Source organism: Solanum dulcamara, chromosome 1 (genome assembly GCF_947179165.1).
Source record: "Solanum dulcamara chromosome 1, daSolDulc1.2, whole genome shotgun sequence".
In the NCBI taxonomy this organism is placed as follows: Eukaryota; Viridiplantae; Streptophyta; class Magnoliopsida; order Solanales; family Solanaceae; genus Solanum; species Solanum dulcamara.
The window spans coordinates 55,648,824-55,720,912 of record NC_077237.1 but is presented as its reverse complement, the minus strand read 5'-3'; the positions used below and the strand labels follow the sequence as shown (position 1 = coordinate 55,720,912).

At 36.2% G+C, this 72,089-nt stretch overlaps 1 protein-coding gene and 1 long non-coding RNA gene across 4 annotated transcripts; one reads left to right on the top strand and one right to left on the bottom strand.

Annotated features, from left to right (window-relative positions):
• Nucleotides 1–8,737: 8,737 nt before the first annotated feature.
• On the bottom strand, nucleotides 8,738–9,747 carry LOC129893202 (uncharacterized). The gene is made up of 2 exons (XM_055968699.1): nucleotides 9,612–9,747; nucleotides 8,738–9,255 (listed from the first exon to the last, which is right to left on the bottom strand). Exons 1-2 carry the CDS (start codon nucleotides 9,745–9,747, stop codon nucleotides 8,738–8,740), a joined length of 654 nt encoding a protein of 217 aa, XP_055824674.1.
• An 8,361-nt stretch (nucleotides 9,748–18,108) lies between these two features.
• On the top strand, nucleotides 18,109–60,040 carry LOC129888139 (uncharacterized). 3 transcript variants are annotated; one of them, XR_008766579.1, is made up of 4 exons: nucleotides 18,109–18,228; nucleotides 18,339–18,378; nucleotides 18,640–18,696; nucleotides 59,380–60,040. It is a non-coding gene; the product is annotated as an uncharacterized LOC129888139 (long non-coding RNA). The 3 variants fall into 3 exon arrangements; XR_008766569.1 differs by lacking the exon at nucleotides 59,380–60,040 and having other exon boundaries at nucleotides 18,640–18,909; XR_008766574.1 differs by lacking the exon at nucleotides 59,380–60,040 and having other exon boundaries at nucleotides 18,111–18,196; nucleotides 18,640–18,909.
• The last annotated feature ends 12,049 nt before the right edge of the window (nucleotides 60,041–72,089 follow it).

Below are 72,089 nucleotides of genomic sequence, written 5' to 3'. Positions count from 1 at the left end.
TTGTACCTAATTGGTCATGTCTGGACTGTGTTACTAAATTGAGAAATTGAGGTAAGTGTTCGTGTATTCATTCACATGAACCCTAATTGGAATTGCATTTAATATCTACTGCATTGATTGAGTTTGAAAGCAAGTCTTAAACGAAAGCATTCACGATTGTTGACTTGGAGTCCTGACGAGTCGTGAATGAGTCTTGAAAGGAGTGTCTAACTGAAAGAAGTGATGATTTAGATGATGATTGATTTGATTAGATTCCAAAGTGACTATATGGAATGATTTGTATAAACTGATCGATTTGAGTCTTATGAGCATATTGAGTCTTGGGAAGACTATTGAGCACCAATTTGGGTAACAGTATAGTTACAACTCAAATCCCATGAAATACATAGCCAGTGTAAGATGGAGGGTTAAGCTTTTTAAGTCCCAAAAGAATTGACTTTGATTGATTGCGAATCCAATGATAGTGATTCATCTTTTACGCTGGCAAAGTATTGGGAAGGTGTGGCAACGACACTGCTTCGTTGTACATCATCCGCTCATAGGTGATGGTCGTGGGTTAGAGAAACTCCCTATTAGGATATGATCTTGAATGATAGGATTGTTTGATTTAGATTGTAGATGACTGAGTCAATTTTGGAAAGTACTGTTAAATTCTAAATCGTGACATCTTTTGAGTTGAGTCCCTTGAGTCGATTGTTGAGATTGAGGTAAGTGTTGCTCACTGTTTCTCCTTCTTGCCTTTTTACATACTCGTACATTTGATGACCCCTTTTGGCCTGCATTATTTCATGATGTAGATACAGATGCTAGAGATCATCAATAGGCGCTCCGTTGAAGATCTATCTTCCTTTAATGACAGTGGTGAGACCTCTTTGCCTTCGGAGGAATCATGATTATTTAGTTTTATTTTGGTGTTTTCTTTGGGATAGACATGGACTTGTCATTGGAACCTTCTGGATAGTGATATAGGCTTCATAGACGGATAATGATGATGTTGAGTCATTGTTTTGGTTTCCAAACTATATCTTTGAATGGAAGTTGAGTTGAGATTGGTTTTAAATTGCATTATATCTTTTTTAAAATTGTTGAGTTGATTAGCCCATCGAAATGTCTTTTAAATTCATATTGCGTCTTCCGCTGAGTGCAAGAATGAATGTGTGATTGGACCAAGTGGTTCGCTTGTGGATCAGCAATGATCTTCTAGTGTCGGACATGCCTAGGGTACCCTCTCGAGGCGTGACGTGTCAATTTCAAACCTTTAGATATAGAATTTTTTGATATGGAGCACTTCCTCGAAATGTAAAATTAACTAGGAAAGTGGAGTAGTTAAATTTGTATTCTTGATTTTGATCGTTATGTGACAAGAATTATAGATAGTTGCGAAAGTTGTTTTTTGTTCCAAAAACATTGTACTCTGTCTAAGCTTGGATCTTTAAGATTTTTTTTTGTAAAATTGCTTTAATAAATAATACATTTTAATTACCAAAAAAGGGAGAATTTGAAAAATATATAATTGTTTTTTGAAAAAATAAATAGTAAAATATCTATTTATATCCTTATTATATTTAGTGTTCATGGATATCAAATCAAGTGAAACATTTGGTGATAATCACATGCCAAAATGATAACATTAAGTATTAAGTAATGAAATAACAAAAGTAAAAAAATAATGAAAAATTCAATAGTTCCAACAGAAACATATAGACATAAGACTATTTGAATGAAACTAGAAACATATTAAATTCTGCTAAAACAAAATAATCATAACAATATAACATGTCTTACCCACGTAATTGAGAGTAAAATACAGATAATGTGAGACAGTGAGAGCTATGTACACTTTAAATTAGTATAAAATAAAAATTACATAAACATATTATTGATGATAAATTTAACGATAAAAGAATTTCCAATAATCTAATGAAAGTTTAAAGAAAATTTCACTATTAAAATTAACTTTATTATATTAAAGGAGAGTAATAGACAAAATTGTTTTTAAAAAATCAAGTGACAATCATATGAAGTTAAAATTCAAAAAATTATTCAAAATGCAAAACGCAAGTAAATCTAAATGATATATCTTAGATCAATATTGAATAATGAAATAATTTCAAACAATAGAGTAAGAATACAAAAATATATTTAAATTTCTCACATGTTAAATGTTTAATATTCAAAATTTAACTCATACAGTGAAAATAGAAGAGAAGGAAAATTAGTTTCTCATTGCATGGAATATAAAAATAACAAATTATAAAAAATAGTAGACCTTAGCATAAAAATATAATAAAAAATATCTTTATTAATACTTTGGGGAAAATTTAAAATCATAATTTAATATTTCATATGAAAATAATAAGTAAAATGTAAAAACGATAAAAACTTATCGAATATCTTAGTGGAAAATGTACAAAAGAGATAAAGATAATAGCAAATGTTTTACTTTGAATTCGAGAAAAAACAAACACAATAAAGAGTGTCAATAATAATATTAAAATTATATTTAAATGATTAAAACACTAAATTAATAAAATATATTAAAATCAAGTAATATTTCTTTGTATATATATGAAAGAATATTAGGAGAAATGATAAGTTAATAAAAATATTTAATCGATAATGTTATAATATTAAGTAGTTAATAATGTAATAAACAAAATCAAAGTATGTAATATATGTTATTAAATGTTGATATGATTCGTTCTTCAATTTCATGAAGATTTAATTATATTGCGGTTAAGAAATTAGATAAAAATTGGCAATAAAATTTTAATAAGGCTGAAATCTGATATACTAAAATAAGTCATATTACAATATATATCCTTAACAATTATTTATATTATCCGCACATTACACGGGAAAATATACTAGTATAATTAAAACAAAAAGTCTATCATAGGATTATGCCAAGTGGCAGTGTCACGACTCAAACCTAAGGCCGAGACGTGGCACATCGAATGAGTTACCCGGAGGCGCCTCACCCAAGCCTTTTAGCGTTCGTTGAGCATTTCATCGGTAATGTTAAACAAAGCAGAAATAAGTGGGGTAATGGAAATAAGGGAGATAACATAGAATAAAGGTCATTCACAACATCAAACATCATCAAATATTCAAACAATACCTCTACATCCTTAGACTTGGCGGGCGGCTAAGGCATGTCCCTAGCTCACCCTCAATATTTAGTCAAAAGATACCGAAAATAACTCAATTATCTAAACATCATAATAAGCTAGAAAGGAATAAGATTGTTGTTCCCAGACCATTGGAACTCATCACTAATAGTAGCCTTCAACAAACAATCTAGCCACGGGAAGAAGAGTGTGGAGCAACGCCGGTTCCTACATGGTGATATCATGTAGGCAAATGTATGCATTAGTACTTTGAACGTACTAAGTATGAGAACATGCTAAAATGAAGGAAATCAAGTCATATAAAGGAACAATATGCATAAGTTAATGCGTGCATGAGAAACATCATAATAAAACCTCTAAATCATAAATTTGTGGAAAAGTGATCGTAACTGACATTTAAGACCATGCGAGCTATTACATGAAATCTAATGACTCCTGCATCGAGCTAGGACGATGACTCCTGCATCGAGGCAGGGGAGACTACCTTGCCGGGGTAGTACTCCATCAACTTTAAGCATTCTTCAACTTTAACTTTAGCGGCTAATCGTGGATCCATTAGCCTAAAAATAGACAACATGGGCCCCTATGGTGGAAAATACTTAATATAACATGATAATTTACTAAAGAACCCCTCCATTCGAGTCCCAATCTACATGCTAAATTTGTTTATAGGTCAAATCCCATGGAATAAGTTTAAACATCATCACCGCATAATATATAACTTTGACATAAAAACAAAAATATCATTCTGTTGAATAGCTCATTAAAATCTTTCATTTGATTCAATGCAAGAATTGTCCTTTCACATTGAAACCTTAGTTCGGCTAAGAAGCCATTTAATCAATCAATCATTTCATAAAGACACCCTTTACATAAGCATTTACTTCATATCATTCATTTGGAGTCAAACTTCATTTCAACTTTACTTAAATCATGAGGAAAACTAGGTGGGTTCTCTTCATAAAACCTTTAAATGCATTTTGAAGAATTATTGCATGCATGAGAGTCATGAAATGCATCAATTTAGAATATCTCAAACAACCCACTATTTATACTAAAAACCTCCTTCAAGCCTTCATCGAAGCACATTATTAAACCATTAAACTCATGCAATTGAGAGTCAAAATACATCAATATAGGTATATAATCTCCAAATATATCATAGTCTATGCATTTAAACTCATTATATTAAAGCCCTAAAGAATTTATCACAAGGAAGTTGGAATATCAAATTGAAAATTCATTTGGACTCTATGGTTGGAAGGACCCATGAATGAAAATCTTGCATACCTTGTACGAGACAAAACCCTAAAGAAAACATGAGGAAGAATGGTGACTTGAATGCCCTGAATTGAAAACCCTAGTCTAGCCTTGAGGTTCTTGAGAGAGTTTGGGAAGAGACAGTTTGAGAGTATTAACTCTTAAGTGTGAAGAATGAGGTCTTGGAAGGGTTTAGAGTCTTTAGATGGAAGAATTCAGCCTCCAAAACGATGCCATTTTGAATTAAAACCCAGGAAATAACTAAAGTGCACCATTAACAATCTGGTCGGAAAGGACTTCCCGAGGATCCTTCATGGTCTGTGGTACTCGCCACGGTCCATGGTGGGGTCCCTCGATGAGGGACTTAAAAAAACTCGAAAAAGGGCCTGCAAGGGTAGTCTCAAAAGTTTCACCATGGGACATCTTCACGATCCATGAAGATCACTATGGGCCGTGAAATATGGTCGTGGTGAATGTATGCAAGTGAACCTGCAGAGTGTCCACCACAAGGACTCACCACATTTCTTGGAGATTTTCATGACCCGTAATGGGCATCCGTGGACCCTGCCTTAAGAAAATTTCTGAGGGTCTTGGGGAAAGGTTCACCACGGAGGGCTTCATGGCCAGTGGTCCTCCATCATGGTTCATCGTCTACAGTCTGAGTCTCTGCTATGGTGGCTCACCACAATCCGTGGTCCTTACCATGGTTTGTGACATCTTCCGTGGTCGGCTTCAGGTGTCAATTTCTGCAACTTCTCTGAAAATTCATCCTTAATTCCTTGGTTTAAGAGCTTTCACATTTTCGAGGTCTTACAATAATTTTCCTTTGGAAATATTTGTCCTCTAATGAGAACCATTTACATAGAAGAGGACATGGAATGAGGACTAGCAACCTAACATATATAAATGACGTTCGAAATGCATCAAACATGAAACCTTTAAGCTTTTGCATAAAACATAACTTTAAAATTCAACTTCTTGAATATGCATGTATATGAAGACTTGAAAAACTGAAACATAAGAGATTTAAATACTTGAGCATGGAGGACATATTACCTTAGGCTTGAGTAGAATAAAAAAGATGAGGGTAATGTTTTATCATGTCCGCTTCCGCTTTTCATGTGGCACCTTCAACTTGTTGATTCCTCCAAAGGTCTTTAATGGATGCAACTTCTTTGTTCCTCAATCTCTTGACTTGCCGGTCCAAAATTTCAACTGAAATCTCTTCATAGGTCAAATTCTCTTCAACATTCACTATCTCCAAAGGCAATATAGAACTAAGATCTCCCACACATTTCCTCAACATAGACATATGAAACACCGGGTAAACCATGGCCATCTCCAAAGGTAATTCCAAATCATAAGCTACTTTACCAACCCACTTTAAAATTATATAAGGCCCCATATACCTAGGGCTCAATTTACCTTTCTTGCCAAACCTAACCACAGCCTTCATGGGTGAAACCTTCAAATACACCCAATCGTTCACTTTAAACTCAAGATCTCTTCTTCTAACATCGGAATAGGACTTCTGGCAACTTTGGGCCATCTTCAACCTCTCTCTAATGAATTTCACTTTCTCTAAAGCATCAAGTACCAAATCAGAACCTAACAAGGTCATCTCACCAACTTCGAACTAGCCAACTGGAGATCTACATCATCTCCCACACAAAGCCTCGAATGATGCCATCTTAATACTTGAGTGGTAGCTATTATTAACGGCAAACTCGATGAGCGGTAGGTAATCATCCCAATTTCCTTTGAACTCTAATACACAAGACCTTAACATATCTTCTAGTGTCTGAATGCGATGCGTAACTTCACCTTAGTACCAATGCGCTTTTAAAATGATCTCCAAAAGTGAGAGGTGAATTGGGTAACACGATCCAAAATAATGGATAACGTCATACCATGCAATCTTAACAACTCTTGAATATAAAACTTCGCATAATCCTTGGCACCATAGAAAGTCTTAATCGATAGAAAGTGAGCTGACTTAGTCATTCTATCAACAAATACCCATATCAAATTGTGACGTTTCCACGTATGAGGCAAACCCACTATGAAATCTATATTCATATCTTCCCATTTCGAAGTAGGTATTTCGATATCTTGTGCTAGACCACCCGGCCTTTGATATTTGGCCTTCATTTGTTAAAAATTCAGACATTCAGACACAAACCTTGCGATGTCCTTCTTCATACCACCCCACCAGTAGAACTCCATTAAGTCTCGGTACATTTTTGTTGAATCGGGAAGAATGGAGTATGAAGAATTAGGAGCCTCTATCAAGATCAAATTCCTTAGGCCACCAACATCCGAAACACATAACCGACCTTGGTAGTATAGCACCCTATCTCCCCCTTGAGAAAAGACTTCTACCTTATTTTCCTTCACTAACTTTTTTAACTCAACAAGTGTCGGGTCAACGTCTTGTTTTGACTTGACATTACCTCCAAAAAGGATTCAAACCCATTTTAGACGTCCATACCACCATCATTTGTACCACACAACATCACCCCTAGTCTAGCCAACCAGTGAACATTTTTCACCAACTCCCTCTTACCTTAATCAACATAGGCCACACTCCACATATACACTCTATTAAATGCATTGGCAACTATATTGTCTTTAACCGGATGATAGTGCACACTCATGTCATAGTCCTTGAGGAGTTCCAGCCACCTCTTTTATCTTAGATTAAGGTTCTTTTGGGTGAACACATATTAAAGACTTTTATGATCGGTAAACACATACACATGTACCCCTTAGAGATAATGCCACCAAATCTTCAAAGTAAAAACAATGGTTGCAACTCAAGATCATGGGTAGGGTAGTTACGTTCATGCACCTTCAACTTCCTAGAAGCATAGGCTATGACCTTTTCGTTTTGCATCAAGACACAACCAAACCAATCTTCGAAGCATCACAATAAACCATAAAGCATTCTAATCCTTTTGGTAGAGTTAGAATAGCAGTGGAGGTAAGTTGATCCTTTAATGTTTGGAAAATCATTTTCACACTCATCCGTCCATTTGAATTTTGCTTTATTTTGGGTCAATTTCGTCATAGGGGATGAGATGAAAGAAAACCCTTCCACGAACCTTTTATAATACCCGGCTAGACCCAAGAAGCTCCTAATGTCCGAAGGAGACAATGGTCTAGGAAAATTCTTGGCCACATCCATTTTCTTAAGATCAACCTTAATCCCCTCGCCAGACACTATATAACCAAGAAAGGCAACCTCTTTCAACCAAAACTCACACTTGCTAAATTTTGCAAATAATTGCCTATCCCTCAATGTTTGGAGACAACCCTCAAATGATATTTATATTCTTCCTCACTCCGAGAGTAGATCAAAACATCATCAATAAAGACCACAACAAAAGTATCAAGGTAGGGGTTGAACACCCTATTCATTAGGTCCATGAACACTCGGGCGCATTTTTCAACCAAAAACTCATCACTACAAACTCAAAGTGCCCATACCTTATTCAAAAGCCATCTTGAGAATATCACACTCCCTCACCCTTAGTTAGTGATAGAAGGACCAAAGGTCGATCTTGGAAAAGTGGCTTGCCCCTTGTAACTGATCAAACAAGTCATTTATTTTAGGGATCTGGTATTTGTTCTTAATGGTCACCTTGTTCAATTGTCGATAGTCTATACACATTTGGAGCTACCCATCCTTGTTTCTTACAAATAGAACGAAAGCACCCCACGATGAAATACTTAGCCTTATGAACTCTTTTTCTAACAAATCATTCAGTTGTTCCTTCAACTCCTTCCGAGTCCATCTAGTAAGGTGGAATAGAGATATGTTGGGTATCGAGAGGAGATCGATACCAAAATCAACTTTCCTTTTGGGAGGGACACCAAAAAGGTCATCGGGAAAGACATGAGGAAACTCATTGACTACAGGGACTGAATCAAAAGGAGGATTTTCAGAGTCGACATCCCTAACCATCACTATGTGGTAAATATACCCCTTAAAAATCAATTTTTTTGTTCTTAAGACAAGAGATGAACTTACCTTTCACCACCGAATTACGACCCTCCTTTTCAAGTATGGACTCATTCGGAAATTAGACCTTGACTCGATGAGTCCTACAATCTATAAAAGCATAAGATTTATGTAACCAATACATCCCAAGTATAACATCAAAATCCACCATTTAAATCTCTATTAAATCACAAGAGACAACTTTATGTATGATGGACACGGGACAACCCTTATAGACTTTTCTAGCCACAATCGGCTCACCCACGAGGGCAAAGACTAGATAAGGCTCTACTAATATTTTGGGAAAGATACCAAACCTCTTAACTAAGAATGGGGTAACAAATTAAAAGTTTGCACCCGGGTCCAACAACACATATACATCAAAAGTAAAGTCCTTTAAAATACTGATAACAACATTTGAGGTTTTCTCAACCTCTTGCCTCCCATGCAACACATAGAAATGGTTGGTGCGTTGTCCACCTACTTGAGCTTGTTGTCCATGAGAAACTTGGCCTTGAGGACTACCACCTACACTACCACTACAATCCCAAGCATGGTGACTCCATTTACCGCATTTGAAGCACGCATTTGAGCCCGCCAAAAACTCCTCTTTATGGGTCCTCCCACACCTTTTAGATAGGGGAAAAGCTTGGGTACCAGCGCTATCTCTTGGAACCATTAGGTTGAGACCTTTTTTCTTATTGAACTTGGGAGGAGGAGTATTAATGGAACCTTGTCCCATAAACTGTTGCCCACCTTTGCCTTTGCCATTGCTACCATAATCGGACCTTTGATGGTTGAATCCTCCACCATCTACTCTATCTTTCTTGAACCCCCAATACCTCTCCGTCAACTTCTCTTCTTCGATTTATTCAGCATAAATCATTAACCGGGAAATGTCCATTTCCTTAACCAATATAGCCGTCTTGCACTCCTTAGACATCAAGCTTGAGAATCCAAAATAAAATTTCTCATTCTAGCACGGGGGTCGGAGACCATGAAGGGAGCATACTTTGACAATTTTGTGAATTTGAGAGCATTCTCCCTCACACTCATACTCTCTTGATGAAGGTTGACGAACTCTTGGTTTTTGGCCTCCCTGAACTCTAATGGAAAGAAGCTCTCTAGGAAAGCACCTTTGAAGTCTTCCCATCCTATTGGCTCTATCACTTCATCCCTCTCCACAACCCATTACTCATACCACACTCGAGCTACACCTTTGAGTTGATATACCACTATCTCAGCCTTCTCTTTTGGTGGCACACCCATGATGGCCATAATTTGGTACACCTCATCGATAAACTCCATAGGATCCTCATCTAGTTTAGAACCATTGAACTCTAATGGATTCATCGTTTGAAAATCCCAAATCCTAGAGGCCAAATTTTGTATTTGAGGAGGAGGTACACCTTGATGCCCTTGGTTGGCTACGGCTTGAGCCAATAATGTAATGACCTTGAAAAACTCATCATGGGTTACCCATTCCTCATGATATGGGACATCGGGAACTGGAGGAGCTTGGTCCTCATCATCAACCCATGCTCTTGTAGGTGCCCTTCCATGAGGAATTATCTAGAGAACATAAAACCGGTCGTTAGTTAGAGGAAAACATAGGACACTCTAGGGCACGACATAAATTGAAAGAGGTGAAGACTTTTCTAAATGTCTCGTAGTCTCCTATTCATAATTCAGGCATACTTCACAACTATGAAAAAGACCCTATTTGACACAGTATGTTGGACTCCGATGACCATTTCAATACCTTGTGCTATGATACCAAGTTTTTCATGGCCCAAACTTAGGTCCTAGATGTAACACAGCGAAGGAAGTACCCGAAGGTACCTCATCCAAGCCTCTTAGCGTTCATTAAGTATTTCATCAGTAATGATTAAAAAAGCAGAAATAAATTGGATAATAGGACTAAGGGAGATAACATAGAATAAAGGTCATTCACAACATCAGACATCTTTAACTTGTCCAACAGTACCTCTAAATCCTTAGACTTGGAGGGCGGCTAAGATATATCCCTAGCTCACCCTCAAGATTTAGTAAAAATATATCGAAGACAACTCAATTGTCTAAATATCATAATAACCTAGAAAGGAATAAGAGTGTTGTTCCCATACCATGGGAATTCACCACTAGTAGTAGCCTTCAATGAACAATCTAGCCATAGAGAGGAGAGTGTGGAGCAATGACGGTTCTTACATGGTGATATAATGTAGGCTAAAGTATATGTTAGTACTTTGAATGTACTAAGTATGAGAGCATGCTAAATTAAAGGACATCAAGTCATATATAGGAACAATATGCATAAGTTAATGCGTATATGAGAAACATCATAATAAAACCTTTAAACCATAAATTTGTGGGAAAGTGATCGTAACCGACATTTAAGACCATGAGAGCTATTACATAGAATCCAATGACTCCTGCATCGAGGCAGGCCGATGACTCCTGCATCGAGATAGGAGAGACTACCTCATTGGGATAGTATTCCATCAACTTTAAGCATTCATCAAATGTAACTTTAACACCTAATCGTGGATCTATTAGACTAAAAATAGCTGACATGGGCCCCTATGGTGTAACATAGTTAATATAACATGATACTTTACTTAAAAATCCCTTCGATCGAGTCTCCATCTACATGTTATATTCAGTGCTAGGTCAAATCCCACGGAATACGTTTAAACATCATCATAGCATAATATATAACTTTGACATAAAAACAAAAATATCATTCTATGGAATAGCTCATTAAAATCTTTCATTTGATTCAATGCAAGAATTTTCCTTTCACATTGAAACCTTAGTTCGTCTAAGAAACCCTTTAATCAATCAATCATTTCGTAAAGACACCATTTACGTAAGCATTTACTTCATATCATTCATTTGGAGTCAAACTTCATTCCAACTTTACTTAAATTATGAGGAAAACTAGGTGGGTTCTCTTCATAAAACCTTTAAATGCATTTTGAAGAATTATTTCATGCATGAGAGTAATGAAGTGCGTCAATTTAGAATATCTCAAACAACCCACAAGTTATACTCAAAACCTCCTTCGAGCCTTCACAGAGGTACATTATTAAACCATTCAACTCATGCAATTGAGAGTCAAAATACATCAATATAAGTATATAAAATCCAAATATATCATAGTCTATGCATTTAAACTTATTATATAAAATCCCATAAGAATTCATCACAAGGAAGTTGAAATATCAAATTGGAAATTCATTTGGACTCCATGGATGGAAGGACCAATGGATGAAAAGCCCACATACCTTGTAGGAGACAAAACCCAAAAGAAAACTTGAGGAAGAATGATGACTTGAATGGCTTGAATTGAAAACCCTAGTCTTGCATTGAGGTTCTTGAGAGAGTTTGGAAAACTACAATTTGAGAGTCTTAAGTCTTAAGTATGAAGAATGGGGTCTTGGAAGGGATTAAGGTCTTTAGATGAAAGAATTCAACCTCCAAAATGACACCATTTTGAATTAAAATGTAGGAAATGACTAAAATGTCCCTTTAAGAATCGGGCTGGAAAGGACTTCACAGGGACCTTTCACGGTCCGTGGTGGGGTTCCGCGATGAGGGACTTAGAAAAACTCGGAAAAGGGCCTGCAGGGGTAGTCTCTGAAGTTTCACCATGGTACATCTTCACGGTCCGTAAAAATCACTACGGATCGTGAAATGTGGCATTTGATAGGTTCCATGGAGATTTCCACGACATGTGGTGGGAATCTGTGGACCCTGGCTAAAGAAAATTCCTAAGGGTCCTAGGGAAAGGCTTATCACGGAGGGCTTCACGGCCCATGGTTCTCACCACGGTCCGTGGTCCTCCATCGTGGTTCGTCCTCTGTCCGTGGTCCTTACTACGGTCTATGATGACTTCTATGGTCGGATTCAGGTGCTAGTTTCTACAACTTCTCTGAAAATTCATCCCTCGTTCCTTGGTTTAGGACCTTTCACATTTCTGGAGTCTTACAGGCAGTGTAGGATAAAGACATGTGATAGTTTTAGGATAAATTATTTATGTTAGGTAATTGTTAGTTATTAATTATCCTAAATTTTTATAGCTTGTAAAAAATTTAATTACTGATAGTTATTATTATTTTTATATATTTTTTTTAAAAAATTGAAATTCTGACAGTAAATCATTCTAATGGTTATCCTTATCTTTAACAAAATAATATCTCGATGCATCATTTATAACTAAACCTAATAAGAAAAAAGATTTAAAAAAATTCTTTAACTACCTACATCTAACCATGGAAAGAAATGAAAAAGAAAAGAAAAATAGCCTAACCTAAACATTAACTAGGGGTGGGCATAAAATACCAAAAATCGAATTATCAAACCGAACTGGCTATTTCGGTATTTCGATATTCGGTATTCGATAATTTGGTTCAGTTCTTGATACTAAAATTTAAAATTTCGGTATTTCAGTTTCGGTATTCAGTATTTATAATTATACCATTTGATATTCGGTATTTGCCGAATACCGAAATTAAATCTGTTGGGCCGCCTAAAAGACTCCTTTTAAATATAAAGGGCTATAGTCCCATTGTTATAATTTAAGTCCAGCCCAATTGTCTTTAATTATCTAACCCTAACACACTAACACGTAACTTAAGAGTTAAGACCTCATCACCTCAATACTTCAGTTCTGAGTTCTGATTTCTGAGTTCTGCTTCACGCCTTCACCTTCACCGCTTCACGCCACCTTCACCTTCACCGCTTTACTTGAAGGTAAGTTCTCTTTTCTTCTTCTCTTCCTTTTCCTCTTCCGGTCTTCCTTCTTCTCTTCTCCTCTTTTTTAATAGTCTTACCAAATGAATGATTGTTGCGAATTTTTGAAACTTTCTATTTTGAATCCAATTCATTAAGAAGTTCCTAGATGCAGAATGCTCTTGCCTCAAATAGATATTTAGTTGTTAAAAGGGTTGAGATCTGATTTTGGCGCACTCATCTATTTTGAAAGGTAAATGTAGGGATTAAACTGAATTCACATACAAACTGGAAGACTTAAACTTCAATTCTTTCATTTATTCATTTGTAACAGTGCCAGTCAGTGTCATTGGTGTCCACATTCTGTCTCTATTTTCCCCCCAAATAATACACGTACCCTAAATTCCATTTCAAATAGATTATGAAGTTTTTATTCTTTTTTGAGTTTAGTTGAAAAAATGGACAAATATATCTATATGAAGAAGAAGACAAACCACAACTCTATAGTTTGAAGGAGCACCACGATTTGCTTTATCTCCAAAGTTGTGATTCAATCAAATTTTGCACATTAATCCAATCTTACCAACTATTCAATGGCAGTGGTTTCACCTTGGAATATATGTCTTCACACTTGGCCACATATATAATTTATTATATATAATTATCCTCTTTTGCCTTACAACCAATAAAAAATAAATTATACTTCTCACTCAGCAAAATACCACACTGGCTTGTGTGTTCTAAACCAAGACTCACACAACACTTGCCTCCTAACCATAAGTCATCACATCCCTCTTTCTAATAACTACTCTTAATTTTTGTATATGGGAATATAAATTTTTTATTTTATTTTGTGATTCTACATATTATTTGTGTATTTCGAATGATTATTAATTTATGTATTATAATATTTGTAATATCTTCTATGTTTAGATGGAAGATGAAACAAGTCAAACAACCAATGTCAGTGGAAGCGCACCTCTGGCTTTTACTGAGTTTCTTGATTCAACACCAAAAGTTGAACAACATTCAGTGACTGTGAAGAGGAAAGCTGTAGAATCAAGATCTGTTGCTTGGACGCATTATGATAAGCTCATAGAAGATGGAATTAATAAAGCAAAGTGCAAGCATTGTGGTAAAGTTCTCTTAGCTGATTCAACTAAAAATGGAATAAGTGGACTGAATAAATATTTGAAAACTTATCCTAAAAATCCAAATAAGGTTAACACTTTCAATTCCAAGTACAAACAATCAAATTTAAACTTTCCATTAGAAGGTGAAATGCGTGATGGAGCAATTTGGACTTTTGATCAAGAGGCATCTCGGAGGGCTTTAGTTGAGATGTTAATCCTTGATGAGCTTCCTTTTCATTTTGTTGAAAAGGAAGATTTTAAGAAGTTTATGAAAAAAACCCAACCTTTATTTTGAGTTTCCTCCCATAGAACAGTGACTAGGGATTGTTATGTAGTTTTTGGTGAAGAGAGACAAAAGTTTATGAAGTATTTGAAAGAAACATCACGGACAGTTTGTCTAACCACAGACACATGGACTTCTATACAGAGAATAAATTATATGTGTTTGACAATACACTTTATTGATAGTGATTGGCTCTTGCATAAATGAATTTTAAACTTTCAGGTTGTTACTAGTCATTAGGGTGACGAAATTGCCCGTTGTATTAGTAAGTGTTTGCTTGATTGGAAATTGGAGAAAATAATCACTATAACTGTAGATAATGCTTCTTCTAATGATGTCATGGTGAAAGAGTTATACAAACAAATGGTTAATTGGGGATCTAACATGAAATATGGTAACCATCTTCACGTGAGATGTATGGCTCATATTTTGAATTTTATTGTGCAGGATGGCATGAAAGAAGTTGGTCCATCGATCAAACGTGTTAGGCAAATGGTGAAATATGTTAGACAATCTCTCGAAAGAATTAGAAAATTTGCGGAATATTGTGAACTAAAAAATATAGATAGTAAGAAGTCATTATCTTTAGATGTTTCAACCCGGTGGAATTCGACCTACTTGATGTTGGATGCCGCATAACATTTTGAGAGTGCATTTGATAGGTTTGATCTTGAAGATGGTGGATTGTCAACTTATCTTGCTAATCATGTTTGTGAAGATGGAAGTGTTGCAGGTGTACTTAAAAGTGATGATTGGCAAAATGTGAGAAATATGGTAATGTTTCTTAAAAGATTTTATGATCTAACTGAGAAGGTTTCAGGTTCACTCTACGTCACTTCTAATAGTCACTTTGAAGATATAGTTGAGCTTCACAATCATTTAAGAGAGTGTATGAAAGACAATGATCCTTCTTTGGCAAAAATGAAAGAAAAGTTTGTCAAATATTGGGGTGCTCCTGAAAAAATAAATAAAGTGCTTTTAATTGCCTTTATCTTAGATCCTCATAACAAACATGAGTATGTTGGCGACGCACTTGAGGATATGTTTGGATATAAAAAGGGGAGTGAAATAAAAGATGAAATGGTGACTTACATGAAATCTATGTTTGAAGAGTATGTAGAAAAATTCTCTAATGCATCTCGACGCTCATCTTCTCTCTATGATTTATCGGGTCAAACATCGGATTCATCTATCTCTAACACTATCACAAAATCAACAAAAGTGAGAAATATGATCCAAATGAAGAGGAACAAACAAGATGGTACAGATTTGGGTGGTAAATCGGAGTTGGAAAAGTATCTTAGTGAAGAACTAGAGCCAAATGATGATGACGACAATTTTGATATCTTGTCGTGGTGAAAAGCTCATTCTTCTAGATATAAAATTCTTTTCGAGATGGCTCATGATGTGTTGAAAATTCCAATTTTTAGTGTGGCATCGGAATGTGCCTTTAGCACCGGGGGCCGTATTCTTGATTCATTTAGGAGTTCTTTGACTCCAAAATTGATGCAAGCTGTTATTTGTCTTCAAGATTGGTGTCGAAATGAGCCTTATCCCATAAATGTTGAAGAAGATTTTAATGATATTATGAAATTTGAACTTGGTATGTTTTTCAGTTTTTGTATTTTATTTTTATATTTTTTTACTTAGTTTAATTGTTGACACATTTTAATTTCTTTTTAGCTATGGATGATATTGACTGCGCTGTTCAAGTTGAAAAATAGTGAAAGCAAATTTTGGATCAATTATGGATGTTTTGAAGAGCTATTTGTTGAGCACAAATTCCAAGCTATGATGTATTGATGTGTTCTCAGTTCAAACTGTTATTTGATGGTTCCTCTATAACAAAAACAATTGTTAAACATGCCTGCATTTAAATTGCTCTGCTTCTACTTTTTCAGATTTTCAATTGTCCTCTGCCTGTGAATTTTATCAACATCTGCTCTGCTTCTTGTGCACCAGAGAAGGAAGCAACTTTTTCCTTGTGGCAATGTGGTGAAAGTATTCCTAGAAGTAATGAGATCAATGGTAAAAAATATGACCTACTTGCTAAGCTGAGTGCTATCCTTCAAAATCAAAGAAATGTTCAGTACTACTGCCAAGGCCCCCCTGAGCAAGTATTCTAGATAGCCTTGCTTTCATTAATCTGTGTGGACATCCTGCATTATCATTCTAGTGAGAGCTGCAGGACTTCTGCTGTTAGATTGGAAGATTCGCTGGTTCCTTTCTTGCCATATGTATTATACTTCTGCTGCTAGTGCCATCCTTTCTTGCTTCAGGAACGCTTCCAAACTTAAAATGTCCCACATGTATGTTTTCTTTTCTTTTAGTATTTCCTTTTTTGTGAAGGTGATAAAAGATATTTTCATTTATACTGCAAGATAATAAAGTCCTGTTTATCCTCACTTTTTCTTCTCTCTCAAACTTTCAAAGGAGAAATACCAGCAGATGGAGTTATCATAAGACAAGAAATCAGAAATGTAAATTGAAACGTGTAGAAAAAATGTGTTTGAAAGAACTAATGGGAGTGTTATTGTTATAAATGAGAACATTGCCAGCATGGAAAATTTAGCCAGTATAATACAGACAGTCAATCTTGTCTTTTTCTTTTTATCATTGAGGTTTTTGATTTCTTTAGATATTGTTATTTTCTCTCTGCTCGATCATCTTTCCTGCAACTAACTTGTGATTCCATGAATGACAGAAATTACTTGGTCAAGTAACTTGTGATTCACATCAAGCTGCAGCTTCAAAGTGATGTTGCAGGTACCTGCACAGGAGATGCATACAGAAAGAAACTATACTAGTGTAGGAAAGCAACAAAAAAATGAAGGTAGCAACTTTAAATCTTTAATTTTAGCTTGGTTGTTAGAACTTGTACCTAAAGGGACAACAAAGGCAAAGATGAGATCACTATGAGCATTTCTAAGAAGGCAGCAACATTGTGTAGTTTGTTATTAAAAATCTTCACATCTTTTATTGTTGCTATTGTGAATATGATGTACTAACATATTCCGTGTGGACTTCGACTTCAATATGGTATTACCGAATACCGTACCGAACCGAATTTTAATTTATCGATTACCGAATTATCGAACCGAAGTTTGAAAGTTCGGTATTTGGTATATACTTTGAATTACCGATTACCGAATTATCAAACTCAAATTTAAAAAATACCAAACCGAATACCGAACGTCCAGCCGTAACATTAACTACCCCATCCCACGTCCCAAATCCTACAAACTGCACATATTCCTTATTTCCCATTTTCCTGCACATACAAATGCTGATCTCCGTATAATGCGTGAACCAAACAAATGACCTTTTCAAAGAATAAATAAATCGCAGAAAATGTCTGATGAATTTCAAACAGAGCAAGTGAAATCTACAGTTAAATTCAGAGGGATAAAGTTCTTCATCAATTCTTTGTATTGTTGATATATAACGGATGGAGGCAAGTATTCATCATAAATACTATAGAACTCTTCATAGTTACAGTAATTCTTCCATTTCGGCTTTAGCAAGTTAGTTTATCTTTTAGAGTTTGTCCAAGATTTAATTTTTATGATTTATTTTCATAATTTTTACTAATGGGTTCAGTGTAGGTTTTGTTTTTTTTCAGAAATTCTGAAGGTTTCGAGTTTATGTTTGGGTAATTTAGCTTCTGGATTTCTTCCATTTCGAGTTGAGCAAATTAGTTTTTTTTTTCCGTAGTTTGTTCAAGATTCACTTTTTACGAGGTATTTTTTAAATTTATGCTAATTGATTGAGTGTTTCTATTGTTTTTTATTTAGGCATTTTAAAGAAAGATGTTAGAGAGAACTCATCACCAGTGTACGTGATCTGATTTTTGTATTTTTTTTTCTACTGTTGCTTTGATGATTCCTTCTGTTTCTACCTTTTAGATTTTTAGCTTTTACTGCTTTTTCTATTACTGATTTTTGCTGTTTCAAACTCTTCTTTGAAATTTTTTGACAATAAACTTCAAAGTCTTTAACTTTTGAAATTAGCAATTGTGGCATTCTAATTAAACAGGATATCCTTTAAAATATTAACTTGAACCAGTTACTTAATATTCTAAATTTCCTGTTCCAGTACTGTTGTGAAATTCATTCACTCCTTGGCCAATTCAATTGAATTTTCAACATTGAGGTAAGTTACATAATTGATCTTCTCTAAGTTCGTTGAACTGCCAATTCTTTCTTATAATTTCTTTTCATGATTTATGTAATATTCAATGTATAATAAGGACATCATTTAGCATTTTGATATAAAACGTTTCGATTTTGATTATATGATATCAATTGTTTGTGCTCATGGAACAATAATTCTATTATAGCTATCAATTGAATTTGAATTTGAATATCCAGGAGTTTTATTTAGTGTCGTAGGTAAAAACATTGATTAGTGTTTTAAACTTTTTTAATAATCTTTTAGGCAAGTAAAATTTATGCCTTCGGTGATTTTTGATTCACATTGCTAACTGATAATTTATTTTTGCAATTTAATCTGTCCACGGAGAAAATTAGAACTATTTTCACATTCAAAAATTTTCAAGGCAAATAATTTCTGTCACGATCTAAGCCTAGGACCAAAACATGACACGATGAATGAGGAACCTGGAGGTACAACACCCAAGAATGACAAAGAACAATAGGTGGAAATAAAAAGGGAAAACGGGACTAAGGGAAACATTCAACAAGAACCATAATGGTCAAACTTCCCTTGCATATGTCAAACAATACCTCTAAATCATAGACTTGGCGGGGTCTAAGACTTGTCCTTAGCTCACCCTCAATCGAAATAAAAATAAGTACTTGAAATACATCCAAAAGTTTTCACATAACATAAGCTAGAAAGGAAAGGGATATATTTCCCGAAACATGCAAACTCACCGAAATGGTAGCCTTCAATGAACACAACTAGCCACGTGGAGGTGAATGTGGAGCGATGTCGGTCCCTACATGGTGATATCATGTAGGCAAAATAGAATGTATTAGGACTTTGAATGTACAAAGTATGTATGCATGCAATATACAATGCAAAACGTCATAGCATTATAAGATATGATACATGAATAGATGCATACATGAGACATCAAGTAAATAACATCGGAAACATTCATTTGTGGGAACATGACTACAACCGACATTTAAGACCATGCGAGCTATTACATGAAATCCAACGTAACCCCCGCATTAGAAGAGGGGAGACTATTTGCCAAGGTAGAACCCCGTTAAATTTATTCATTCTTTAACTTTAACTTTAGATGGCTATACGTGGATCCACTAGCCTAAGCCTACAATGGCTCCTTGTTGGCACATAGTTAATGAGACAAGGGGTTTCTACTAGGATTCCTTTACCGAATCCTACCTCAATGCCCCATTTGGTGCTAAGTCAATTCCACAGAATAGTTTAATACTTCAAAGTAATCATAGCATATAGCTTGACAACTAAAACCATCACATTCAGTAGAATAGCTCATTAAAACCTTTATTGATTCAAATATACAAGAATGGTCTTTATCGCATAAATAATCGTTCATTCATATCATTTCATCATCCTTTCATTTTATAAGACTCCCTTTTCATCACAGACATTGATTTCATAAACATTCATTTGGAATCAAAGCTTTCAAGTCAAATTTTATTGAAATCATAGTAAAACTAGGTGGGTTCTATTCATTTCTCAACTTTCAAATCATCAAATCAATGCTAGCATGCATGAGAGTAATGGAATGCATCGATTAAAACATACTCGAAACAACCCACCGATTCACTGTAAAATCCTTTCATGCCTTCATATAGGGGCCTTTTGATAAATCAATAATTCAATGCACTTAAGAGTCAATATAAGTTAAGATAGGTAAATAAACTTCAAATACCCAATAATTTATGCATTTGAAATCATGATATAAAAATACATAAAATTTCATACTTGAATTAAATAGAAGATTTTGAGAATCCATTTGGTCTTCATGGATGAAAGTATCCATGAATCAATATTCACATACCTTGGGGAATAAAGTTGTAATGCAACACTTGGAGAATGGAGACTTGAAGACCTTGGGGATGAACCCTAGCTTGGTGAAACCCTTGGGAGAAACTTTGACAGGAAAGGATTTTGTGCGGGGGAATTAATGTGAGGAATGAGGGGCTTTGAAAGGCTTAGGGTCCTTAGAGGGTAAATTCTATCCCCAAAATGACCTCACTTTAATGCTAAAATATAAAAAAAAACCAAAACACCCCTATCGAAAATAGAGTAGAACTGACCCTACGACTAGTAGGATTTTCTATGAGTGGTAGAGAGGACTCATCTTGTAGGGTCTGGGAAAGACCCTGAGGACTGACCATCAAAAGTCTCTCTACGACTTGTCTCTACGTGTCGTAGACTTGGTGAGTCATTTCTACAACTCGTCTAAACTTTTATGAGTTGTAACATGGACTCATAGACCCACTTCTTCCCTTGGAAAACTTGACATCCTCAACCTCAGTCATACGAGTCAGTCCTACGACTTGTAGACTGAGTTGTAGGACTTAGATCCAGCCTAAATTTCCAGAGTTTTCCTTCAATTTGACTTTTCAACTTATGGGGTCTTTTAATATCTCATCCTTGAGAATATTTATCCTCGAATAAGATTTAACTAGCATAGAAAGGACATGAAACGAGGACTAGCAACCCAACATGAATACAATGAACCTTGAGTACATACATTCTCTCTTGGAACCATCGGACTTGGAACCTTGTCCTTGTTGAACCTTGGAGAAAGAGTATTGGGGGAACCTTGCCCTACAAATCGTTGCCCACCTTTCCCCTTTCCACTACCACCATAACCGGTCCTTTGAGGATTGAACCGTCCACCATCAACTCTAGCCTTCTTGAACCCTTTTGACCTTTCCTTCAACTTCTCTTCCTCAATTTGTTCTGCATATGCCATGAGTCGGGAGATGTCCATCTCTTTGACCAACATGGTTGTCTTATATTTCTAGGACACCAAACTAGATATACCAGAGATGAACTTACTCATCCTTGCCCTTGGATCGGAGACCATAAAATAAGCACACTTAGAAAATTTTGGTGAATTTGAGGGCATACTCCCTCACACTCATGCTCCGTTGGTGAAGGTTGATGAAGTCTTGGATCTTTGCCTCTCTTAGTTCCAATGGAAAGAAATAATCTAGGAAGGCACCCTTGAACTCTTCCCATTCTATTCGTCCCATGTCTTCATCCCTCTCAACGACCTATTGCTCATACCAAATCTTTGCTACTCCCTTGAGTTGATAGGCCACTAAATCAACCTTTTCATTTGGAGGCACTCCCATGATAGCCACAATCCTATAGACCTTCTCAATAAACTCCATAGGGTCCTCATCTACCTTTGAACTATCGAACTCGAGCGGATTCATCCTCTTGAAGTCCAAAATCCTAAAAGCCAGAGTAGGCACTTGAGGAGAAGGAACAATACCTTGGTTAGTTTGGTTGGCTACGACATAGGCCAATAAAGTAGTGATGTTGTGGAACTTCGCATGTGCAACTCCTTTCTCATGGTGTGGAGCCTCGAGAACCGGAGAAGTTTGATCTTTATCTTCAACCCTTGCTCTAGTGGAGGTACTCTCCTTGGAGGCATGATCTAGAGGACATAAAACGATGGGTTAGTTAGAGGAAATCTTAAGACAACTCAAGGGCAGAAAATGAAATATGAAAGAAAGGGAAATTTTCCAAAACATCTTATAATCTCCTATTCATAATTGTGGCGTGCTTTACAACCATCAATAAGACCCTATTTGATGTGATATATTGGATTGCGAGGACCATTCAAAACCTCAAGCTCTGATACCAAGTTTTTCAAGACCCAAGTCTAGGGCCTAGACATGACATGGCGAATGAAGAACCCAGAGGTACCTCACCTAAGCCTCTTAGCATTCACTAAGCCTTCATAAGTAATGACAAAGAATAATAGGTAGAAATAAAAAGGAAAAATAGGACTAAGGAAAACATTCAACAAGAACCATAATGGTCAAACTTCACTTGCATATGACAAACAATACCTCTAAATCATAGACTTGGCGAGGGCTAAGACATGCCTCTAGTTTACCATCAATTGAAATAGAAATAAGAACTATGAAATGTATCCAAAAGTTTTCACATAACATAGACTAGAAAGGAAAGGGATATTATTCCTAAAACATGGAAACTCACCAAAATGGTAGCCTTCAACGAATTCAACTACCACATGGAGGCGAATGTGGAGCGACACCGGTCCCTACATGGTGATATCATATAAGGAAAAGAGTATGCGTTAATACTTTGAATGTACTACATATATAGGTATGCAATATACAATGCAAAATGTCATAAAATTATAAGATATGATACATGAATAGGTGCATGCATGAGACATCAAGTAAATAACATCGAAAATATTCATTTGTGGGAAGATGACTGCAACCAACATTTAAGACCATGCAAGCTATTACATGGAATCCAACGTAATTCCCACATTATAAGAGGGGAGCTACTTGTCAAAGTAGAACTCCATCAAATTCATTTATTCTTTAACTTTAAGTTTAGATGGCTATACATGGATCCACTAGTCTAAACCTACAAAGGCTCCTATATTGGCACATAGTTAATGAGACAAGGAGTTACTACTAGGATTCTCTTGCCGAATCCCCCTACAATGACCCATTTAGTACTAAGTCAATCCCATGGAATAGTTTAATACTTCAAAATAATCATAACATGTCGCTTGAGAACTCAAAACATCACATTCGGTAGAATAACTCATTAAATCTTTTATTGATTCAAATATGCAAGAATGGCCCTTATCGCTTAAAGAATCCTTTATTCATATCATTTCATCATTTTTTTCATTTCATAAGACTTCCTTTTCATCATACACATTGCTTTCATAATAATTTATTTGGAGTCAAAACTTTTAAGTCAAACTTCATTGAAATCATAGTAAACTAGGTGGGTTCTATTCATTTCTCAATTTTCAAATAAATAAATTAATGCTAGCATGCATGAGAGTAACGGAATGCATCAATTAAAACATACTTGAAACAACCCACCGATTCACTTTAAAACCCTTTCATGCATTCATATAGGGACCTTTGATAAATCAACAATTCAATGTACTTAAGAGCCAATATAAGGTAAGATTGGTAAATAAACTTCAAATACCCAAGAATATATACATTTGAAATCATGATATGAAAATTCATAACATTTCATACTTAAATTAAATAGAAGACTTTGAGAATCCATTTGGGTTTCATGGATGAAAGGATCAATGAATCAATAATCACATACTTTGAATAATAAAGCCCTAATTCAATACTTGGGAAATGGAGACTTAAAGACCTTGGGGATGAACCCTAGCTTGGTGAAACTCTTGGGATAAACCTTGAGAGGAAAAGACTTTGTGTAAGGGAGTTAATGTGAGGAATGAAGGGCCTTGGAAGATTTAGGGTCTTTAGACAGGGTAAATTGTTTAATGCTATCTTCAAGGAGCTTCTTTTATATTTTTGTCTTTCTTTCTAACTTGTGTATTGGGGATAATGCATTTATTTAAGTTGGGGGTGGCAACATTTAGGTTGTTTTATTGATGTTGTGGAACATGGTTCCTGTAGCACCCAATTTGGGAGGATGCCACTTACGAAACAAAAGGTAGTTTTTTATTTTTTAAAATCACAAATAGTCAATATCATTGCGGGTCCTTAAAATACACAAAACTCAAACCAGCAGTTATTACAAAACTATTATCTTCCTTTGTGCAAAATGACAAGCCAACATATAAATACAGTATAGGTATGACTTGAGTTAAAAGCACATTCTAAAATAGCAAAATTAGTCACCCTGTTCAAGTTATAAGCGTACAGTTTTATTTTCACAAGCCTTCAAAATATCATGCATAAGTGCTACATGTATCTTTTACAAGTCCCCAAAATATTTACAAAACTAGATGTATATGCAGATGTGATCTTCACAAGGGCTCCAAAAGTCTACTCCAAATGGACATCTTCATATCTCGTCCCACACATTACCTACGATAGAAAATAACTATCGCTAAGCATAAAGCTTAGTAGTGTATACACTTTGGGCTTGGAACCATTAAATTCTTCAACTCCCTGGTTCATTGTAGGTGGTTCAATAAGGTAAAAGTAAGTCCAAGTGAACAAGTATACCAAAGTATCGAATACAAACCTTGAAGAGTTTCAAAATCAATATCAATATTCGAAGGCTCAAGTATCAAGAAACTTATAATTCAATTCGAAAGGGTTGTCAAATAATCAATTTTGCCCAATAGCTACGTCATGCCTTCAACTAAGCATAATCAATATCAAGACGGATCGAAGCTCCGAAATCAAGAAGAACTGAAGTCCATATAAAGAAGGATCGTCATCCAATGTCAAGAGAATCAAGAACCATGTTGAAACTGGCTTTCCACTCGTACTCGAGAATGAACGAAACTCCATCGTCAAGATGAAATATAAATCCAATGTCAAGATGGGTAAGATCCGAATCGAGAGGCATGCTAATATCGATGACAAGTCACCATAATAAGAAGGACAATTTTACATCAAGAATGTAAAATGATCAAGTAATTCGTACAAGTGGGCGGTTTAGCAAAAGTTTTGCAATACTTGACATAATAGTCATACCATAATACAAGACAAGGAGTAAGGAAACAACCCATCAAAATATTTCAAATTTCAAAAAAATAAAATATTCCAAGTTCAAGTTTATGCACAAACCTTGGTGTTTTAGCATACAATAGGTTCTACCACAACTCGAGGAGCTCAATTCCTCGCCGCCATAGACTAACCAAAATCCACTTCGTCAAACAGTTCCTCTTAGCTTGTATAATTAAATACATAATCAAATATCTACTTAAGTTTAAGAGTGTCATCATATCAAAACTAAACATGAAATTAATAAAAATCAGTCCAAACTATTCAAACCAAAATTCTGGAACGCCTACTATCTTATATTGTTGCTCAGTTTTGAAGGGGTAAATGGGGGAAATAGGATTTTTAGCCTCAAATAAGTTATAGACATATTTCTTAGGGTCGCATATAATTTTGAATCACCCCTACAACAATTCTTTACAAAATGATATTCCCAAAATACCAACAGCTGTCCATGTAGAATTTCCAAAACAAAATCTGGGCAGCATCTCTCTTATACTTTATCACCCTTTTTCGAGAAGCTAAAAGCAAGACTGGGTTTTATAGCCTAAATAAAAGTTATATTCCTATGAAATAGATTTCCAAAACATCTTTAATCACTCAAAATGAAGTTTACACAAGGAGTTATACTAATATTACTAACGACAGTCATATCCAAAAATGGGTTTACTACTAAGAACAAGAACCTCCTCGCTGCCCCAACTAGTTTATTTACATTATTAAAAACCTCTATTTGATCGAAGAATACCTTAGATAATTAATTGACGAAATGAAATTGAAGGGCTTACCTTTCTTCGTTGTTACTGCCGTAGGTACTCTCTCTTATTCTCTAAGTTTTTCCTCTCAAATTTCTAAGTGTAAGGCTGAAAAATGACTTCTTAGTCAACTTAACATGTATATATATGCTCCCTTAAAGTGTGAGTGTGGGGTCGTAGGGCGCCACCTCATCCATGCACCCAATCCAAAGTTGGCAAGTTACAGCGTGGGGTCCACCCCAAGTAGGTGTTTCACCTACTTGGTCCAAGTAGGTGCATCACCTACTTGGTCCAAGTAGGTGCATCACCTACTTGGTCCAAGTAGGTGCTACGCCTCTTTTTCTCTCTTTTGTGGGTTTGTAATCTCGTCTCACTTTAAAAACTTATATAATCCTTGCTACCTAAGCTCGATGTGTAATCAAGTAGCTTTGTTATGTAAGATATCCCAATCAATAGCTTGCGTAGAACTTCATAGATAATGTGGATCACCTGACAAACCTTTAGAAAAACCCTAAAAAAAATATTGGGGTGTTACAGTTCCTTGTATAACATGGTTTCTACCTTAAAGTCCTTTCGGTGCTAAGTGATTATTCCAAAGTAACTTTCATGAAAACATAATCATTAACATCATTATGAAAGATAACAGTAAATATCAATTCATCTTTGTAAAATAACATAAGAATAGCTCATCTATTAACTTCATCATGAATGTGTGAAAAATTTGTCATCACAACCTTTAACTTCTTTAACATAATAGTGCAAGCATTGTCCTTATTGCACTATAACTTCTCTGCTAATATCATCATTGAAACATCATTTATAACTTCTTTGCTTATAGTATCATTGAAACATTATTCATAATTTATTTGCTTATAGAATCATTGAAACACAATTCATAACTTCTTTTCTTAAAGTATCTTTGAACATCATTCATAAAACATTCATTAAAATAACTTGAAAATCATGATCATAACTCATAAATCATGCTTTAAACTAACATATAGAATAGGTCCTTGAAATTCATCTTGAAATCATGCAATGTAATGTGAATTACAAATTATTAGGCTAATAGTATTGAAATAAATCATAATTGAGAAGACCCAATGTAAATCATGAAATTATGACTTTTAGAAGAAGAAATCACAAGAGATTTTGAGAGAAATCTTTGGGATTCTGTGGGTGAAAGGGCCCTAGGATGAATTTACACATACCTTAACCTTTAGAATCCCTAAATTGTAGAGAATAAAAGCTTGGCCCTAAAGAAATCCTTAGAATTTACTTGAGGACGAAGGAGACTTAGAGAGCATTTAGAGAGAAGAATTTTTATTAGAGAGTTAGGGTGAGAATGAGAGGGTTAGGAGGGCTTAGGGTAGTTAATAGGTTGGAATAAACTCCCAAAAACCATACATATTCATTAATGAAATCATAGGGAAAGACCCAAATACCCACAACTTAAAACTAAAATTGTATCTGGATGGAGGACCCACCACGGTCGTGAACCTCACCACAGGCCGTGGTTGTAATTGTCGTCAATAAGGGTTTTGAGGATGTGACCTTTATGTAAGTCACCATAACATGTGATGACCACCACGACATGTGGTGACCACCACGATATGTGGTGACCACCACGAAATGTGGTTCCTTCCCATGGTAGGCACCCAAAATAGGGGCTCGAGGAGTTAGGCTTCACGTACCATACCACGGTTTGTGGTTCGTACTATGGGCCGTGAAGTCATTCGTGGTCCCTCCTCAACTTTTCCCCTTTTGACTAGTGATATTCAGGACCCTCTCCACGGCTCGTTGAGAGCACGCGGGTTGTGAAGGGTCTCATAAAGGAGCACCTGGTTCTAAAAGTTGGGATTTTTCTTGGAAACTTCTTTGGACCTCGTTTCCCAACTTTCAGGGTCATACAATATCTCCCATTTGGGAATATTCATCCTCGAATAAGACTCAAACTAGCATGAATGGAATAGGAATAAAATATAATAGCCTGAAAAAAATGCAAACATCTTGTAATATCCCTCATAATGCTCATAAGTTCCTTAATAATGCCTTGAGAATAGACCGCTCATGTAATGCATTATTCTTAATCTTTTTGGAAAATTTGAGTTCAGAATATCGATCAAGGGGTCAAAATCTGCGGAAAATAGTTTTGGTGGATTTTTAGGACCTGTATATAGAAAGATAAATTTTCAAAGAAATTGCGCAAAACAGTAAGGTGGGCGGAAAGTTCGTGTCGCGGACTTGCTTGCCTCCGCGTCGCCAACCTGACAATGTATTTTTGGCCGAATTTAGTTTTTAGTAAGGGCACTTTAGACTTTTCCCTAAATTGTTAGCTAATGAACCTAGATGTTTTTAGGACCTAATTCAACTCTATAAATTAACCTAAACCTCTAATTCTATTCATTCTTGTACAATTAACCTACTCAAATATTTCTCTCTCTAAAAAAGACTCTCAAGGACTCTATTGAAGACTTCAAATAAATACACTCAAGCTCTCCATCAAAACTCTCAAGTTCTTCCAAATTATTTGGTGTTCTCACTTAAGGTATGTGGGTATTGATTCATAGAGTCTTTCATCCATGAAGCCTAATCAATTTCTGAAGGTTTCTATCAAATTAAAATATGGTATTTTATGGATTTTATGATCTCTATTCCTATTGCATGAATTATGATTCAAAGTATGATCATTAGTCTATTTTGATATAAATTGATGGTTATTGCATTGAATTGAAGAGTTTTCCCATGAATTCTCCTATTTTGATCTATAGGGTTCATGATGTAAATTATACTTCCTAATGATATCATCTATATGAATTATGTATGGGATGAAAGAAACTTTATGATTATGCATATTTTCAAATCAATTTCATGATTTTCGAATCAATTAATCATGCATTCACGACTTACCTTAATTTCAAGTATAATCTATGATCTTGAATTTCCAAGTATAAATTATGATTATGTATTTCAATTATGATCATAGACTATAAGTATGTTTCAAATGATTATTTTCATGTAAATTATGGAAATGATGACTTAGGGCCCAACACGTGCCTTAAGGCCTAATAATATAAACTACGTATGTATGATTTGTAATGATGAAAGGAAAATTCTCACATTACAAGCATGATATAAAAATGAGCTACTCTATGATTTTAAACCTATGATCATGACTATGATATGTGAAATTATGATTTCTATGGCCTGTATGTATTCCGTGGGATTTGACTTAGCACTGAGTGGAATTGAGGTGGGGGCCCTACCAAAAGCCCTAGTAGCAATCTCATATCCTATAAACTATGTGCCACCATAGATTGCCTTTATGGCCTAGTTATTGGATCCATATATAGCGTATGTATGATCTGCCTAGCGGGGTAGAGTCTACCTTGGCAAGTAGATTCCCCCTTTTCTTTGTTGTATGGGGAGACAATGGGATTCCATGTTATAGCTCGCATGGTCTTATTGTCGGTTATGGTTCCTATCCCACATATGTATGATCTCTTAAGTATGCTATGATTTTAAATTATGCTTTGAAAATGCTTTGGTCAAAATGATTTTCTCATGGCTTTACTTACCTCATCTTATCGTGTGATTTACTTGACCATTACATTCCATGATTTACGTTGCATGTCACACCCTCATACTTAGTACATTCCAAAGTACTAATGTATACTTTTTTCCTACATTGTCTCATAATATAGGGGTTGAGGTTGAAGATCATACTCATCTACGTGACTAGTTAAGCTTTTCTATCCGGTGGTGTTTGTGGTGAGTCCTCATTTATCGGGGACTAGTCATCGAGTTGGTTATTGTTTCAAAATTTTTTGTTATGTTTCATATTGAGGGTGAGTTAGGGGTATATCTTACCCCTCTCCCATATTCATGAGTAGAGGCATCTAGTTGGACAAATATTTTGAGTTTATGTTGTCATGTGACGTTCTTAAATTTTTATTCATGGTTTAGACTCTCTTATGATGTTTCCAGTTTTGTTTTAACTTATGTATGCTTATGATATGTAAAACAGGCTTAGTTGGAGTCCTTCGGATTTCAATTGCCGTGTTACGACTAGGTCATAGGTCGGGTCGTGACACATCTCAAAAGTGCATAAATCATAAAATATTCTATCTCAAGCTAAAACATGATTTTAAAACTCATTTCATGAACATGAATGCATATGACAATATGAGAATGACTGAAACACATGATTTGGGCTGAATGGGTCATGAAGGAACTAAATACCTCAAGTAGGCACGAAAGGAAAGAGATCAGTATATCGTGACATCATATTGGCTTTTGCTTCCCATGTAGCATCCTCAACTACTTGGTTCCTCCATAAAACCTTGACTGAAACTACTTCCTTGTTCCTCAACTTCCTAACTTTCTGGTCTAGGATCTCAACCGGAACTTCCTTTCATGAGAGACTCCTTCACAACAATGTTATCTAAAGGCATAATACATCTAGGATTACCAATAAACTTCCTGAACAAGGACACATGAAACATCTAATGCACCGATGCTAAATGCAAAGGCAATTCAAACTCATATGCCACCTTGTGAATCCACCTCAAAATCTGATATGGGTCAACATAGAGGGGACATAGCTTCCCTTTCTTACCAAAATGCATCATACCCTTCAAGGATGAAATTTTCATGTAAATCCAATCATTAACCTCAAATTTAAGCTCTCTTTTTCCCACGTCCGAATAGGTCTTTTTGTCAACTTTGGGCAGTCTTCTATCTCTCTCTAATCAATGTCACCTTCTCCATAGCCTCATATACAAAATAGGGTCCTATCAAAAAAACTTCACTGACCTCAAACTAAATAATAGGAGATCTACACCTCCTACCTTATAAGGCCTAAAATAGAGCCATCTGAATGCTGGAATGATAACTATTATTATAGGCAAGCTCTATTAATGACATATGATCATCTCAATTTTCTTTAAAATCAATAACTAAAGCTCTCAATATTTTCTCTAGATTTGAATGGTACTCTCGGCCTGACCATCTTTCTGTGGGTGAAAATTTATACTAAGCTTCACTTGAGTACCAAGACCTTTTTGAAAAGATCTTCAAAACTGAGATGTAAGCTGAGTACCTTGATCCAAAATGATACATAATGGAACACCATGAAGGTTGAATAACTCTCGAATATACAACCTAGCATGTAGGAATCTCAATATCTTGAGCCAAACCTTTCGGTTTTTGATCCTCAACTTTCACTTGTTTACAATTTGGACTCTTAGCCACAAACTCCACAATATCCCTTTAATGTCATTCCCTCAATACTCTTCCCTCAAATCACGATACTTCTTTGTGGAACCTGGATGAATAGAATACCACAAGATATGAGTCTCGGACAATATCATCTCCCTTAAGTAATAAACATTGGGAACATACAATCAGCCTTGATATCTCAAAATATCATATCTCATTTGGGAGAAAGCCTCAATGGATTTTTCGGCAACCTCCTTCTTCAACTCAACCAAAGTAGGATCATTATCTTGTTTTGCCTTAACATCTGCCACCAAAGATGATTCAGAGCCATTTTGCACAATAACACCTCCATCCTCGGAGTCAACCAATCGAACACCCAAATAGGTCAATCTATGAATATCCCAAACTAGTTCTTTCTTCTCATTCACAACATGGGAAAAATTATTCATTGGCAATCTACTAAGACTGTCGGTAACCACATTCTCATTTCCTTGATGGTATAGCAAACTCATATCATAATCCTTCAACAAATCAAGCCAACTCATTTGCTGAAGATTCAAATCCTTTTAATTGAGCACATATTGCAAGATCTTTTGATCAGTGAATACCTCCACATGAGCAAATACCACAGCCGCTAACTCTAAGTCATGGGTCAGGTAATTCTTTTCGTGAAACTTGAGTTGCCTAGAAGCATAGGCTATCACTTTATCATTTTGCATTAGCACACAACTAAGACCAACTCGTGAAGTATCACAATAGATAACAAACCCATCGAAACCTTTCAGCAAAGTCATTACTAGTATAAAAGTAAGTCTATCCTTCAACTTTTGAAAATGCTTCTCACATGCCTTAGACCATTTGAATTTCACCTTCTTTTGAGTCAAAGTAGTCAAGAGTTGTACAATAGAAGAGAAACCTTCCATAAACCATCTATAATAACCGGCTAAGCTCAAATAACTCTTATATCGGAAGGGGACAATGGTCTAGGATAATTCTTAACCACTTCAATCTTCTTAGGATCAACCATGATACCTTCACAAGAGACAATATGGAGAATAAAAGAAATTCATCTTAACCAAAATTCACACTTGTTAAACGTAGCAAGCAATTGAATGTCCTTGAGAATTTATAAGACAATCCTTAAATTATCGACATACTCCTCTTCACGCTGAGAGTAGATTAAAATATCATCAATGAACATACTAACTAACATATCTAAGTATTGTGTGAACACCCGGTTCATCAAATCCATAAAAGTTCCAGGGGCATTCATTAGTTTAAAAGACATACTCAAGATTTTAAAGTGACCATACTGAGTTCTAAAGGCCATCTTCAAAATGCCATGCTCTCTTACTCGGAATTGATGATAACTTGATCGAAGATCAATTTTTGAAAAGTAGTTTGCTCCATGAAGTTGATCGAACAAGTCATCAATCCTTGGAATGGAATACTTATTCTTAATTGTGACCTTTTTAAATTGTCTATAGTCAATACACATATAGAGAGAATCATCTTTCTGTCTAACAAAGAGAACCGGAGCACCCCATGGAGAGATATTCAGTTTAATGAAACCTTTATCTAACAAATCATTCAACTGATCCTTTAACTCTTTCAACTCTGTCGGGGACATTTGATAAGGAAGAATAGAGATAGAATGAGTATAAGGTCGAAGGCCGATACCAAAGTATATTTTCTTTTTAGGAGCAATGCCTGGGAGATCATCGGGGAAATCCTTCGCAAACTCATTTACAACTGAATCTGACTCAAGAGTGGAAACTTTGGAATCTGTATCTCTAACCCAAACTAGATGATAAATGCAACCTTTGGAAATCATTTTTCTAGCTTTAAGGCATGAGACTAATTGACCCTTAAACACGGAATTACTACCTTTCCATTTTAGGACTAGTTCATTTGGAAACTAAAACTTGACCACACGGGCCTATAACATCTAGAAGCATAATATGCATGAAGCCAATCTATATTGGGAATAACATCGAAATTGGTCATATTGAACTCTAAAAGGTCAACTGAGGTGATTTTATGAAAAATTGAAACTTGGCAATTTCTATGCTTTTTTAGCCACAACTAAATCACTAACATAAATATAGACCGAAAAAATCTCTAGCAAGATCTCGGGACTAACAATGAATCTCACCACACGATATGAAGTAGCAAATAATAAAGTAGCATCTAGATCTAACAATGCAAAAATATCAAAGTTGAAGAATTTCAACATACCATTCACAAAATAGAGGGAATCCTCTAACTTTTGACTATCTGAAGGGCATAAAATCTATTTTGGTGTTGACCGCCACCTAAAGTAGTAACATATTGATTTGGACGACCGGTAGCCTTGGTCTGAGTCTGGGCTGTAGCTCCACTCCTGCACTCTTTTGTATGATGGCCTAGCGTTCCACGTTTGTAGAATACATCCAATCTCACTAGGCACTCTACCCTGTGGGTTTTCCCCCACTTCTTGCATGAAGGAACAACTTGACCGGTCGGAGCTCCTCTTTGTGCCTTAGGATTAGACATGTTTTCCTTATCAAATTTTGGAGCCGGAATATTAATAAAGCTTGGCTGGAATACCTTTGACTAAACTGAGGACGGCGGGCCACCATTACCCAACTTTCCATGAGAGAAATTACCACCATAGGTTTGAGCCCTCTTGGAATCCCTCTTATATCTCTCCTTCAACTTTTTCTCCTTGATTTGTTCGGCATGTGTCATAAGCCTTGAAATATCCATCTTCTTGATAAGCATGGATGTTCTACATTCCTTCACCACCAAATTGCACACACCTGAAATAAACTTAATCATACGAGCTCAAGGATCCACAACCATGAAGGAGAATATTTGGACAATTTAGTGAACTTGAAGGCATACTCCCTCACACTCATGTTACTTTGGTACAAATTGATGAACTCATGCACCTTTTCCTCTCTCTATTCCAATAGAAAGAATTGATCAAGAAAAACATCCTTTAACTCCTCCCTATCAGCGGGACCATCATCTACACATCTCTCACACTTCCATTACTCATACAACACTTGGGAAGCCCCTTTGAGTAATGCTGCCAAGTACGCTTTTTCAATCGGGCTAACACCCATGATGTCAACAATATAACCAATATCCTCTATGAACTCTTGTGGGTCCTCATTTACTTTAGAATCATGAAACTTGGGAGGGTTCATTATAGTGAAATCAAAAAATTGACTAGCCATCATACCCACATTTGGGTTCACGAGAGCTACCACCTAATAGTCCACTTGGCTCGAACTTGGAAAGTGGCTCGGAACTCCATATGAGACACTTGTTCATTCAAGAGGTCATTGAGAGCTTGTTGCTCCTCCTCACCATTCCTTCAAATGGAGTATCTTTATGGAGGCATAGTTCTGTAATTGCAAAGAGAAAGCATTAGAGGGGGAATCCTTAGAGTTTAACTCTATTGCACAATAAGATCATGAAAGGAGATGTTTTTCATAGGATGACTCATAACCTCCTATTCATAAATTTGGTGCATTTCACACTAATGAACAAGACTCTACTCAACGCAACATGTTAGGCTCCTTAGGATACTTGAATTTTATAATCTAACACTAAGTTTGTCATGACACAAGCTAGGCCCTAGGCGTGATACAATGAATAAAATCTGAGAGGATCCCAACCAAGCCTTTTATCATATCATACAAGAACATACATAAGGTACATAAGTAAAATAAGCTAACATTTAGACACGAAAGCATAGTCTAAAAATAGAGTATAAGCCTCAAAATATAGAATGAAAGAAAACATAGACTCAAAACATCCATCATCCCTCCACTAACTAGATGGGGGAGTACAACAACATCCTAGCTCACCCTTTACAACATAAAAGAAGCAAATAGTCAAATGAGGTAATGAAAGTAAAGTTTTTCTCCTCGAAAAATGAGAATTCACCATAAGTGCTAGTCTAGGATCAACTCTACTCACGAATAAGAGGTGTACAATGATTATTAATTCTAGCATTATGATACAATAAAAGGACAGTCCGGTGCACTAAAGCTCCTGCTATGCGCAGGGTCCGGGGAAGGGCTCAACCACAAGGGTTTATTATACGCAGCCTTATCTTGCATTTTTGCCAGAGGCTGTTTCCAAGACTTGAACCCGTGACCTCCTGGTCATATGGCAGCAACTTTACCAGTTACTCCAAGGCTTCCCTTCTGGCATTATGATACAATGTCGGTAAAATATATGTGTTAGTACATGAAATAAACTAAGTATGTGAGAAGTATGCATGATAATCATGGTACATAATCAATATGTAACATGGGATGCAAGACCAATATCTTAAAACATGAGTAAAACCATGAAAACATTAAAACATTTAACTCATTAGTCAATGAATCAAAACACCATCATCATGAGAACTTTATAATTGTTCTTTAACTGGTGTGGGATAGGACCTTAACCGATACTGAAGACCATGTGAGCTACTACATGGAATCTGATGACTCTCATATCTAGACGGGGAAGACTACCTTACCAGGGTAGACTTTGTTATGGTATTCTCTTTAACTTTGCTATATGTGGATCAACTAGCTTCATCATATTAGCATCTTTAAACTTATGCGGGCAATGTAGTTGGGGACTAAAGGTTGCAACTAGGATTTTCTTGGGAAACTGCAACGAATATCAGACCAAACCCCAACTTAAAGTGCTCTCGGTGCCAAGTCATTTTTCCTACAGAACTTTCATGAAAACATAATCATTAACATTATTAGGAAAGATAATAGTAGATATCAATCCATATTTATAAAATAACATAAGAATAGCTCATCTATTAGCGTCAACATGAATATGGGAGGAATTTGCCATCACAACCATTAACTTTTTTCACATGATTATGCAAGCATTGTCTGTATTATACTATAACTTCTTTGCTTATAACGTCATTAAAACATCATTCATAACTTCTTTACTTATAATATCATTGAAACATTATTCATAAATTCTTTGCTTGATGTATATTTGAACATCATTCTTAAACCTTTCATTGAAATAACTTGAAAAATCATGATCATAACTCATAAATCGTGCTTGAAACTAACATATAGCAGAAGTCCTTGAAATTCATCTTGAAATCATGCAATTTAATGTGAATTATGCATAATAAGGCTAATAGCACTGAAATATATCATAACTAAAAATACCCAATGCAAATCATCAAATTAGGTCTTTTATAAGAAGAAATCATAAGAGATTTTGAGTAAAAACTTTCGGATTCCATGGGTGAAAGGGCCCTACGATGAATTCCATATACCCTGTCCTTTAGAAGCCTTAAATTGTAGAGCATAGAAGCTTGTCCATGAACAAATCCTTAGAATTCACTTGAGCAAGAAGGAGACTTGGAGAGAACACTTTTAGAGAGAAGATATTTTATTAGAGAGTTAGGATGAGAATGAGAGGGTTAGGAGGGCTTCGGGTTGTTAATAGGTTAGAATAAACTCCTAAAAACTATCCATATTCATTAATGAAAACATAGTAAATGACCAAAATACCCCCAACTTAAAACTAAAACAATACCTAGATAGGGGACCCACCACAGTCTATGAACCTCACCCTAGGCCATGGTGGTGATCGTGTTCTTAGACTTGAATTTTGGGAAATAAGTGTTCCAAGGGAGTGAACTTCACGAAAGCCACTACGACACGTAGTAACCACCATGACACATGATAAACACCATGACACATGGTAATAACCACGACACATGGTAATCACTACAACACGTGGTAACCACCACGACACATGGTAACCACCACAATATGTGGTAACCACCACGACACGTGGTGACCACCATAACATAAAAAGGCACCACGACATGTGGTAACTACTATGACACGTGGTGACCACCACGATATATGGTGAACACCACAACATATGGTGGCCATCACAATATGTGGTGCCTTCCTATAGTAGGCACTAAGAATAGGGGCTTGGGGAGTTGGACTTCTCGGACCACACCACCATCCATGGTTCACACCACGAGCTGTGAAGCCTTCCGTGGTCCCTCCTCAACTTTTATCCTTTCAACTGGTGATCTTGATAGACCCTCTCCATGGCTCATAGAGATTACTATGGGTTGTGAAGGTTATCGTAAAGGATCACATAATGCCAAAAGATGGTATTTTTCTTGGAAACTTCTTTTGAACCTCATTTTTAGACTATCCAACTTCTGGGGTCTTACACTTTCTTAAGGTAAAAACCATCGTGTGGTTGAGAAAATATGCATGGGTGTTTTCATGGAGAAGTTTGAGTAGCTATATTTTGAAAGGATGCATGAACTTGCCCAATAATGGAGAGGGTGAGACCTTTCTTAAGGGTAAATTGTAATCTTTTTGAGAGGATATGACCTGATTGATACTATCAAAGTAGCCTTGCAATGTGATTGAAAATGTGAGTACCTCTTAATAATTTGCAAAAGAAATGCATCGAGAATGATTTTCTGACAACCCTTATAATTGTTTTGTGACTCGTGACCCATTGGTAGTATTAGAAGTGATGATTTGTACTCTAGTGAAAGGACGTGAAAATCTAACCATCTTGATTCATTTGCATTTCATGTGTTAAGAGGTTGAAGAATAAATTCTTATATTTTCTTGTACCATCTAGAACTTGCCCAGCAGTCTTTAAATGTGGTCTTAATTATTTTTTATTGGAAAAATGAACTTAGGCCTTCTTTATGAATATTGGAAGTTTGCTTCACCAAAAAAGCCTACTAATACACTAAATATATGTAAGAGCCGGGAAACTTGAAAAGTCCTAAACCAAGGATCAAAGGTGGAAATCTCAAAAAGTTGCAGAAACTAGCACCAGAGGATGACCATGGAAGCCATCACGGGCCATGGTGAGAACCACAGACCGTGGAGAGCAACTATGGTAGGGATTCATAGGTTCATACTTACAGGAAGAAGACCACGAAAAAGTACCACAGACTGTGGTGAGCACCAGGAAATATCCCAAGACAATGGCCACGGACGACTACCACGGACTATGGAGCTATTCATAGACCGTGTAGATGGTCCATCCAGGGGTCCCTTTAGACTGTCATATAGACTTTAAGGTTAATTATTTAGTATGGGAATGGATTTGGAGATGTTTTAAGGTCACAAGAATCCTTAAGAACAAATTTAAGTTCAAAGCTTCCTTACAAATTGAGTTTCAATATAATATTCTACATAAGTCAACTTTAAGAGATCATATATCCTTGAATATATCAGATCAAGTGTCCCATCACCTACCAAATCAAAGGTGTTTGAATCCTCTTTCTAATACCACCGAGTTTGCCTCATTTGGACTTCAGAGTAAAATGTTATGGCCATTTTAGTGAAGCTGCTCAGACAGTTGAGGACTATGGACTGTGGTGGACTTCCATGAAACGCAATACGATCCATAGTGGCTGTCCGTGAAGGTTACTTTTTCAACCAGTTCAAGCTGTGGGATCACTGGTGAGCACCACGACCCGTGAAACTGTTCCGTGAATCTCAATATGATCCGTAATGGCCATCTGTGAAGAAGGTTCAAAGACGTCTCTGCAACACTTTCAGAAATATTTTTTCGAGTCTTTTATCACATGACCCAGCCACAATTTGTAGTGGGCATCATGAACTGTGAAGGTCCTTTGTGAAGCCAGTTCCGTCCAGATCTTTAAATGGGTATTTTATTCTTTTCCTATGTTTTAACTCAAAGTGAGGTTGTTTTGAAGGCAAAATCCACCTATCTAAAAGACGCCAAAGTCTTCCTACACTCATTTACTCTCACTCAAAATTCTAAGACCCAAACCCTAACCTCTCAAGTTCCTCTCAAGCTTTCTTCCTACATCTCCAAGAAAGATTCTAGGGTTTCACTCCAAGAAGATCAAACCTCTATTTCTTTTCAATTTTTTTCATTATAGAGTCAACTCCTCAAGTTATGTGGGGATCCATGGAGCCCAAATATTTTCTCAAACTAGCTTTTCCATTTTTAAATGATGAAATCTTATGGAATTTTACATGAGGATCCCAAATGCATAGTTCATGATATATTTGAAGTTTATTTATTTATATTGATATTTATATTGACTATCAATTTCATGAATTGAATGGGTTGCTAAGGTTCTTATATGAATGTTTGAAAGGTAGTTTTAAAGTGCCTATGGTGGGTTATTTTAAAGTCCTATGGTTTTATACGTTTACATCACTCTCATGCATACAAGTATTCTTTAAATGTATTTGAAGTTCTTTATGAAATGAACCCACCTAGTTTCTTATGATGAAGTAAAGTTGAAATGAAGTTTGACTGTAGTGAATGTTATGAGGTAAATGCTTATGAATGGAAGTCTTTATGAAATGATTGATTGATGAAGGGTTTCTTAGACAAAGTAATGTTTCAATGGAAAAGGACAATTCTCACATTGAATCAAATGAAAGATTTTAATAAGATATTCCTTCGATTGATATTTTAATGTTAAAGTTATATAATACTTATGCTATATTTGTCACGACCCAACCTCATAGGCCGGGACTAGGGTCCGACCTGGACCCCCTTATGTATATCTATCAGCTACACTAAAGTTGAACCGTGTGTGACGTGATACTATACACAAAAACCTAAATAGTTTACAACTTATTCATGTACATGTAACCTCCTTCATTCGTATCATATCATGAAAGGGCACGCGAGCCGATGAGGCTGCCATAACATAAAAGCATTTACAATACACCATATAGGTACAATCGAAACAAACTCATAAACAACCCACATCCATATGTCTACAGACCTCTAGAAATAGTAATAGCAATATATGGCAGGATAGGGCCCCCGCCGTACCCCTGAATATATAAATATATACATATTACTTGACTAGTACCAAAAGTTAGGCTCTGGAACAATGGAGCGCTCCCAATATCGCTGAGTAGAAACCCTAAGCTGGTGGATCCCCAATATGAACATCTATACCTGTGGGCATGAAACACAGACCCCCGGAGAGTGGGGGGTCAGTGCGATATATGTACTGAGTATATAAAGGATAACAACACATAACTGAGACCATAACTGCAATAGGGATGCAGGGGACAAGTATAACAATTAACAAATTACTGTACCTGCACCTTAGGACACGTAATCATATACATCATCATATACTGTGTCCGTCCCTCTTGCAAACTTGGTGTCATAATTATTTCATCATATTCACATGTCATCATATCATCATGTATTTTACTTCATCATATCATTGTATACGACATTATATCATCGTATACGGTATAATCTTATCATGTATGTCACCGTATTACATTAGGTTCGTTATGGGGCTCGGGGTCACAAATGTATCACTCTATTTTCATATGCATGCTTACATAAAGAATCCGTCCCTTTAGTGAGGGACTCAGTGAATGGAGTAGTGTACGTCTATAGCATACCATCATAATATACATACCATACCCGATCCTCTAGGGAGGGACTCGGTGTTCCTTCCTTATTTCACCACATATACTATCATATTACAGCCGGCCCGGGACTCAGTGAATAATCATATCGTCATAACATATAACATATATCACACCTCAGATATCGAATTATCTCCTAATGTGTGAAACTATACACATTCGGCCTGGGACGTGGTGAAAGAAGTAGTAAAGCTGCGCCCGACATAATATCCAGCCTATCATGGGACATGAATAAAGAAGGGTTACAACATGCACGAGTAGAGCAGTGAGAAACTATATGGAACTAAGTCACCCTTTGAGACTCAATGAAACAGTCAAGTGAACCATCACCTGAAGACCAGAGTAGTAGTCATTTTAAATACCTTCTAAACACCGTTCGAGATCATATTAGCTGGAGTTTCAGGAATCGTAGACGTGTATCAAGATGAGGTTAAAACGTTTATGGAGATAGAGACGTTTATCATCGTAGAGACCTTAGGAATAGGAGCTGATGCATTCAATTATCATTCATCAGATAGGAGACTCGAGGGTAGTAGTTCAACTACTTAAGCATTCTAATATCAAGTAATGAATAGAAGTCATAAGTTATACCCGGATCTTATAACTAGAACTACCTCCACCTTATATCATATGTCATTACATTTATACTTAAGACATATTAAAAGGAAAAACAGACTGACTTTACATATACTACTGTTCATGATCTAACAGCCTGGAAAGACAATAACTCAACTATTACAGGAGTCTTAACATCACAAAGTGAATACAGTTTATGAATTACATTTGGAGTTTTATGAGTGGAATTATCTTCGCCTTTCATATATAAACCATTCATAACCTATACCTAAGACATGCCAAAAGAAAAGAAGAGTAGCTCTACATACCTCTTACGGGTTATTCTTTATCCCAGTCACCTCGTCGTCCCATGAACCTAGGTAACATGAAAGAAATACGAGTATCAACATCCTTAGATATTTCATCGTCTTTTATTACTTACGGGTATTCATAAAACCAATTCCTCACTCGCATTCTCGACTAGTTCTTTAACTAGTTAAGGCGTTAATGGAAATCGGACAACACCTCTCCTATAATGTGCCCTATCCAAATTCCCAATCACGTCGCTAATACCTACATATAACCAAAAACATAAACATCAGATCATATATATATAAAACATGGAAATATTATACATTACAACCTCCGAACGACTCACTTGAAATTACAATATCCCAAAATAGAGTTTCTAGTTTCTATTTTGAGAAACCTTTAACTGTACGAAGCAGGGAGGGGGGGTCATGTGGATACAACCAGATGCTCCCCCACCTATTTTAGGACACATTTATGCCCTGAAACACACACCACACAACCAGCAGTAGCCTCCACACACACAACACCTCATTTCGACTACAATTTAACTACGACGACTTCAATTTCAATTGTTTCTATCATCGAGCATTACCAAGACTTTATTTATAATTACAGAAGTATAAAATGTATATATTACACTACATAAAAAACCCATAAACTTTAAATTAGAAGGGAAGACCTTACCTTTCCCTAAATTGGCCAAAACTAGCCAAAATTGCGCCCCGGAAACCTTTAGTCGCGCTGAAACTGTGTGGACTGTTTACTGTCTGTTTTGGCTGCACAAAGCCATCATTTTATACTTCTAATACCTCCATATCATAGTGGTATACTATAGATAATTAATTTATGGAGCAAAATTGGGACTTACCTTATTTTCTCCCTTTGGCCGCCCCCTTATTCTCTCTTAAACTAGGGTTTGTTCTTGACTTTGTTGCTTCTTATTTTGGATATAAGCTGAAGTTAAAGTCATAGTATACATATATATATGTGGTCCGAGAGGTGACACGTGTCATCCCCTAAGGGGGACATGTGTCCAGCCCCTATTGGGCCACTATATCCATGCATTAAAGGAGGGGTTGCCACATGGCAGTGGGGCCCACCTCTCCAAGCAGGTGGATCACCTGCTTGCTTGAGGTGCTGCCACATGTCACTCCCTCATTGGATTCCATGTGTCTTTTTTTTCTTCCTCATGGGTTTGTAATCTTGTCTTATTTGAAGAGCCTATGTAATCCATGCTACGTAAGCTTGGTATGTCCTCAAGTAGCTCAGGTATATAAGACTTCTAATTACGTAGGTATATCGAGTCCTACGACTCATTACTTGGCCTTCAATTCCTTCCGAATTTTTATGACTCTATTTCCAACCTTCCCTACTATGGGGTATCACATTCTCCCTTCCTTAGAGTCGTTTGATAGTGTCGTAGCTTATCTGACTCACATGATAATGTCTAAGAAACTTAAGAGTACATTTTGAGGTCGAGAGTGTGGGGTGTAACATCCTTCCCCCCTTAGAACATTCATCCCCGAATGTTGAATAAAACTTCCCTTAAGACTTTATACAAACTGTAGGGAGATTTCTTTTTATTGCGATAATATACATTTTCATCCAAGTAATTAATATACGAGTTCTAGGAGTGAGGATTACCTGTAGACATCGGGAATAGGTACGGATACCTGTGTTTCATATCCTCTTCAGCTTCTCAGGTCATTTCTTCATGATTCTTATTCTGCCACAACACCTTGACAGAAGCTACGTCCTTAGTTCGCAACCTGTTAATCTGCCAATCCAAGATGGCAATAGGTTGCCCCTCGTAGGATAAATTTCCTTTCATGTGGACTTCACCTACGAAGAATATTTTGGGAGGGTCGCTTATATATTCACGGAGCATTGATCTATGAAAACGGAATGTATTATTTCAAATCGGACGGTAGGTCCAACCCATAGGCAACTTTATCTATTCTATGAATGACCTGAGAAGGACCAATGGGTTGATTATGTCATCTTATCTACCATAACCCATATGAACTTATACTTTCGTAGAGTGCGAGGTCATCCTGCACTATAACCTACATTAATTGCCTTCTATTTCCGAGTCGGGATTCCCATCCCCCGTAATAGGCTATCAAGCCTCTGATGCTCCACTTCGTTTAAGCTATTATACAACTCCTTTTTATCCAACTTGTAACACTATAGGTATGCTATCCTGCGCTTTTACTCAGATCTTCTTTCCAGTTTTATTACTATACATTATATTGTAATTCTTACACGAACATTTGTAGGTACTTAGAGCAATTTAGAAAATGCCTTAGCATTGCTATACTAGCGGCTTACCTCTTTCAGTCGAGGTCAGGGCTCCACTATGGCTTTTGTCCTTAATATCGATTATATCTTAATAGTTCTACCTTGAATCATGTTACACTTTTCATTAATAGATTCTACAGTTGGCAATCACAGTGTTGTTACTGATTTCTTTTTATTGAGTAATCACTTGATCTTACTCTTAGCATGCCAATGCTCGTAGGCTGCACAATATTTTTTATGCCATTTGCACGAGGTGCGTTCCATTTCATTTATAGTTTTCCTGCTCTTGGCTTACTCTGTTCAATATGTGTCATTGTACTAACACGCACTTACAGACTCTTTTTTCATACTTGTTTCGTTTTCTTTATCACTTCCCAAGGGACTGCCTATCCCAGTGCTACTCTCACCCAAGTATGCTTAACTTCGGAGTTTTGACGAGATATGATGCGTTAGTGCGGGTATGATCGCGTCCATCCCTTATGGGGTCTCATTTGAAGTTTAAGCGTTCCCAATTACATACGATAGCATCAATTGATTTTCTCTTACACTTGTACTTCTCTTGTCCACTCCCCCCCTTTTAGGGTGTACCCATGTTATCTTCCATTTATTTTCAGCTATTCACATGCGAATGATTCTATTCCAACATATTTAACGTGCTGCACCATATCTACATCTCCTGTTAAATCATCCATACGTTAGGTTGCCCTTATAAGAAATTCTAGCACAACCATATGGTGCTTTAGTATTCATAATATATCGTATAAAATCCTATCTGATGGTTGATACTCAAGTAATATCCATAATGTAGTAGTGCATTCAAAGCCACATTCCATTCATCCCAATCAGTAATTAGCTCGTGCTCATAATTGGTTCTAATTCTCCACTCGGAAGTACTTATACTTTGATGATCCATGTTTCAAGCTCCATCATTATACTAGCCTTATTCCAGTGGACACCACTTATTCTTCTAATAACCTCATAATACAGCAGTTGTTCTGCAAATTGACCTTCCCTCTCCTTGCAGGATCTCAATAATCTTCAAGGTGGAGTCACGTATACATAATACTTCTTTATCCTCCTGAGCTTTCATCTTTTTCATGTGCTTAAGGCTCACTTCTAATCCTACTTAAAACCATTTCAACTTTGTTATAGTAGTGGCCTTGTCTTATCACCTTTTCATCATACTGTACCTTTAGTTCGTAACTGTCTATTTCCCTTTTTGTTCAATACTTATACTTAATTAATCACATCTATCTTGAGTGCCTCTATTAGAACTTCTCTATTATTTCTCCAACTCATATCCATTTTTTGTTGTGCGCAAGGGATTCCATATTACTCTTTATTTTCTTACACTAGCTATCCTTTTCGTCGTCACATAACCTTTATTCGAAACTTTCCTTATAGAACTTGATACATCTTCCTGATTTGTTCCATAGCTTGCTTTTCCTTTTCACACCTATCTTTACATTCCATTCACATGAACCACATCATACCTTTTAGTTATTTTCTTACTAAGCTTTACTTATTCTCATAACGTTTTTTGTTATATTCACCGGGTATCCTGTTCGCATTCAGTCCCATAGTATAACACTGCTTGACCTTCTTCACAATTCTTATTATGGGCTACTTACCCTTCTTAGTTAGTCTTATCCTTAATGTTTCATAAGCTATCTTATTAACACTTCACTTCTATCATAATCCATTTTCCCCTTGCACTCTTGTCGTAATCATATCGTTACTTATTTCAACTATAACTCATCACAGTTTATCCGTATGTATCAATTCAGGCGATGCCTTACTATATCGTTTTATCCCGATCTATCAATCTTCTCTAAATCATCTTCTTTGGCTTATAGGTCTTTTCTGACTTCATTCTACTATACCAGTATCGACCTCCTAGTTCTATTGCCAATAATTCAGCAATTAACTCATTTATTGAGGTCAGACATACTTATTTAGTTAAATCTCATCATTGTTGTGAGCACAACCTTTCAAGACATACTACAGCCCTATATCTCATTCTCTTCTTATTTCTAGGAAAATTTGGGCAGAGTTTCCTCTGTATTTCTTACTATCTCAACACCTGCATGGAGAAGATACCAATAATGCCTCATAGGGCACACATATATATGTTCGTATCGTATTATATCATAGCCACACAGGGCACCCACAATTAACAATATGGAAAGGGACTTACCTCGTACGTCCACTTGAACTGCACCTGTTACACTTTTCCTATTTACCTTTCCTTTCATTCTTCAACTTTATATGTCAATTGCATTTCAATACCTTACCTGATATTTGTCTTTCGTGCCTTTGCTTACCTGCATGCTTTGTAACTTCCAGTATTGTCAGTTACTTTCTTCTATCAATATTGTCCTTCTGCTGAAATTACAAGTTAGTATGAGGAAATTCATTCACTATGACCCGGCTCTATCGCATGATCTTAAATATGAAAGAAAGGTAACATCTTAAATATCCTATAGCCTCCTATCTATAGATGTGGTGCACAACACACCAATAGGCAAGACTCTACTAGACAGGGTCTATAGACAATCCAAGGACGAACTGCTCTGATACCACTTCTATCATGACCCAACTCTGTAGGCCTTGACTAGGGTCCGACCTGGACCCCCTTATGCGTATCTATCGGCTACACTTAAGTTAAACCGTGTGTGATGTGATACTATACACAAAAACCTCAATAGTTTATAACTTATTCATGTATATATATCCTCTTTCATTCGTATCATATCATGAAAGGGCACGCGAGCCGACGAGGCTGCCATAACATAAAAATATTTACAATATGCCGTATAGGCACAGTCGAAACAAACTCATAAACAACCCACATCTATATGTCTACAGACCTCTAGGAATAGTAACAGTAACGTATGGTGGGATAAGTCCCCCGATGTACCCCTGAATATATAAATATATACATATTACATGACCAGTACCAAAAGTTAGGCTCCGGAACAATGGAGTGCTCCCAACATCACTGAGTAGAAACCCTAAGCTAGTGGATCCCCAATATGAACATCTGTACCTGCGGGCATGAAACATAGCCTTTCGGATAGCAGAGGGTCATTACGATATATGTACTGAGTATATAAAGCATAACAACACATAACTGAGATCAAACTGCAATAGGGATGCATGGGACAAGTATAACAATTAATACCTACACCTTAGGACACGTAATCATATACTGTGCCCAGCCCTCTTGCGAACTTGGTGTCATAATCATTTCTTCATATTCACATATCATCATATCATCATGTATTTTACTTTATCATATCATCGTATACGACATCATATCATCGTATATGGTATAATTTTATCGTGTATGTCACCGTATTACATCCGGTTTATTTTGGGGCTCGGGTTCACAAACGTATCACTCTATTTTCATATGCATGCTTACATAAAGTATTCGGTCCTTTAGTGAGGGACTCGGTGAATAGAGTAGTGTACTTCTATAGTGTACCATCGTAATATACATACCGTACCCAGCCTGCTAGTGAGGGACTCAATTTTCCTTCCTTATTTTGCCACATACACTATCATATTACAGCCGGCCTGGGAATTGGTGAATAATCGTATCGTCATAACATATAACATTTATCACACCTCAGGTATGGAATCATCTCCTCGTGTGTGAAATTGTACACATCCAACCCGGGATGCGGTGAAAGAAGTAGTAAAGCTGCGCCCAACATAATATCCATCCCATCATGGGACACGAAGAAAGAAGGATTACAGCATGCACGAGTAGAGCAGTGAGAAACTATATGCAACTAAGTCACCCTTTGAGACTCAATGAAACAGTCAAGTGAACTGTCACCTAAAGACCAGAATAATAGTCATTTTAAATACCTTCTAAACACCATTCGAGATAATATTAGCTGGAGTTTCAGGAATCATAGACGTGTATTAAGACAAGTTTAAACAGTTTATGGAGATAGAGACGTTTATCATCGTAGAGACCTTAGGAATACGAGCTGATGCATTCAATTATCATTCATCAGATAGGAGACTTGAGGGTAGTTGTTCAACTACTTAAGCATTCTAATATCAAGTAATGAATACAAGTCATAAGTTATACCCGGATCTTATAAATAGAACTACCTCCACCTTATATCATATGCCATTACATTTATACTTAAGATATTTCAAAAGAAAGAACAGACAGACTTTACATATACTACTGTTCATGATCTAACAGCCTGGAAAGACAATAACTCAACTATTACAGAAGTCTTAACATCACAAAGTGAATACAGTTTATGAATTACATTTGGAGTTTCATGAGTGGAATTATCTCCGCCTTTCATATACAAACCATTCATAACCTATACCTAAGACATGCCAAAAGAAAAGAAGAGTAGCTCTACATACCTCTTATGGGTTATTCTTTATCCCGGTCGCCTCGTCGTCCCATGAACCTAGGTAATATGAAAGAAATAGGAGTATCAACATCCTTATATATTTTAGCTTCTTACATTACTTATGGGTATTCATAAAACCCATTTCCTCGCTCGCCTTCTCGACTAGTTCTTTAACTAGTTAAGGCGTTAATGGAAATTGGACAGCACCTCTCCTATAATATGCCCTATCCGAATTCCCAATCACGTCCCTAATACCTATAGCTAACCAAAAAAATAACCATCAGATCATATATATATAAAACATGGCAAAATTATACATTACAACCTCCCAACGACTCGCTTGAAATTATGATATCCCAAAATAGGATTTCTAGTTTCTATTTTGCGAAACCTTTAACCGTACGAAGAAGGGGAGTCGTGTGGATACAAAAAGAAGCTCCCCCACATCCTTTAGGACACATTTAGGCACTGTAACACACACCACATAACCAGCAGCAGCCTCCACACACACAATGCCTCATTTCGACTACAATTTAACTACGACGACTTCAATTTCGATTGTTTCTATCATCGAGCATTACCAAGACTTTATTTATACTTAAATCAGTATAAAAGGTTTATAATATACTACATAAAAACCCCATAAACTTCAAATTAGAAGGAAAGACCTTACCTTTCCCTAAATTGGCCAAAACTAGCCAAAATTGCGCCCCGGAAACCTTTAGTTGCGCTGAAACTGTGTGGACTGTTTGCTGTCCATTTTGGCTGCACCAAGCCATGATTTTATACTTCTAATACCTCCATATCATCGTGGTATACTCTAGATAATTAATTTACAGAGCAAAATCGGGACTTACCTTATTTTCTCCCTTTGGCCGCCCTCTTTTTCTCTCTTAAACTAGGGTTTGTTCTTGACTTTGTTGCTGCTGATTTTGGATATAAGCTGAAGTTACAGTCATAGTATATATACATATATGTGGTCCCAACAGGTGACACATGTCATCCCCTAAGGGGGACATGTGTCCAACCCCTATTGGGCCACCTTATCCATGCATTGAAAGAGGGGCTGCCACATGGCAGTGGGGCCCACCTCCCCAAGCAGGTGGGTCACCTGCTTGCTTAAGGTGCTGCCATGTTTCACTCTCTCATTGGATGCCATGTGTCTTTTTTTTCTTCCTCGTTGGTTCATAATCTCGTCTTATTTTAAGAGCCTATGTAATCCATGTTACGTAAGCTTGGTATGTCCTCAAGTAGCTCAAGTATGTAAGACTTCTAAGTTAGTAGCTTACGTAGGTACATCGAGTCCTATGACTCATTACTTGGCCTCCAATTCCTTCCAGATTCTTATGACTCTATTTCCAACCTTCCCACTATGGGGTATCACATTCTTCCTTTCTTAGAGTCATTTGATAGTGTCGTAGCTTCTCCGGCTCACATGATAATATCTAAGGAACTTAAGAAGACATTCCGAGCTCAAGAGTGTGGGGTGTAACAATATTAATGTATAAATGTTATTTCGTGGGACTTGACCTAACAGAATATAACATATAAATGGAGGCTCAACTGAGGGGGTTCTTAAGTAAAGTCTCATGTTGCATTAACTATGTTCCACTGTAGGGGCCCTTTTCGGCTAGTTTAGGCTATTGGATCCATGATTAGCCATTAAAATTAAAGTTAAATAATTTTTAAAGTTGATCAGAGTTCTACCTAGTAAGTAGTCTCTCCATGCCAAAGTAGGGGGATATGTTGGATTTTATGTAATATCTCACATGGTTTTAAATGTCGGTTATGGTCGCTTCCCCATAAAATGAAGGTTTTTAAGGATTCACATGATGATTTCTCATGCATACATTCACGTATGCCTATTGCCCATACTTGTCTCTCTCTCTCTTATGTTTTTCATTGTATTGCATACTCATATACTTAGTACATTTAAAGTACTAAAGCATACTTTTTCCTACATGATATAACCATGTAGGGACCGGCATTGTTCCACACTCTCCTCCCCATGGCTAAGTTGAGCATTAAAGGCTACCACTTTATTGAGTTCCCATGTTCCGAGAATAAAATTCCTATCTTATCTAGTTTATGTTATATTTAGACAATTAAATTACATTTGGTATTTTTCACTTAATCCTGATGGGTGAGCTAGGGAATGTCTTAGCCCTCGCCAAATCTTAATGTAGAAGGTATTGTTGGACATAGTAAAGGATGTTATCTTGTCTTTGACTCTTATTAATGTGAAGCTCCTTAGTCCTTTATCCCTTATGTTTCCTCTATATTTGTTCATCATTACCAATGAAATACTTAATAAATGCTAAGAGGCTTGGGTGAGGTACCTCTGGGTGTCTCACTCGCCATGTCATATCTAGGCCATGCTTGGGTCGTGTCAAACTTGGTATGAAAGCCAGTTTTGAAATGGTCCTTAGAGTCCAACATACCACGTCAAATATGGTCTTGTTCATGGTTGTGAAATGCGCCACAACTATGAATAAACGACTATGGGATGTTTAGGAAGGCCTTCACTTCTTTTAATTCATCTCGTGCCCTAGAGTGTCATAAGTTTTCCTCTAACTAACAACCGCTTTTGTTTCTTTTGATAATGCCTTATGGAAGAGCACCTCCAAAATAAAGGGTTGACGATGAGGATCAAGCACCTCTGGTTCCGAATATCCCACATCATGAATAAGGGGTAACTCATGCTGAGTTCTACATCATCGTTGCATTATTGGCTCAAGTTGTAGCCCACCAAATGCATCAAGGTGTCTCTCCTCCTCAAGTGCAAAGTATGGCCTCTCGGCTTTGGGATTTTCAAAGAATGAACCTGCCCGAGTTTGATGGTTATAAGCTAGATGAGGACCCTATGGAGTTTATTGATGAGGTGTACCGGATTGTGGCTATCATGGGTGTACCACCAAATGAAAAGGTCAAACTAGTGACTTACCAACTAAAAGGTATGGCTCGAGTGTGGTATGAGCAATGGATTTTTAAGAGGAGTGAAGAAAAGGGACGATAGAATGGAAGAGTTCAAAAGTGCCATCCTAGACTGTTTCTTCCCGATGGAGCTTAGGGAGGCCAAAATCCAAGAGTTCATAAACCTCCTTCAAGGGAGTATGAGTGTGAGAGAGTATGCCCTCAAGTTCACAAAACTATCAAAGTATGCTTCCTTTATAGTTTCCAACCCCCGGGCAAGGATAAGTAAATTTATTTTCAGTGTCTCAAGCTTGGTTTCTAAGGAATGCAAAATGGCCATTCTAGTCAAGGAGATAGACATCTCCAAGTTAATGACTTATGCCGAATAAATCAAAGACAAAAAGTTGAGGGAGAGGTCTAGAGGGTTCAAAAAAGCTTGAGTAGATGGTAGAGGGTCCAACCCTCAAAGGTCTAGTTATGGTAGCAATGGCAAAGGTCAAGGTGGGCAACAGTTTATAGGAAAAGGTTCCACCAATACTTCTCCTCCTATATTCATCAAGGACAAAGGTCCCAACCAAATGATCCCAAGAGAGAATGTTGGCATCCAAGCTTTTTCCCAATGTAAGAAGTGTGGGAGAAATCACAAAGGAGAGTGTTTGATGGGCTCAAACGCATGCTTCAAATGCGGCAAACCGAGTAACCATGCTAAGGATTATAGAAGTGGTGGTGGTAATAGGCCTCAAGTCTTGTTTCTCATGGCCAAAAATCTCAAGGAGATGGCCAATGCACCAACCGTTTCTATGCTTTAAATGGAAGGCAAGAGGTTGAAAAATCCCCAAATGTTATTACTAGTATGTTGAAGGTCTTTACTTTTGATGTGTATGCATTGATGGATCCAGGTGAAAACCTTTCATTTGTTACTCCATTCTTAGCTAATAGGTTTGATATATTGCCCGAAATATTAGTGGAGCCTTATTTGGTGTCTACCCAGTGGGTGAGTCGGTTGTGGCTAGAAAGGTCTATAGGGGTTGTCCCATGTCCATCTTGCATAGAGTTGTTCCTTGTGATATTATAGAGCTTGACATGGCAGAGTTCGATGTCATCCTTGGGATGGAGTGGTTACATGCATCTTATGCTTCCATAGATTGTAGGACTCATTGAGTCAAATTTTTATTCCCAAATGAGTCTATTCTTGAATGGGAGGGTTGTAATTCAGTGGAGAAGGGTAGATTCATTTCTTGTCTCAAGGCTCAAATATTGATTGCTAAGGATTGTATTTACCAAATAGTAAGAGTTAGGGATGTCGACTCCGAAAGTCCTCCTGTTAAGTCAGTCTCTGTAGTCAATGAGTTTACTTATATATTTTTTGATGACCTTCCCGATGTTCCTCTCGAAAGAGATGTTGATTTTAGTTTTGATCTTCTCTCTAATACCCAACCTATCTCTATCCCTCTTTACTGAATGGCTCCGATAGAATTGAAAGAGTTGAAGGAACAATTAAAGGATTTGTTAGAAAAAGGGTTCATAAGGCCCAGTATTTCGTCATGGGGTGCCCCCATTCTATTTGTAAGAAAAAAGGATGGATCATTTTGAATGTGCATAGACTACAAGAAATTGAATAAGGTAACTATTAAGAATAACTATCCACTTTCTAGGATAGACGATTGTTTGATCAATTGCAATGGGAAAGCCACTTCTCCAAGATCGACCTTTGGTACGGTTATCATGAACTAAGGGTGAGAAAGTGTGACATTCCCAAGATGGCATTCCGAATAAGGTATGGTCACTTTGAGTTTGTGGTAATGAGTTTGGGTTGATGAATGCGCCAGTAGTGTTCATAGACCTAATGAATAAGGTGTTCAAACCCTACCTTGATACTTTTGTTGTGGTATTTATTGATGATATTTTGATCTACTGTCAGAGTGAGGAAGAACATAAGGATCATTGGAGGGTTGTGCTCTAAATATTGAGGAATAGGCAATTATTTGTAGAATTTAGCAAGTGTGAGTTTTTGTTAAAGGAGGTGTCCTTTCTCGGTCACATAGTATCCAACGAGGGGATCAATATGGATCCTAAGAAAATGGAGGTAAGCAAGAATTGGCCTAGACCATTGTCTCCTTCGGACATTAGGAGCTTCTTGGGTCTAGCCGGTTACTATAGAAGATTCATCAAAGGAGTTTCTTCCATCTCGTATCCTATGACAAAGTTGACTCAAAAGAAGGCGAAATGTATATAGACGGATGAATGTGAAAGGAGTTTCCAAACTTTGCAAGATTGACTTACCTCCGCTCATGTTTTGACTCTACCATAAGGATTAAAAGGGTTTGTGGTTTATTTTGATACTTCAAATATTAGTTTAGGTTGTGTCTTAATGCAAAATGGAAAGGTCACAAACTATGCTTCTAGGAAATTAAAAGTGCATGAGCGTAACCACCCTACCTATGATTTGATTTGGCGTTCATGGTTTTTTCTTTGAAAATTTGACGGAACTACCTCTATGGGGTACATATAGATGTGTATACTAATCATAAAAGCCTTCAATAGGTTTTCACTCAAAAGGACCTCAATCTAAGACAAAGAATGTGGCTATAGCTCCTCAAGAACTATGACATAAGTGTGCATTATCATTTGGGTAAAGCCAATGTGGTTTTGGATGCACTTATTAAAGTGTCTATGGGGAGTGTGATGTATTTTAATAATGGAAAGAGGGATTTGGTGAAAGATGTTAAACGGTTGGCTAGATTAGGGGTGAAGTTGTGCGGTACCGATAATGGTGTTATGGTTGTCCAAAATGGGTCCAAATCCTCCTTGGTGGTGGATGTCAAATCAAAATAAGACCTTGACCCAACACTTGTCGAGTTAAAGAAGTTGGTCAACGAAAAAAAGGTAGAGGTCTTTTCATAAGGGGGAGATGGGGTATTATATTATTAAGGTCAGTTACATGTTCCGAATGTAGATGCCCTAAGGAATTTGATCTTGATGGAGGCACATAATTCTGCATACTCCATTCATCCCGATTTGACAAAAATATATCGAGACTTAAAAGAGTTGTACTGGTGGGGTGGCATGAAGAAGGATATAGCAAGGTTTGTGTCCAAATGTCTAAATTATCAATAATTGAATGCCGAACATCAAAGGCTGGGTGGTCTAGCCCAAGATATTGAAATCCCTACTTGGAAATGGAAAGATGTGAATATGGATTTTGGAATGGGTTTGCCTCACACTCAAAAGCGACATGATTCTATTTGGGTGATTGTTGATAGAATGATTCAGTCTGCTCACTTCCTACCGGTTAAGACTTCCTATAGGGCCGAAGATTCTATTGAGTTGCATATTCGGGAGTTGGTGAGATTGTATGGTGTACCATTTTCAATCATTTCAAATCGTGGTACTGAATTAACTTCTCACTTTTGGAGATCATTTCAAAAGGATCTCAGTACTAAAGTAAAGTTAAGCACCACATTCCATCCTCAAACTGATGGGAAAGCTGAAAGGACAATTCAAACCATATAGGATATGGTAAGAGCTTATGTGTTGGAGTTCAAAGAGAGTTGGGATGATTACCTACCACTCATTGAATTTGCTTACAATAATAGTTACCACTTGAGTATTGAGATGGCGCTGTTTGAGGCTTTGTATGGGAGGCTATGTAGATCCATGGTTGGTTGGTTTGAAGTAGGTGAGATGACCTTGTTAGGTCTCGATTTGGTACTTGATGCTTTGGAGAAGGTGAAGATCATTAGAGAAAGGTTGAAGATGGCTCAAAGTCATCAAAAGTCTTATTACGACACTAGAAGAAAGGATCTTGAATTTAATATAGATGATTAGGTATATTTGAAGGTTTCACTCATGAATGGTGTGGTTCAGTTTAGTAAGAAAGAGAAATTGAGCCCTAGGTATGTAGGGATTTATAAAATCCTAAATTGGGTTGTCAAAATTGCGTATGAGTTGGAATTGCCTTCGAAAATGACCATGATTCACCCGGTGTTCGATGTGTCAATGTAGAGAAAATGTGTGGGATACCCTAACTCCATTGTGCCTTTGGAGTTAGTGAATGTTGAGGAGAATTTGACCTATGAAGAAGTCCTGATTGAAAATTTAGACCGGCAAGTCAAAAGGTTGACGAACAAAGAAGTTGCCTCTGTTAAAATCCTTTGGAGGAATCAACAAGTTGAAAGTGCTAAATAGGAAGGGAAGCGGATACGATGAAATGTTATCCTCATCTATTTCATTCTACTCAAGCTGAAGGTAATAAGTCATTCATGTTTAAATGTTTGAGACTCTTATGTTTCAGTTTTCCTAAGTCCTCATGTGCATGTATGTTCATGAAGTTGAATTTTAAAGTTATGTTTTATGTTTAAGTTTAAAGATCTCATGGTTGATGAATTTCAAGTGTTATTGTATTCATGTTGGGTTGCTAGTCCTTGTACCGTGTTCTTTCTATGATAACGGTTCTTATTCGAGGATGAATATTCTCAAGGAGGAGATATTATAAGACCCCAAAAACATGGAAAGTCCTAAACCAAGGATCAAAGGTGGAAATCTCAGAAAGTTGCAGAAACAGGCATAAGTGGTTGTTAATGGAAGACATCACGGGCTGTGGTAGAGATTCATATGTTCAAACTTACTGGGAGAAGACCAACACAAAGGACCATAGACCGTGGTGAGCACCATGGACCATGAAGACCTCTATGGTGAACCCTCCCCACAACCCTCAGGAAATACCCCAAGGCAAGGGACACAGACAACCACCATGAACCGTGGAACTTTTCACAGACCGTGAAGATGGTCCATCCAAGGTCGCTTCAATCTGTCATATGGGATTTCAGGTTAATTCTTTAGTGTAAGCACAAAGTTAATTTGAAAGCTTCCTTACCGATTGAATTTCGATGTAAGATTCTAAATAGGTCAACTTTAAGATATCATATCTCCTTGAATATAGACTCAGGTGTCCCATCACCTACCAAATCAAAGGTCTCTAAATCCTTTTTCCAACTCCATCGAGTTTTCCTCATTTGGAGTTCATAGTAAACGGTATGTCCATTTTAGTGAAGCTGCTCAGACATGTGAGGACTACAGACCATAGTGGACTTCCATGAAACGCAACACGGTCTGTAGTGGATCTATGTGAAGGCCACTTTTTCAACCAGTTCACGCCTTGGGACCACTGGTGAGCACCACAACCCGTGAAGTTCTTCCTTGAATCTCAATACGGTCCGTAATGGCCGTCCATGAAGAAGGTTCAGAGACTTCTCTGCAACACTTTCCTAAATATTTTTTTGAGTCTTTTATCATGGGACCCCATCATAGTCCGTGGTGGGCATCACGAACCGTGAAGGTCCCCCGTGAAGCTAGTTTTAGCCATATCTTTAAAGAGGTATTTTAGTCTTTTCCTGCATTTTAACTCAAAGTGAAGTCGTTTTAAAGGAAAAATCCACCTGTCTAAAAGACCCCAAAGTCTTCCTACATTGATTTACTTTCACTCAAAATTCTAAGACCCAAATCCTAACCTCTCGGGTTCCTCTCGAGCTTTCTTCCTCCATCTCCAAGAAATATTCTAGGGTTTCACTCCAAGAAGATCAAGCCTCCATTTCTTTTCAAGTTTTTCATTAAAGAGTCGACTCCTCAAGGTATGTGGGTTTTCATCCATGGAGCCCAAAGTTTTTTCTCAAACTAGCTTTTTAATTTTTAAATGATGAAATATTATGGGCTTTTACATAAGGATCCCAAATGCATAGTTCATGATATATTTGAAATTTATTTATTTATATTTATATATATATTGACTCTCCAATTCATGAAATGAATGGGTTGCTAGGGTTTTTATATGAAGGTTTGAAATGTAGTTTAAAAGTGCATATGGTGGGTTGTTTTAAAGATGTTTGATTTTATACGTTTACATCACTCTCTTGCATACAAGTATTCTTTAAATGTATTTGAAGGTCTTTATGAAATGAACCTACCTAGTTTTTTTATGATGAAGTAAAGTTGAAATGAAGTTTGACTCCAATGAATGTTATCAAGTAAATGCTTATGAATGGGAGTTTATGAAATGATGATTGCTGAAGGGCTTCTTAGCCAAAGGTTTCAATGTGAAAGGAAAATTCTTGCATTGAATCAAATAAAAGATTTTAATGAGCTATTCCACCGATTAATGTTTTAATGTTAAAGTTATATAATGCTTATGCTATTTTAATATTTAAATGTTATTCCATTGGACTTGATATAGCACCGAATGTAGCATGTTGATGGAGGCTCGACCAAAGGGGTCCTTAAGTAAAGTCTAATGTTGCATTAACTATGTGCCACTGTAGGGGGCCCTTGTTGGCTATTTTAGACTAGTGGATCCACGATTAGGCATTAAAGTTAAAGTTAAAGAATGTTTAAAGTTGATCAGAGTTCTACCTGGAAAATAGTCTCCCCGTGCCAATGTAGGAAGATATGTTGGATTCCATGTAATATCTCATATGATCTTAAATATCGGTTATGGTCGCTTTCCCACAAAATAAAGGTTTTAAGGATTCACATGATGATTCTCATGCATGCATTCACTTATGCATATTGCCCATACATGTCTCTCTCTTATGTTCTTCATTGTGTAGCATAGTCATATACTTAGTACATTCAAAGTACTAACACATACTTTTGCCTACATGATATCACCATGTAGAGACCGACGTTACTCCACACTCTCCTCCCTATGGCTATGTTGAGCCTTGAAGGCTACCACTTTGCTGAGTTCCCATGTTTCGGGAATTGCACTCCTATCTTATCTAACTTATGTCATATTTAGACATTTAAATTAAGTTTGGTATTTTTTACTTAATCTTGAGGGTGAGTTAGGGACATGTCTTAACCTTTGCCAAGTCTTAATTTAGAAGGTATTATTTGACATAGTAAAGGATGTTATGTTGTCTTTGACTCTTATTAATGTGAAGCCCCCTATTCCCTCTCTATATCCCTTATATTTCCGCTAGATTTGTTTATCATTACCAATGGCATGCTTAATGAATGCTAAGAGGGTTGGGTGAGGTACCTTTGGGTGTCTCACTCTCCGTGTCATATCTATGCCCAAGGCATGGGTCATGACAATATATTTCTAGTTGTCCCCTTTTGAGCCTCATACCATTTTTTTGACAACCAAATTACAAGTCTTATCCTTTTTTAAAAAAAATGAATCCTCTCTTGAACTTTTCCCTCTTTAAACTCTAAAATAAATTGAAAACTGACGCTAAATGCCTAAGTTGGGTGTGATAAGAATTCTGAATAGGAAATGCTAAACAAGAAGTGGCTTGAACTGAGCAATAAAAGAATAAGTCAAAGAAAGGTGGATTATGTACTAAAGAATGAAGTTAAAAAGAAAGAAATTGAAAGAATCGTGAAAAATAAAAGGAAATAGAATTCCTCCAAGAATGTAAAGGTGTGCGGGGGGCATATAGTGTATTATAATAAGAAGCCTGTGATTTGAAAATATAGAAATATGGCAACAAGGAAAGTGAAAAATGTGTTTGCAGATTTCAAGGAGGGTGTAGTCACTCACATCCAAATTCTATCCTAACCTTCCCTAAGCCTACATTACAATCTTGATTAAATCCCTTTATGATTCTCGTTAATTGTTTTTGAGTTAATATTGATTGAATATAAGGGCAAGCATATGGTTTGGTACTTGTAAGCATGAGAAGTTCTTTATGAGTATGAGTATTTGTGTATTTGTCCCCCATTTTGTAATTATCATGTGAGTGATTTTGGGACGTTCTATCTTGTGAGTCCATGTGAATTATGATAGCAGTGATGTTGAAACTTCGAAATTGAGAAAAAGGTGCATGAAAATAAACTAGTGAGTGTGAGTCATTTCTTGGGAATGAGTTGTTGTTACTTGATTATTCTAGTTCTAATATAGTGCATTCTTAAAAATGAGTTTTAAAAGAAAGAGGGGGGCGTTAGAAAAGAATTATTGCATGAATGGGCTAATTGTTAGTACCAACCGATGTGATGTTCCTTGTGCTTGATTGTTATATGTGAAAGCAAAATTGTATTAGTGAGTTATGTGCTAGAGAGATGGTCTCCATGTGCTTTGATTATGATTTGATAGAGGGCAAGCAAAGGATTAAGTTGGGGGTGGTGATAAGTGTAGCATTTACAAATTATTTGTAGTTTTGTTTCTTGTGAATTTGTACCTTCTAATTTTCAAAAAAGACTTCTTTTGTTTCAATTATGCATATTTCAGGTGAAGAGCTAAAAAGGAAGAATTAACGTTGAAAGAAACCAAAAAGGAGCTAAAAGAGAAGTGAACTATTAGTCCCTTCGCACTTATGTAAAAGGACCCACACCTGTGAATCCACACCAACAAAAGGAGAGACACACCTACGAAAAAGTACTATTCCATAGGTTTTGTCCCAGTAAAATAGAAGTTGCACCTCTGAATCCGCTTATATGGATAATTTGCCTCTTTTGCGAGAATTAAAATTCAAGGAAACTGCACTCCTGCGAAGTTTGAGGTGCAACGACGATGGTCACACATCTGACCTAGTAACCGCATATGTGCCTAACGGGCAACAATAATGTCTTTTCACTCTTTTGGAAACCCCAATACGAATAAAAAGGCATCCGAATCTTTGGAAAAGATATCAATCACCTATAATTGATAGAGCATTGACATCTATACCTAAAGTTGGGAGGACAGAGCTACCACTGAACTTGAAGAGTGAAGATTGTGAGCTTAAATGTGTAAATCTTAATATCTTGTTTCAACTCTTGATTTTGCTTGAATATTCATAGTTGTAGTGTTTGATTTTCAGATTTTGATATTGTGTTAGAGATAAAAAAAAATTGGATTTTGATTCTTTCTTTCTGCTTTTATAATTAATTGAATATTAGCTAGTTTATAATATGGGTCTTTGATTCTCTCATTATTCTCATTCTTTAATTGATTTCCAAAGGAGTGATCAATCCAAGAACATGCTTGTTTATCTTGATCTTTCTTGAGAAAGATGATTAACTATAGGAAAGATTGATTAGAGCGATTTGATAGTTGGGTAATGGAAAAGAGGTTGGAATATCTAGATCTGGGTCTAACCCTCATCTTATGGATTTGAGCTAGAGAGAGAAATCCTAGTGCTGCTTTATTGGTTGTTTATTTTTCTATACTTGCTAAGTTTGAGAAAATTAGTGTCACGACCCGACCTAGGGACAAGTCGTAACACATTGATTGAAACCCCAAAGGGCTCCAACCAAGCCTCTTATGCATATCATAAGCATACATAAGGTAAAGTAAAAAGCAGAAACATCATAATAGAGTCTAAACCATGAATAGAAATTGAGGAATGTCACATAACAACATAGACTCGAAATATTTGTCCAACTAGATGCCTCTACTCACGAATATTGGTGGGGGCTAAGACATGTCCCTATCTCACCCTCAATATGAAATATAACAAAAGTCTTTGAAATAATAACCAACTCAATGACTAGTCCCCGATAGATGAGGACTCACCATAAACACCGCCGATAGGAAGGCTTAAGTAGCAACGTAGAGGAATATGATCTTCAACCTCAACCCCTACATTATGAGACAATGTAGGCAAAAAGTATGCATTAGTACATTGGAAGTACTAAGTATGTAGGCAATGCAATGCATAGAAAACCATGTTTGTACAAATGACCATTTTAACTAGCATGATAGGAGAAGTAGTAAAAATCATAAGTAGTCTTTAAGAAGGATCAATGCATAATAAATCATAAGAGTATCATATAAAGTAAAAGATAGGATTAGTCATTTAAAACATAAAAAGATCATACATATGTGGGATAGGAACCATAATCGACAATAAGACCATGAGAGTTATACCATGGAATTCCAATGTCACCCCTACATTGGAGGAAAAGGGGAGACTACTTGCCAATGTAGACACCTACATGCCTAAGTGGATCCACTAAGCATTATGTGAACTAGGTACTCACCCCTAGTTCTTAAACTCGGGTACTCACCTCCAAGCCTTGATATTTTGGGTACTCACCTCTTAGAGATTTGGGTATTCGCCTCTAATCCCTTTGTACCTACGGTGACACGTAGTTATGCGATAAGAGACTTTATATAATGACCCCATATTTTGAGTCCCCACCTCAAGTCTACATTCAGTGCTAAGTCAAATCCCATGTAATACATACACAACATAGAAATCATAATGACATATATCATAGTCATGATCATAGGTTTGAAATAATAGAGTAGCTCATTTTTATAACATATGTGCAATGCAGGCATTGTCCTTCTACATTACAAATCATACATACAAAAACATATCATTATTAACATACATAATCATAATTCATGCTTTGAAAATTCGTCACCATAGCTTATACTTGAAATTAGGATAAGACATGAATGCATGATCAATTGATTTAAAAATCATGTCATTAACTTGAAAAAATGCATGATCATAAACTTTATATCAGTCCATACATAATTCATATAGATAATATCATTAGGAAGTATAATTGAAAATACTCATAATTTTCATCATGAACCCTAGAAATCAAAATAGGAGAATTCATGAAAAAACTCTTCAATTATATGCAATAACCATCAATTTATATCAAATTAGACTCATGATCATACTTTGAATTAAAATTTATACAATAGAGATCATAAAATACAATACTTTAATTTGATAGAAAACCTTGAGAAATTAATTGGGCTTCATGGATGAAAGAATCCATGAATCAATACCCACATACCTTAAGTGAGAACACCAATTAATTTGGAAGAACTTGGGAGTTTTGATGGATAGCTTGAGTGAATTTACTTGAAGTCTTCAATGAAGTCCTTGAAGACTTTTCTAGAGAGAGAAATATTTGAGTAGGTGAATTGTCGAAGAATGAATAAAATTAGGGGTTTAAGTTAATTTATAGAGTTGAATTAGGTCCTAAAAATGTCTAGGTTAGCTAACAATTTGAGAAAAGTCTAAAATGCCCTTACTAAAAATTCAACTCGGCCAGAAAATCCTTGCCAGGTCCGCGATGCGGACTTGTCGCGGACTTTTTTATGTTGTGCAGTTTTTTGAGAAATCTATCTTTCGATCTACGGGTCCTAAAAATCCACCGAAACTATTTTCCTGTAGGTTTTGACCCTCTGATCGATATTCTGAATTCGAATTTTTCAAAAAGATTAAGGATAATGCATAACATGAGCGCCTTAATCCTAAGGCATTCTCAAGGCACTTATGAGCATTTTTGAGGGATGTTACAATTAGTCAAGATATACTTGGTTATGACCGACAGAGACAAGTGGATCCTTAAGATTATAATGCAAAGTTGATTCACCCATGATTATCTTGATGATGTTTGGCTAATTATGATGGATGTTATGAGCATGGATTGTATTCTCACTCCCAAATCTATTTGTTATCCTCAGGTCAAAGGGTCTTTGATCAATTTGTTCTTTATTTTTATTATCTTAGTTTTAGTGTTTATTCCTTATTGAAAGCCCGCCAAAAAATACTTGTACCAATTATTGGATTCAAAATAATGGCTTGTAATTCTTAACCTCTTTGATCACCACTACATTGTTCCTTGTGGAATTCAATCCTGACTTCATAAGTTGGGTATTATTTTGCATACGACCATCTATATTTGTAATCTGAGAGTGTAGTTGAGCATTATCATATGCGAGGTGAATCAGTGATGAAGTCTATATTCAAATCTTCCCACTTTCAAGTAGGAATACTGATATCCTGAGTCATACCTTTTAGTTTTTGATGTTCACCTTAACTTGTTGGCAATTTGGACACGTAGCCACAAATTCTACAATATCCTTCTTCATCCTATTCCACCAGTAAAGTTCCTACAAATTACGGTACATCTTAGTGTCTCTCGGGTGAATAAAATATTGAGAAGTATGAGCTTCTGATAATATTTGTTGCCTAAAGTCATCAACATTTGGAACACATAGATGATCCGGGTAATGAAGTACACCATATCCCCCTTGGGAGAAAGCCTCAACAGTATTTTCGAGAACAGATTTCCTCAATTCAACCGAATTTGGATCATCATTCTACTTTGCCTTAACATCCATTACAAAAGAATATTTTGGACCACTCTGAACAATAATCCCACCATTTTATGAATCCACAAGACAAAATCTCAATCGAGCAAGTCTATGAATATCTCAAACTAACTCTTTCTTCTCGTCCTCAATGTGAGCAACACTGTTCATGGACAACATGTTGTGAGCATATGCCACTACATTGGCTTTACCCCAAATGTATACGACACTCATCTCATAATCCTTCCATAGCTCAAGACATCTCCTCTGTTGAAGATTCAAGTTTTTCTAATTAAAAACATATTGTAGGATCTTATGATCAGTAAACACATCCACATTCACACTATAAAAATAGAGTCTCCAAATCTTAAAGGTAAACACCACTGTTGCCAACTCAAGATCGTGAGTCGGGTAGTTTTCTCATTAATATTTTATTGCCTAAAAGCATATATCATGACCTTTCCATGTTGCATTAACACATTTCCTAGGCTAATTATGGAAGCATCATAGTACACCAAAAAACTATCTAAATCCTCTAGTAGATTCAAAACTGGAGTCGTTATAAGTTGATTCTTCAACTCTTGAAAACTCTTCTCATAAGCTTCGGACTACTGAAACGTGAATTTCTTTTGAGTAAATATAGAGAAAGGAGATGAAATAGAGGAGAATCCTTCAATGAAACTCCTATAATAACCGGCTAAACCTAAGAATCTCCGGATACCTAAAGGGGAACGGGGTCTAGGACAACTCTTAACTACTTCAATCTTTTGAGGACCACCTTGAACACTGTCTCCAGAAACTATATGGCCAAATAAGGCTACTAACCTCAAACATAATTCACACTTGCTAAACTTTTCAAACAGCTGACGATCCTTAAGAATCTGCACGACAATTTCCAAATGCCCTATATGCTCATCCTCGCTCTAAGAATAGACTAAAATATCATTTATGAAAATAATGATGAACATATCCAAATACTATTTGAAATTCCTGTTCATCAAATCCATAAAAGCCACATGAGAATTTTTTATTCCAAAAGACAACCATAAATTCATAATAACTCTACCGGTCTTTGGAATGTGACATTCTCTTACTTTTAGTTGATGGTAGCCTGATTTGAGGTCTATCTTAGAGAAGAAGCTAGCACCCTAAAGTTGGTTGAACAAGTCATCAATCCTGGAGATGGAATACTTATTCTTTATTATGACCTTGTTCAAATGAATTTACAGAGAGAACCATCTTTCTTACACATGAAGAGACTAGAGCACCCGCATAGAGAGATGTCCGGTCTGATGATAGCTTTATCTAAAAGATCTTTTAACTGATCTTTCAACTCTTGAAGCTCAGCTGGATGTATTTTGTAAGGAGGAATAGAGATAGGCTGGGTATCTGGGAAGGTCTAGAAATTCATTAACGACTGGAACTGACTGAAGGGTTGGTGTTTCAGAACTGTAATCCTTAACTTAGACTAGATGGCAGATACAACCCTTGGAAATTATCTTTCTTTCCTTAAGGTAAGAAAATAACCAACATACAAGCACTCATGTACAAACCTTTCATTTTATGACTGGTTCATTTGGAAACTAAAATTTTACGACTCTGGTTCTATTGTCGACTGAGGTATAACATGAGTATAGCCAATACATTCCAAGAATGATATTAAAATAAAACATGTGTAACTCTACTAGATCGACTGAGGTGATTTTTGAAAGAGTAAAATTGGGTAATTTATATATACTCGCTTAGCTAAATCTGACTCACCAATAGGATTAGAGACTAGCAAAGGTTTTACAAGATTATGAAACTGACATCAAAATTTACTGCAATAAAAGGAATCACTAAGGAAAGTGTAGATCGTGGATCTAACAATGTATAAACATTAAAATAAAAGACTTGAAATAGACTAGTGATTATATCAAGGGATTCCTCCTGATCATGTTGAGTCTGAAGAGCATAAAATCTATTTTGGCATTATCCGCTACCAGTACCAGATGAGGTACCCTACTGAGTCGGGCGAACTGCTGAAGTTACCAAAGTGTTTGGCTTAGTCTGCTGACTAACATCCCTGCCTTACCTAAAGTTCATGATTTTTGATGAGAAATCCCTCAACCTGTGTCCTTTCTTGCCATATCCAAAGTAACCACCACCACCAGTCATACACTCTCTAAGATGATTCTTCTTGCAGTTCTGACAGACCAAATATTTGTAACCACTAGTGAAACTACCTTGAGAACTAGACCCTGGTCCCCATCCTTGTTAAACATAGACACTAGAGAACTAGCAGAAGATGGGGCCGAACCTGAATATTTTTTATAGATCTAGTAATGACTACCACCTCTAGATTTTTGTTTAGAGTAGTCCATATTATATGTTTCAGCCGTCTTATTTTCCCTAGCACTCTCCTTAACCCTTTCTTCCTCAATTTATTGAGAATGATTCATCAAGCTGGAGATCCATCTTCTTGATCAACATTACAATTTTATGCTCCCTCACCACAGTCTCAGAAAAACTAGAGACAAAATTACTCATGTGGGCCCTAGAGTCAAACACCATAGTCAGAGCATACTTTGAGAGTTGAGTGAACTTAAATGAGTACACCATCACATACATGTTTCCTTGCTTAAAGTTAATGACTATTGTACCTTGTCTTTACTCAAATCTAGTGGAAAGAACCTGTCTAGAAAAGTAGCCTTGAACCTGTCCCAATTAATTGGGCATGCATCCTCATCCCTATCAGCCTTTCATTGCTTGTACCATATCTGAGTTACCACCTTCATCTGATAAGTATCTAAGTCGACACACTCTCAATTAGAGTGACACCCATAATCTTAGTAATTTTCTTGATACCCTCAATAAAGCCTTATGGATCCTCATCTATCTTCAAACCATATAACTCTAGAGGGTTCATCAGAGTAAAGTCCCAGACTATTGCAAGTGTTATATTAGCATTTGGATTAACTGGAGCCACAACCTCTCAGTTGTCCTGAGCATCCATATATTGGGTTAATATCTAAAAAGTAGTCCTAAACTCAACACGAGAGAGTTTTTCAGCCAAAGGTTCTGCTGGAGATGGTGGTACTTGTTGCACTTTATTTCTAGTCTTTCTGACATAGTCTCTTCTTGGAGACATGATAATGACAATATGCAGACAATGAGTTAGAAGGAGATTATATAGAGTTGCACTCTATCGCATAAATAAGAGTATGAAAGAAGTGAAATATTTCTTAAAACTATTCATATATGTGGTGCTATTAAAATCCATGAATAAGACTCTACTAAATATGTCTTTTTGATACCCTACACTTGAACTTGATGCTCTGATACCAACTTCGTTATGACTAGAGACTACCCCCTAGTTGTAACATCATGCTTAGAGCTGCAAGTGACTCAAAGCTAACCTCATGGTCTGGTATGGCACTAAGAATCAACATAAAAATATTGAATATATTGCATGTGGAAATAAAGTATGAAAATAGTCTATTAAAATAATTAGACAACATCTGAATCTCATAAGTTGAATCTAAACTGTTTTTCTGATAAGCCTCTATTAAGATGAGTTTATAGGACAAACCTCTAGCTAACTCCAACTCTATGAAATGAAAGAAAAGTACTTACAGAAATTATAAGATCATCCTCGAAAGATGACAACTCACCCACATATACTACTAACCTCATCGAGATAGCGCTAACTACAGCCTGAATTCTAAATGTTAGGAACTATTTAATAAAATAATATAGTGAAAAGTATGGGATTAGTACTTTGAATGTATTGAGTATGGAGGATATGCATAATAATCATGATAATGTAACATATTGAGCCATAAAGACATAATCGATACAATGACCTAGTAAATAACATGAGTACTGAATAAGTTGTACTGAACTATAAAAATACTTATCATGCAATAACAAAAAAGTCTAATTGTGGGATATACTAAAACTAACATATAACCATATGAGCTACTACATGGAGTTTGAAGTTTAATCTCCATCTAAAGGGCCCAATATACATGCCAAGGTAGATAGGCTAAAGCTGAGCTAATGTGGATCTACTAAGATATGTCTATAAGGATTAGACCTACAGTTATGGAACTTAGAGATTGTTACAAAAGGTTCACGGATGCTAATCAAAGTCCTCCATCCCTAAATTTTCTCAGTGCTAAGTATAACTCCCATGAAAATATGAAATAAATGAAGACAGTAATAATTTGATAATATTGACTTATATTGATAACCGATACACTAATTAGCTCATAAATCATGATACCTGATAATATATTGAGAGATACTTTATCTGAAAGCATCATAAATCATGAAAATCTGACAGTCTGAGACATGCATCTTAAATAGCATAACTCTAAATCACAAAAATACTTGTATGCTATAGGTTCATAAAAATACCATTAAAAATATGGAGTTGTAATTAAAATCATGTGATTGAAGTATAGTCATGAAGAAGAACTGAATTTCATCAAGAACCCATGAAAATCCTAGAAACCCTAAGTTTGGAGAAATCATAAACTTATAGGGCTTTCTTAGGACTCAAGGGGTTAAGGAATACCCATTGATGAAATCCCACATACCTAGGATGAATAACCCTAAATTGAATTCCTTGAATGAATACTTGAATCTTGGAACCCAACTTCTTACTTGAGAGTAAGCTTAAGAAACAAGAAACTTAACTATGATCAACTCTATAATCAGTTGTTAGAATCTCTCAACAAAGTGGGCTTATTGAATATCATATTGGTTTGGCATTGTTCATTTTTATTTTATTAGCACTAATGTTTTTGGCTTTCTTGTAGCTATTTGTGAGCAGGTCTATGTACTTTTTTATGGGTAAATTTTTGACATCCTCCCCCTTAACCCCATGGCGGGGGGTAGATAGAGTATTGATAAAGATGCTTGGGACTGAACACATCCCCCTTTACTTATGGAAGAGTTATGAGTGAATGAGAGGTTACAGTCAATAGGAATCCCTTAATCTTACTTAGAATAGTCCAAAATCACATAGTATAGAGATGAAGAGAATAGAAAAAGACTAAAATGATTCTGATTAAAAAAAATTAACAAGCATCTACAGACGGCATCTATGGTCCGTGGTTTCATTTATGGACCGTAGACTCCTATATATAGAAATCAGAGAAGAAATATGCATTTCTAAATATTTGGTTTATGAGACAAATCTACAATCTGTAAAGTAATCTACAACCTATCTTGTATGTTCATAGAATATGGCTGAAATATTATTCCTAAATATTGATCTACGATACATTAGAGTACACATAAATATTAGGCAAATTCTTAGGTTCTACGATTTGGATTATGAGTCCCAACTATGACAAGTAAGACCATCTTCAATCCATAAATATTGTTCTTCCTATCAGTAAAAATTCCAGTTTTTGAAGTTAAATCTACGACCCTGGTCTATGACCCGTAAAGGGATTTACAGCCTATAAACATGCTTCATAGATCTCAGACTATTTCTATTTCAAAAGTCTTATCTATGGATCCTAATCTACAGTTCGTAGTTCCATTACGACCTATAGATGAGTCTTTAAAACCCTAATTTTATAGACTTTAATTTTTCTAAACTATTCAAGACCTAATCTGTACTTAGAAACTTTTGAGGTGTTACACGCAACTTTGTGCTATATCATTTTATGATGTATATTTTAGTACCTTGATTCAGATATGCGGAAAGATGTTCCACTAAGATTTTCTACTTTTAGAATTGTGGTGAGTTCTCCTCGCATTCAGAGGACTTAAGTTAAGAGCTAGTAGATATTATTCACTTTAGTTGTGTCAGTTTTGAGAAACCTGAGGTCATATCCCGGTAAATTATCTCATTCAATTTCGAGGCTTTCAGACATTAGTATTTAGTTGTAATAGATGTATTTGTTTGAAATCTATTCCAGTTATGATTATTGCCTACAATTCTGCTTAAGTTTTCCTATGATATGCTTAGATATTCTACGCAGAAGGTTAGTTTGGGATGACTTGTGGCTCCAAACATCTGTATCTGCTAGGCTATAGACTTGGGTCATGATATAACCATAGCCTGAAAGACAAATTATGACTTTTCTCTTCTTGTAAGACTCCAAATGATTCCAATCTAGTCAACTATATAATCTATATAATAAAAATCCATATTTATACAAAAATTTGCGGCTTGATAATTGGGTCAAAAAGTTAACACCAAGTCCTGATTTCGAATTTGGAAATTTCTTTCATAATTGGTTTACTTATGACTTGGAGAACTGACACATAAAATTCAGCTAAATTAGGTCACTAATCAGGCCCCCAATCAAAGAATTTCATTCTATGATACTTAGGGCAAAGATCCCCAATTCTCAAGAACCATTTAATGATTAAGTTAACGATACTCTAGCAGGAAAAATGTAAATTAAGGGTAAGAATATTACCCTAAAAAGAAATCTAGTAAAACCCCTTGATTTTATTCTAAATTCTTAAGCTCCCCGAATCATATTTGGAATAATGAAATCAAACTTAGAAACAAATCAATATTCAGACACAACAATCTTTGCAGATGCGATAAACCCATCACGACAGTGACTCAACAGAGTGAGAAAAATATAGCACTAGTGACAAATACTTAAAAGGTGTGGCCTTCATAAGCTTCCTTTTTCTAGCAGGAGAGAGAAATCCTTGCACAGTTGATACAGATGAATCCTCGTCGAAGTGGCAAACTCCAAGCCTAACAAATTTTATAAAAGAAAAAACATTTCCTCATCTCGGCACCTTCGATGGTGTAGTTCTTCTTGTAGGTGCAACTCCATGGATGTGAATCTAGTAACACGCTTGTGAATGCACAAGATTTGGTAACACCAAATTTCACCAAAAAACAACCCTCTTTCAGAATCAAACCTCAAGATTCATTAAAAATCCAAATAGGATTAAATCAGATATGAAAATTAACAAAAATTCATATTTCGAACCTATTGTAAATATCAAATCATCTATTCGGATTCATCTTGACCAAATGTTAACAAAAGTCAACTCTAAGTTCCGTAAGCTTCAAAATTCCAACCAATACCCTGAATGCCTCGTGACACAAACCAATTTTCCAACCAAATTAAAGATCCCCTTATGGACCTAACAAAATTGACGGAATTCCATTCTAACCTTGTTTACATGGAATATTGATGTTGGTCAAATTTTCCAACTAGTAAAACTAAAAAACTCATCCAATGCTTGTCCAATTACTTTGGGAATTGTGTCACTTATCCATGCAGGTCACAAATACATTATAGAAGCTATGGGAAAGAACAAAACAGGAATAATATACAAAAAACACAAAATGACCGTGAGAGTCCTTACAAAAAAACAAGTACCCAAATTATAAAATATGCTTACCTCAAATTTACAACTCAAGAACCCTTTTCAATAAAAAGAACTATGCTCTTGGATCTCTGAATCACCTCAAATTACACAAAAAGAATTTAGAATTATCAAAGACCCATTGGTAGACATTTTCTTAATTTTTAACCCAAGTAAATTTGTGATCAAAGATTGACACAAAAAGTCAACTCTAATCAAGGAGCAGAATTTCAAAATTATGACCAACAATAGATTTTCCTTGATGAGTGGATATCAGATTACTAATCAAAAATTAAATTTTGATAATGTTTGCTCTCTCAAATTGACAATTTGGGTTGAAGAACCCCAAGGTTAAACTTTCTACATTCTCATAATTTTCGTATGTTTCTACCATAAAGTTCACCCATAATTATGTAATAAACTTAAATAAAAAATTAGGATCATTACTTCAATGATTTGGGGTGAACCCTTTTATTTCTCTTCTCTTACTATCTTTTTCTCACTTTTATTCATTTTTCAATGTTATTTTTCTTTTCTACGCTTCTACTTTGAATACTAACAACTTTGGTTATCCCTTTTTCTTATACAAATGGGTCCCCCACCACCACCACCACCCATCTTTTTTTCTTTGAACTTAATTTTATTTTTTCCCTTCTTTTATTTACTTGCCAAATAACCCTTATAAAATAAACATGGGTTATTACAATAACTATGAAAAGAGACAAGATTGTTTTAAGGGAAAATAACACTTATACCTCAATAAAGTAAATATTTACCCTTAAATACTCCATTACTTTCGTACCCATATTTTATTTTAAATTCGAGTGTTGACATCAGTATCCACCCTTTCTTTCCACTCTGATACCATCATAATATATTACAGCATATGAATATACTCTGATGGTATCAAAAAGTAACAGAGTAGTGTCTTCATTGAAGGACTATTTCTCCTCGTTAATACCAATTGATACAATCAAAGTATAATATACTTTGATGGTAGCAAAGAGTAACTGAGCAGTGTTTTCATTAAGGTTTGCTTCAGCCCTTTGATGAGATTACTCAATCATCCATAATACCATTATGATACTTCTACATCCTATCACGGTATCATAACTCTCTCCTATCTAAAGGAGCATGTACTCGATTATTCATCAATCATTACAATCCTTGATTTCTCTCAATAATTGTTAAGCTTTTTACATGGTATTAGAGATTTTAAGATTATTCTCTATCTAAAGTATTGAATTTAAAATAATACTATGTCCATCTGAAATAGCTCCCTCTACAAATCCTCTGTCCACATCTTCCCTTCACCACCCCATTGCATCTTGTTCCATTAAATATAAGCCAATAAAGTATCTAATATTGAGGAAACAAATGATGCAATTTATTCAAGTGATGAGACTAACCTATCCCATCATAGCGAATGAACCAACTAAAAGTAATTTTTCCACTACAAAAACTACTGAGAATGTTGTAACTGTTGAGAAGGATACAGAGGATAGTGGCAACATTGATGATTAGGAGGAGAAAGGTGTGTTGCTAAATAGTTG

Excerpts from the sequence above, each read along its gene's own strand:
- LOC129893202 (XM_055968699.1), bottom strand. The coding sequence starts at position 9,747 with ATGAATCCATTAGAGTTCAATGGTTCTAAACTAGATGAGGATCCTATG. Across the intron at positions 9,256-9,611 it reads AGTGGTATATCAACTCAAAG|AAGAGAAGTTGACGGAGAGG; the intron begins GTGTAGCTCGAG and ends AATAAATCGAAG.